General features: G+C 49.7%; 4 protein-coding genes across 7 annotated transcripts in view; all 4 read right to left on the bottom strand.

Annotated features, from left to right (window-relative positions):
- Nucleotides 1-13,580: 13,580 nt before the first annotated feature.
- TXN2 (thioredoxin 2) lies at nt 13,581-21,037 on the bottom strand. Its single transcript, XM_042889541.1, has 3 exons — nt 20,713-21,037; nt 18,819-18,942; nt 13,581-14,301 (listed from the first exon to the last, which is right to left on the bottom strand). The coding sequence occupies exons 1-3, from the start codon at nt 20,922-20,924 to the stop codon at nt 14,185-14,187; spliced, it is 453 nt and encodes a 150-aa protein (XP_042745475.1). The 5' UTR covers nt 20,925-21,037; the 3' UTR covers nt 13,581-14,184.
- Nucleotides 21,038-22,315: 1,278 nt separating this feature from the next.
- FOXRED2 (FAD dependent oxidoreductase domain containing 2) lies at nt 22,316-31,365 on the bottom strand. The gene is made up of 8 exons (XM_042889537.1): nt 30,857-31,365; nt 29,009-29,260; nt 28,071-28,340; nt 27,219-27,385; nt 26,399-26,564; nt 25,655-25,896; nt 24,620-24,790; nt 22,316-23,570 (listed from the first exon to the last, which is right to left on the bottom strand). Exons 1-8 carry the CDS (start codon nt 31,363-31,365, stop codon nt 23,305-23,307), a joined length of 2,043 nt encoding a protein of 680 aa, XP_042745471.1. The 3' UTR covers nt 22,316-23,304.
- Nucleotides 31,366-31,885: 520 nt separating this feature from the next.
- On the bottom strand, nt 31,886-39,202 carry EIF3D (eukaryotic translation initiation factor 3 subunit D). 2 transcript variants are annotated; one of them, XM_042889538.1, is made up of 15 exons: nt 39,095-39,202; nt 38,727-38,860; nt 38,254-38,299; nt 37,734-37,870; nt 37,548-37,633; nt 36,990-37,062; nt 36,736-36,851; nt 36,402-36,534; nt 35,670-35,817; nt 35,256-35,386; nt 34,699-34,784; nt 34,384-34,513; nt 33,809-33,951; nt 32,573-32,853; nt 31,886-31,998 (listed from the first exon to the last, which is right to left on the bottom strand). In XM_042889538.1, the coding sequence occupies exons 2-15, from the start codon at nt 38,847-38,849 to the stop codon at nt 31,985-31,987; spliced, it is 1,647 nt and encodes a 548-aa protein (XP_042745472.1). In that variant the 5' UTR covers nt 38,850-38,860; nt 39,095-39,202; the 3' UTR covers nt 31,886-31,984. The 2 variants fall into 2 exon arrangements, with proteins under 2 accessions (XP_042745472.1, XP_042745473.1); XM_042889539.1 differs by having other exon boundaries at nt 36,736-36,848.
- Nucleotides 39,203-49,004: 9,802 nt separating this feature from the next.
- The window catches only part of CACNG2 (calcium voltage-gated channel auxiliary subunit gamma 2), a 56,882-nt gene continuing 36,732 nt past the window's right edge, over nt 49,005-69,154 (bottom strand). For all 3 annotated transcript variants that reach the window (XM_042889995.1, XM_042889996.1, XM_042889994.1), the window contains 3 exons: nt 52,828-52,911; nt 49,891-50,031; nt 49,005-49,583 (listed from right to left, as the gene is read on the bottom strand). In XM_042889995.1, coding sequence (XP_042745929.1) covers nt 49,048-49,583; nt 49,891-50,031; nt 52,828-52,911 — 761 coding nt within the window. In that variant the 3' untranslated portion in view covers nt 49,005-49,047. The remainder of the gene's footprint in view (nt 49,584-49,890; nt 50,032-52,827; nt 52,912-69,154) is intronic.

Below are 69,154 nucleotides of genomic sequence, written 5' to 3'. Positions count from 1 at the left end.
AAATTTCACGACTATTTAAGCCCAAATTCTAGCTCTGTTCCTCCAAATTCTAACAGGAACAGCTGATGTAAAAGAGCCACACTGGACCACGCTAATGCAAATGTGGCCCTGCAACCTGTCTCAGAAGTGGCCAGAAGCAGACAGTAGGAAGAGAATATATTTGCCCTTTTCTTACAGGAAGCAGTTACCCTTCACATGCCTACCCAGCTTCTGTTATGGCTCTGGAAAAAGGGATAGCTTCATTGTCTCATTTTCGTGTGTCAGTGTGCAATTCTATAATGATGTCTTTGTCAGCCAAACTGGCTCAAGATGTTATCTGTTCTCCCCCCAGCCACTCATTCCTCATACTGTCTCACAGCCACTGCTGCCACGGCGGTGCTGACGTGGACGTTTCGCAAACCATATTGTAGAGTGGATCGCTGGGGTTTGAAAAGAAGGTTAAGAAAGAAAGATCGGCTCACTGATCTAGTTTACAGGCCCACCGAGAGACAGATGCAGCAGCACAGCCAGAGGGATTAAGCTGTGGGACTGCAACAAGAATCTTTCAAACTGACTTTGCTGACGGAAAAAATAGGAGGGAGGCATACCTGAACCCCAAGGGTGGGGAGGAGGGGAAGAGCTGTGCCTACCATTTGGAACAGTTATTCTACCTTCCACCTCTCCCCAGCTATCCCCCCACTCAGTCTTGTGTGAGCGGCCTGCTGAATTCCTGTCCCTTCCTTGTGGTTCTTGCTTCAGATTCAGTGAAGGAGAAATGTGTTCTTACTTTCTTAACATACTACCGACAACACCTGCAGCTGGAAGACTGAACGTTTACATGCAGCATCTCTGCTGGGGTATAGATCAGAGGCATAAATCTCTACCCATCAGTTAGGTAGCACAGTAAGTAAATTTACTTTGCACCAGAGACCCTCCTTTCAATACAACAGAGACGATGCTGTCTTGTTGAAGGGATCTAACTAGGAAAGCAGATTGTCACAACTGTGCTTAAAGTCACAGGAAGTGTCCTCTGAAACACACCTAAATGAAAACTTCTCTTTTAGGTAGAGAAAAGCTCTCCTTGGAGCTTGTGAGTTCCTCCAAACACTGGGATGGAATTGCAACTCCATTATGCAAGGTTGCAGACACCGCATTCCTGATCTGACATACCAAGAACAATGGCCCAGAGCTCTTTACCTCCAAGGAATTCAAATATAATTATCACTGCCATGTAAGTGCAAGTACTGTGCTAAGCAGAATACATTTTTAGTTCAGTATACCCCCTTCCTAACCTTCTTTCCTCTAGCCCTGTTCTCCTGCTGCTAGCTATTTTTCATCTAGCTTTAAAAGCCAGGAAAGAAATTATACAAAAGGAATTAAGTACCAGAAATGCAAGCCACGCAGCAAAAATGTCTGCCCCCCAACTAACATGTGAGATCAGTTGTCTGCCTTGAGCCTAATGCAGCTTGTCCAAAGTGCCAGCAGAACACATTCTGCTACCTTAAATAAACCTGCCATCTCCTTGCCGCAGAAAACAAAGATCATTTTCACACAAACTGTTGTGGTTTAGCTCCTTCAGTGATAATTCAACCAGTACCAGGCATGACATTTTGGACTTGCCTGCCCTGGCCTCACAGCTCTGTCTTCCAGCAATTACTACCGGTCCTTCATTAGCATCTCAAATTCCTCCTTGTCCTTCTCCCTTTCTTAGAGGAGGTAAGAAATGCTTCAGATTCCTGAGTTCAGAAGGGCTTGGGGGCATTCTTTACTCAGTAGAGAATAAGCTGAAAGGGGAATAAACATCCCTGTTGCCTTGCAGCTGTCATGCTTGTGACACACAGGTTGCAAACACACTGGCCAGGTTTGGATCAGATATTGATAAGAAGAAAATACTTGGAATGGGTTGCCAAAGCCATCTAAATGCTGCTTTCCTGGTTAGGTAGGGCCATGGAGAGCTATACATAGCCTCTGCCTCTCTTTTCCTTCATTGGTCTCAGGCTGGGCCCAGTTTTCACAGAACCAAGAACAGAGTAGCAGGAGAACAGGACCAAGTTCAGAGAATCTGCAAAGGTGAATGGTGGTTAGCTACTGCACAGTGCTTACACTGTTTGAACTGCATTTCCGCATCACTCACCTCTAACACACCTCTATACAAAGGGCATCTAACTGGATGTTCACTTCCCTTGCCCCCTCCCCAGGCATCTTCTTCCTCCAAAGGGAACTGAGTCTCCCTTTTTTCATCCCTGCAGGACATGGGAACGGCCCCACTTTCAGCCTGCTGCCTTTCCAGAGGTTGCAGTGTGTGTACTAATGGTGCCTTGAAGCTTACCTCATGTTTGCTGTTTGGTTTTGGGTTCAGCCTGCAAGAGTAATCGAGGCCAAATATTTGCTCAAGTGAAGTGACTCCGTGGTTCTCATTCCAGAGAGCTGGCTGAGGACAAAGTGAAACTAGCTTGAAATATTCAAGTACACCCAAGAGATGCTTGGAACAAGGGATTTTTCCAGAGCTGTAGAAAATCATCCAGATGCCCGTTACAGCTTTGTTGTGGGAACTGCAGGGGAACTAACTAGTTTATAGCCTACCACAACTAAAGACACAGCTCTTGTCTGCCAGAAACCAAAGTCGGTCCGGTCAAAGCCAAGCTTTGGGCCCGTTCTGTTGGGCTATGGCTCTGCAGCCAGAAAGACTTGATGTGCAGACACACCAGCATTCACCCTCTTCTGCGAGCCTGGAGCCACATTTTTCTGATAAGAGGAGGCTACATCCTTTGTGCATGCAAGTCAGCAGCAGGTCTTATAAACACACCCACAGATTCTCAGTGTAGCATATTGTGAGCTCTGTGTGGCTGAAGCCAGTGCGTGCTTTGCTCAACAACCCCCCTTTCTGTTCTGCCAAGATTCCCTCCCACATTTGGGACTTTTTTCTTCCCTGCTCCCTTGAGAGCCTCCTCCATTCTCCCAGATCCCTCCGGCCTCCCACTGCCAGCATGCACTGTTTGGTACAGCCTTTGGGAACATATGGGGCAGCACAGGAAGCACAGGAAGCTTGTTTCAGCCCCCTGGAACAGAAGACCTAAAGAACTGACAGTACCAGGAGGGAAGGCAGAAAATGAGCCCTGGGGACTTACTAAGGCATTATCTTTGCAGGATGTGAGAAAATACCAACAGAGAGATGAGGCAAAATGGGAAACCACATTTTAGCCAAGATGCAGCCAAAAGCCCCACTTACTGCAGTCACCTTTTTCCACATTTGTGAGAGCATTGTTTCCTGGGATTATTCTGCAACAAAGAAAGCACCTCACAGGGCAGCCTGTGTGTTTGTACAATGAATTCCTGTCAAAAATCAATAAGTCACTGAGGAGCAGCAGGCTGCTGGACTGCCCAACCTCCAGCTAGCACCCATCCTGCAGCATTTCTCAGTTATCAAGAGGCAGGAAAGCATTAGAAGAACCAAACCCACAGATCAGAGATGTTTTCAGGGGCTCTTTGTGAAATCCCTCTGTGTGAGCAGCTACTCACATTAGGCTGGGAAGGAAGCAGTCCTGCATGCCCCACTGCCTTCTGGGCAGGGATATAGAAGGAAGTTGGTGGGAGAGTACCCAGACTTTGAGATAGAGGTCCATGCATGGCACAGATCTAAGACACTAAATGAGAAGACAGCTCTACTCTCTTCCACCTATTGGGTGAAAGCATGTACTAAGCAAGCCTGCAGAGAAGTCCTGTCCCCTCCCTTCTTGCATTTTCCATTCACACATGGAGCAGAAGCACCCTGTCCATTACAGGGGAGTTGGACTAGATGGCCCATAAAGGTCCCTCCCATTCTATGATTCTCTGGTCCTAGCTGCTCTGCCATTGCCCCAACATCAGCTGCACTGAACTTCAAGCACTTACCTATATACACATTTGCAGCTAATTGTGAGACATAGGAGGCCTATCAATTCTTTGACTCTTTACAGAAGAATGAACATATTTAAAAGCTTTCTGGATTTCCATAAGCCACCCCTTAGATGTGGGATAGCAAAACACAAAAAGATGAAAACTAGATGCTCATTCGATGATTCAGATTTCCTGCAAAGTTTCTTCGAACAGCCATCAGAACCCTTAAAATAATCACCCCGACCCCTTTCCCCTGTGGTTTAGAAACACATCAGTGATGGGAATCAGAAAGATAAGGGTTTTGTTCTTGCTTGGAATCCATGAGAAGGAGTATTGCATTACATGGAGAGAAAAATGCACGCAGGAAGGGGAGGTATGTGTATTATTATTTTTTTAACTTAAGGAATGCTAAGTCAGGTTTGGCTTTGCTAGGGGACATACCAGCTGTCTCCCAGCTCTTTTTGTTATGATCTCTCTTGTACCTTAATTGGAAAAGCAGGGTGTGGAGCCTTCAACAAAGGCTCCCCTTTGTGGTGTGTTAATTAGGCACAGGAGTCAACTGAACCCCTCGGTTATAAACAATTACCTTTCCCCAGGCTCACTTTCATTTCCATGCTACTACCTTTTTACTAATTTTCTATTCGTTTTCCAGAGTGGACAAAACTAATTTCTAAAATTAGTCTTCTAATTAAGAAGGAGGGAAAAAAAAAATCCCAAGCAGGAAAATATGTAAAGCAGGAGGGGAAAAAGATATATAATTAGATGCACATAATGATGCCTTATTCGTGCTTCCTAGGATACAAGAGCCCAAGGTCTCTTCAGATCACTGTAATGTCTTCTTTAAAACTGAAAACCTGGATTGTGCTCTCCTGGAGGTGACTCTGGGTGGAAATTCCTGGGGCATGGAAGAACCAGATCTGGACTCCTGTGTCTTGAAGCGGGTGCTACCTCAGCACTAGTTCCATTTGCAAAGCCAGCTTTGCATAAAGCAGATGCTTGGCCCTCTGGACACCTCTCTGTGTGCCCTGGCTGGCTGATCCTGCACACACAGCACTGTGAAGGGAGAGGCCTCTGCCCCTTCATCTGTGAGCCAAACCTGGCATCACCCTGATAACCAGAACCTCACCTCTTAGCACTGCACTGCCCCACAGCCACCGTGGCACCAGCGCCCCTCCTCTTCCTCCTCCAAGGCAAAGAGGAAACTGAGGGGCTGGGGTCTGTCTGTCTCAAGAGAGCTGGAAGAGGCAATCCCAGGGATGGGAAACTGGGGTAAGGACAACTGACGTCTGAACACTAAACATTATATGCCCTACAATGGCACAAATCTTTGTGCTGCTGCTCTCTGATCTCTGTTTTCTGTTGGGTTCCTGGAGCAAGGTGGAGTGAGATACTTTAGCCCAGCTATGATTCAGCGTCCATTTGAACAGCATCATGCTTCCTTTGCCACCCGTCCTCCAGCCCTGTGCACCCACTAGCACAGATGAAGTGCTCCACTCATCCTCCCCAGGGGCTGTCTTTGTGCCCAAGGAGCTGCCTGGAGGGCAGTAGTGAAATGGAACTGGGGAAAGTGTAGCTCAGACCTATAGAACCCCAGCTGCACAGTGGGCAGTGCAACAAGAACCTTGTAGGTCTATGTCTCCTGACCTGGAGAGGGCTGTCTGGGGAAAACTCATCATTCCCAATGGCAGCCTACAAGACAAGACAAGTACAGTGGTTCTTTTAGGGAACATCCCTGCATCTTCTCTCTGAAGGAGACATCTCCTGAAAACATTCCCTCCTTTATCGCATCACATCACATTACAGTCCTCCTTTCTTACTGCACTGCAGTAGTGCAGATTGCTTCGCAAGCCAACATCAGCCCTTGTTCCTTTTCCTAGGGAGCTTTTATACCCATATGAGCTCCGTGAGGTGGCAATGAGAAGTAAAGAAAGGCAGAGATTGGCCCCAAGGCCCATAGCACGAACCAGGTAGGATGTGGGACAGGATCCTGCTCTGACTGACTGGGCAGGCTGGGGAAGCAAGGATCTCATGGCAGCATGCAGCCACTTCACATACGATGGAAAATGTTTCAACTACTGGAGCTGAGGCCCACAGGAAAATTTTTGGAAGTGTACGCTGGGTCTAAGACAGGAACCAAGAGAGTCAGTGTTTAAAATATGCGCTGACAATGAATTGCTTCATTACTTAGAGAAAAGTTGAGAAGGGGGAAAGGAGTAAAACTCAGCTACATTAGGAAACAGGCAAGCTATTGTCTGATGGGCACACCAGGTTGCTGACTGCTGGCATAGGGCTTTGCTGCTGTTCAAACCCATGGTGTCTTTCTCATCATGGCAAGCTTCTCCTTCCATGAGACAGCAGAGTCTCCTTTGTTTTTGGGTATTCCCTGCTGGAATGCACTACATCTCAGAAAGGGCACTATGTACGCCCTCAGAAAATCATTTTTCCACAGAGAAGTGATGGAGGTTGTTGTCAATGTGGAAGCTCATGTTATAAGCAGGAGACACAGGACACTGACAGCCATGTATCCCCATGCTGCAGAGGACCTCACATGGAAGGCAGTGCAGGATTAGGGCCCATAGCTCAGCACCCAGCCTGCCCACGTGAATTCTCTCTATGGGATAGAGACCCAAAAGCAGCCAGCAGCAATGTGAACAGTGCTGTGTACCACCTTTGCAAGCGTGTTGTCGTACCATTTCTTTTCTCCTCTTACCCCTTCCCCTGAAAATAAATGCTCAGTTGAAGGGGGAAACTGCCACCCTTCAAAGCACAGAAACTTCTGGCTCACGAGCAACTGAAAAAAGGGAGGAAAAAAACAGTGCAAGAAGCTGTGAGCCTCCTCCCACAGCACTTGTGAAGCGAAGGAAGAAATCTCAGAACACAGGCTTCGTCAGCGTGGAGCAATCCGAGGTGAGCTTCCAGGCTCCTGCAGAGCAGGGCAGGTAACACACAGCTTTTTATGGCGCTTTTTTTTTTCTTTTCAATATCTATTTCCTCAGCAACAAGCACAGCCTTATAAGGGCAGGAGCACAGCACTGGAGGCTGCGCGGAGGTGGGGCCTCCCAGGGTTGGAGGCCGTCCGGCCCTGACCTCCTTCCTGGGAAAAACCCTGGGAACCCTCCTGCAGCCCAGCTGCTGGAACGGTCAAAACTGCGCTTCCCTCCCTTCTGCCCCGCTCCTCCCTGCAGAGCTGTAGTGAATCGGCTGCTTTCTGCATTTGGGGACTCTGTGGGGATCTGGGAGCGATGGGTTCACAGTCCCCCGTATCCAACCTATTCCCATCTGGTTGTGATAGCGCTGAGAATCGGAAGAGAAAAAGGATGGGAAAGCAAACAGCCTCCACCCCACGTGGCCCATCAGGCGCTGGCGAGTGTGTGAAAAGCTGCAGCTGGCAAACGGTGCTCAAAGTGCTGCCTCCCTTGCCAGCTTTGGGATCCCCCAGTGATGCCATACGCGTTGGCGTTGGGTTCGTACAGCCCAGCCCGACCCATCCAGCTCTGCACGCTGGTTGCGAACAAGACTAAACACAAACATGCTGAGCATGTCACTGTCATCAGATAAGGTCGCTATGCACATAGCATTCCTAACATGAGTTCATTAGACCGAGGACACGGAAAGTCAAGGCAGCAGATCACGTACATGAGGTGGCTGGACTGGAGCAGGGGCACAGCGAGGTCTGCAGCTCTGGTGCTGAGCTTGGTGCCAACCTGCAGGACATCACGCCGGTTTCTCTCAGTGGGCAAAGAAAAGAGAGGTGTCATGGCACCTACCTCCTCAAAATGATACTGTGTTTTGGGAAAGGGCAGGAGATGAGCCACCTCACTCCTAAGCATGCCATCACAGTCACTCCTTGGCTGTTTGGGGGCTGCATCAGGCTCTAGAGAGGCTGAGCAGCCTTTCCTTTGGGATGAGTGACTCGGGTTAGGTCAAGCTCCAAGTGAACATCCTGTTCCTTCTCAGCCTCAGAAGGTCAGGGCTGTGGTTTAAAAACTGTGCAAAGCCAACCCAAGCCTGGGCAGCCCCCGGAGGAAGAAGTCCTCTTCCCTCCTCCTCCCCTCCCTCCTCTGACCTTCGCACTCCCACTGCCAGCCCCGGATCTCTCAGTTCCATTCAGCTGGAAAGCGGCCCGAATTGAGAGGAAGAGCTGTGTCTCCAGCTCAACCATTTCCTTGGTTCAGTCAAGTGCCCGGGTGCTAGAGAGGCGCTGGATATGCACGGTCATGGGAAGGACTTTTCAGTGACAAACCACACAAGGACTGAGGGAATCATAGACTTGGGAGACCAAGAAGCCTCCATTCCAGCGATACCACGAATTAATTTATTTAATTTTAGCCTGTGTACCCCATCATGTCTAGACAACATCTTTTTCTCCCAGCAGCTCTGCCTCAGCAGTTGCAGGTCCTCTCCCCCATTGTTACTGGAGATGTTTACCGGGTGGATCTGGTCAGGTAGCTTCTCCATTACTCACCTCTCAGCTATTGCTGTGCTCCAGTGGCTCGAGCAGAGGGAGGCGGGGTGTACTGGGCAGCAGCCCGGGCTGGAAGACAACAGAGATCATGTTCTGCTTTGGTGATGCTGCCTGAGGGCAATGCATCACTCCTCTGAGGTCATATCTGTGAGCCACAGCCTGTAGAGCAGAGTGAAAAGAATACCCACTTGTGGGCCAGAAGTGGTCTGAAAGGAGGTAAGTGGGAAGGGAGACCTCAAAGCTTTTACTCGCTGGCTTGGGGACAACGGTAGAGAAAATGACACAGAGCTGCAAATCAGCCGTGCCTTCTGTGGTATCAGGAGCACGTTTTGATGAGCAATCCCTCAGCAGTCTTCATGAGAGGTGGGACGTAGGACAGGCTGAGATGGGCTGTGGGCTGCGGACTCAGGAAAGGCACCACATGATGTGATTCGAGGCTGCCAAGCAAGAGGCAGGGACAGGGCACCCTGACTACTTCCAGGGTTGAAAACCCCAGGGGGTCTCTGCACCAGAGAGGGCCTGGGGCACTTTGGTACAAGCCATGTTTTTCAGATGCTGTGTAGATACGCATGGCAGGCTGCGACCCAAAGAGAAATCTGAGTGTGCTGGGCCTCAGCACAGGTGAAGCGCTCAGAGCAGGACAAAGTTTGTTCCCCAACTATAGAAGGTTATTGCACAAATGCAATAAAACAGGTTTTTACTGTAAGCAAAGGATGAGAATTACCAATTGTTGGTGTCAGCTGGCTTGCTTATTCTGAAACAACCCATGGTCTGCCTTAGATGCCACGAGCAAAAAGAGGTTGGGATTAGGCTTGAAAAGCAGAACTTGTTCTAGGAATCAGCATCTCCTGCTGCACCCTTTAGTCAACCCCAAAGAAAGTGGGGAGGTGAAATTCAGGCTCAGCTCAGCCTCCTCCAGCAGTTCCACCTCCGGACCAACAGAGCCCAGCAAGGTTTGGATGGGACTCACGTCTGGATATGGTTTAAGGTTGGAAGGGACCTTAAAGACCATGGAGCCCCACCCCATGCCGTGAGCAGGGCTGCCCCCCACCAGCTCAGGCTGCTCAAGGCCCCATCCAACCTGGTCTTGAGCACCTCCAGGTATGGGACACCACATCTCTCTGGGCAGCTGTGCCAGTGCGTCACCGCCCTCATTGTGAGGACTTTCCCTTATAGCTAATCTAAACCCTACCCTTTAGTTTAAAGCAATTACCCCTTGTCCTATCACTCCACTCCACGATACAGAGCTCCTCCCCAACTTCCCAGAGGTCCCATTAGATACTGGAAGGCTGCTGTAAGGTCTCCCCAGAGCCCTCTCTTCTGAGAGGATCCAGCACATACATAGAGCCACCATAAGCCATGGGACTTTGCTCTCTGCCCATCCCTTCCAGCTCTGCCACCTGGCACATCTTACCAAGCTTATCTGGTTGCATGCCCTCCTCCCTCCCCAGCTGTACCCCACGGGCCAGACTTTCCTGCTTCACCCCAAAGGCTTATTTTTGTTATTTTAAAACAAACAGAGTTGTGTCTGTTTTGATTTCCAGCAGGAGGTTGGAGGGAGGTCAGAGCAGACATCTGGTTTGGAGATAACATTCCCATCTAATTAGCAAGCCCTGAATAACGAGGGCCTTCCTGTCCCTCCCCTCCTCCCAGCCCTGACCAGGAGAGGGCAATGCAATGGGGCCAGGCAGAGCAGGAGGACCTGGCCTGGAGCAGCCCTGATGGATGATGTCTCATTTCCACAGGCATCCTCCATCTCCACGCAGACACCAATGGCAGGACCCCAAGTGTGTGCTTCCAAGTGTCATCACAAACTGGGAACTGAACTTGAGCTGCAGACTGGAGAGGGGGGAAGGGGAAGCCCAGAGAGGAAGAGAGGGCAGGGGGAAGTTGGGCGCCCTTGCTCATGAGTGCTGGAGGAGCCCAGCAGAAGGCTCAGCCCCTTGAGAACGAGGCCAGCGAGGGAGGAAGAAGAACGTGAAGGTTTTGTCTTGCAGCTTCCTGCCAAAAGCTGGCACGGCCCTGAGATCGTGGGCTCAGAACAATGAGGCCTCCTGTCACAGCAGCTGCTACAGCCATCACCTGGGGAGCTTCCTGCCACGGGCCGGGGGCAGGATGAGGGGTAGCTCCCAAACCCTTTCCTGCAAACTGCCACAGCCTGATTTACGCTTGGCTTCATCCCTGCCACCCCCTCTCCAGCACCAGGTGTCCCACGCTCAGAGAAGAGGATGTGGCTGCTGAATCTTCTCCAGGCAGAAGGCACTTTCTTCATCACTTCTGGTCACCCTGCAGGCAGCAATTCTCCTGCAGGCACCTCTGGTACATTCTCTGTACCCGCACTGCTCGAGCTTCAGCACCCCAAAGCACTTTGCAGGTGCTCCCTGGCTGACACACGCTGCAGATGCACCGCTTGCAGCCACCGCAGGCCTGGCACAGTGCTGCCGCCGGCTTCTTTTCATGCCATCGTGCCTTTCCAAAGCATTCATCTGCTGGTGTGAGGCCGCCTCACGGGTGAGTATTTTTAGAAAGTTGGAGCTAAGACCATGCAGTCACTCCTGAGCTATGCCAGGATGAAAAGAAAACAACTGCTGCTGCCTGAACAATGGAAGCATGGAACAAAAAGCCTCTGCAAATGGGATTTTTCAGCATCACTCAAAAGTGGCCTAGCTTTGAAAGATGAAACTTGTAGTAAAAAAATAAAAATATAGAGGCTCCCAGCGAACAGAGAGGGCTTTGACAATTTACTTAAGAAGCCAGATTAAAGCAAAATGGTGTTATATAAATACCGGCAGGCGTGCTGCAGCCTGCACGCAGCACAGCTCTGCGTTTGCCCTGCAGCTGCTGTGCTGGCCAGGCTGCAGTGCGGTGCTCAGATGCAGCGCCTCTGCCCCAAGGCACAGCCTTGTGCTGGGGCAGTGCAGGACTGGTTATAGACATGCACCTGGGTGGGCTGCAGAGGCAGGCTAAGGAGACAGGGCACTGTCCTGTGAGCCACTCTGGTCTGGAACTTGCATCTTTTGTACTGTACCTTATCTTTTTGCTTAGGATATTGCAGCTGTCCGAGCTGCAACTTGTTGAATTTACAGGAAGCCAAAACCTACAGCACAACCTGGCAGCACTTCCACAGAATCATAAAAGTTGGAAAAGATCTCTAGGATCACCTGGTCCAACTGCCAGCCCATCCCATCCCCAGCATGCCTAATAACCACGTCCCTCTGTGCCACATTCACATGGTTCTGTAGGGACAGTGACTCCACCATCTCCCCAGGCAGCCTGTGTCACTGAAGCACCACTTTTCAGAGAAGAAACCTTTCCTCATATCCAACCTGAACCTTCCATAGTGCAACTTGAGACTGTTACTTCTCACCCTACGCATTGGAATAGACAGTCCCAATGCCCCATCCCCTACCAACACATCAGGGGATCTCAGCACTGCACACCTCTCTCCATCATGAGAGCTTAGCAGCAGATGCAAACACCTTAGGAAAGAAGCAGCTGCCTTTGGGTTTGATGCAAGCCAGCAATGAGGAGAGGAAGAGCCCCTGCTTGCTGAAAATTGGGTTTCATTGACCAGACTGAGGGCAGAAACACTGCAGGTGAACCTGGGGGGGATTTTCATGCTGGGCTCAGAGAGCACCCAGGGAGGGAGTGGCAGGGCCAGCTCCGCTCCGACAGGCAGCGATGGCTGCACACTCCTAAAATAGCAGCCGGGAACATGAGAAGCGGAACGCTGCTGTAATACTTGGGTGGGAGGGAGTCAGTGTTTAACAGATCAGGGCAATTTTGGATGTGTTTAACTCCAAAAGGGAAGAATGACATCCTTGCCCTTGGCAGCCGTGCAGTTTCTGAAGGATTGCTCACAGGGCACTGTCTATGTGGCTCTTCAGTATTTATCTCAAAGAAACAGTTGTGGCTTTCACATAACGCACCCTAGGGCATAGCCGAATGGGACACTGGCTCCACTTTTCCTTAGAAGGAAGTGATAAAATAGCTGATTTATACTGTCTCTTAAACACACAATGTAAAGCCACTATGTTTTTTCCTGTTCTGTGGGATGGCGAAGCATAAAAAGTTGGCTATTGTTGGGTACGTGACGCTATTCCCCTACTCTTCCTGCACATGCAGAAAAATGAGGATGGTCTTTACTAGAAGCGTTCACGGGGCAGCAGGAACACGGAGGTCCACCAGAAAGGCAGGGCAGATTAGAACAGGACACGAGCAAGCTTTGCTTCTGCGGTCTGCAGTACAAAAGCAAATGCCACTGCCTACTGCTCACAACGTACCAAATTACAGCCCGCTGACATCAGCGCAGGCAGAGCGCTGTGCAGGCAGTGTGCCAGGGGTGAGCTCAGCCCTGCCGGGAAGGCACCCACCTGGGGGGCTGCGCCGCTCCCGATGGACGCAGGTGGGAACACCGCTGCGGTTGTGGCGGGACAGGCAGGACTTGGATGGCTGCTTCCCCGCTCCTTAAAAGGCCGTAAATCGTTGGCGCAAAGGTGCAGAACAAACTCGCCTCGTCGCTTGGAACAACCGACGGCAGGGAGGCAAAATGGAGCAGAGCCAAGGCAGAGTTTGGAGTGATTGAGGGAAACGGGAGTGGGAAGGAAAACAAGCAAGCAGCTCTTACGTGGCTGTTAAGCACATATCATGTCCTCATGCATCTTAGCCATGCAAACCGATGTAAAGTCTTACAGTGGGCTTCAGCCCCGGTGTTGTGCTCTGCCAGCAAGAGGGAACTGGGAGCAGGGCACTGCCAAGGGAAACCAAGAGGACCTTGAAGTCACCAAGCATTTGCAGGGAGGGAGAGCTGGGAAGGGCTGAAGGCTGTTGGTAATATGGGCACACAACTGCCTCCCTCGGTCTAAAGGTCAGGGCAATTAAGAGTCAGAAAACTGCCTTCGTCAGGGCTCACCCATGTGAGCAGACTTGATTATCTACACAGAGGGCAGCTCTCAGACAGGAAAAGAGGTGAGGAAAGCATGGGGGGCAATGAGCCACTGCACAAAAGAGGAGTGCCCTGCAGAGCCCGGGATCCAGCTGCACCCAATGTGGGACACAGGAGCCCTGTGACAGTGATCCACTTGTTTTGTTTTTCAGAGCATTACCTTTTAGTAGAGATCAAGTCATAACCTGCACTCTCCCAACCCATCATTAGGAACCAGCCACTGTTCTGCTGATAGCGCCTCTCGCTTCTCTGGACAGATAAGGGGTTCCCCCAGGGTTTCGAAGAATCAAGTTTCATTCTCCAGCTAGACAGATGTGATGATAAAGTTCTGTTTATTACAGACCTACAAAAGGAGATCCATAAAATACTTCCATTTTCTCTTATAAAATTATGACGGGAGCCTGTGGGTTTGCAGAGGATTTGTACCTGTCCTGGGGACATCCAAACAGAGGGATCAAGACAGTTTCCACAGACAAGGCAGAGGCATTCTCAGCTTTAAACCCACCCAGAGCAGATAAGCCTCCACATGTTGTGGAGGAGTTGCTCCATGCAGAGGAACAGCTGCCCTCTGCACTGGACTGTCAGATACTAGACAAAAGAAAAAATTCCTCCTCTTAGCTCAGCAGAAGTTCCACACGTCAGCAATTTGCTGATGAACACGGGCTCCTAATCCCAGCTGCATTCCTCATTTTGAGGATGAGCAGCCCTGCTCCTCAGCACCCTTTACAACTACTGCTGCTCAAGAGAAGGGGGGGAGCAGGAAGGAACGGTTACAAAACTGTCCATCTCCTAAAAACCCCAAACAGAAGAAAACCCCAGGCCGTACGAGGCAGGCAGCCCGCATGCTCCTCAACTCTCCTAGACAAGGAATGCATAACATGGACATATCCAGAGGCAGAGGTACAGCCACCCTTTAACTTCAGGCTCCAATGAGTTTCTTGAGGAATGCTTCCAGCTGATCCTCGTCCTTTATCCCCACAAACTTATCCACAACATCTCCATTCTTCATCGCCAGCACTGTTGGCACTGCCGACACCTGGGGGCAAGAGAGACAGAAACCCATGTGAGCAGAGGCTGCAAGAAGCCCAGCTGCACCCAGTCCCAAATGGAGCTCTACAGCTGTGCCCATCCAGAGTTCCCTGCCACGGACAGGGAGACAACTGCAGCTGGCAGAGGACTGAAAGCTTTTCTCTTTGCTAAACTTTGCTTTGAACTGCAGGGACTCGACTTTCTGAAGCTGAGGGCATTTGGTTATAAACAGGGATGGCTCTGCCTGCAGGTCAGGGAGCTGATGCCACAGTGCTCAAAGCTGGCACATACCCTACAAAACGACAACTAGACAGAGTTCCTTCTCTCTGTGGCTTCATCTCTGCATTGCCTTATACAGCAGTCTGTGTTAAGTCTCAACTGCTTTTCTAGCTTAAATAAGACCCACAATTTAAAAGACAAGACCACACCTAATATAAAAGCAAAAGGTAAAGCTACTTTCCCCTCCAGTACAAGCTCGCCTTCCTTTTTATCCTATCATAAACAGACAAACCCAGGCTTTTACCAGGCTGCCTCTCTGACATGATGACCTTTAGACATTTTATGGCCAGGGTGCTATTAGATAGAACCTGTATTCCTCTTCAGATAGCACAGGAGCTGAAGGAGGGCTCCCCACCCATGGGCAAGCAAGAGGAAGACTTTTGCCATCCTCCAACCCCCTGTGACCCATCTTTCTTCTTCTACCCCTACTGATCAGATAAGACAGAAATCCCTCCAGCCAGAGCCCAGGAGCCAGCTGCACTGCTCCAGGTGCTATTTTTCTCATCCAGAACAAAGTTTGCTGGGAATTATTGAAGAGAACAGCAGTGGAAATGATGACACTCCCTGGGGACCTACTGAGTGCGTGGAGACAGAAGAGACCTCATGCATGTGATCACAAGAAGGAGCTGCTGCAGCTCGGAGACGTGGTCACAGCACTGAGCAGACAGCCTGTTTGTCCCCACCAACTCCAGCACAAAGCCTCTCCCCCCCAACCACCTCCTGTCCTTATCTCGCCCCTCTGCCAGCCTGTAGGGCCTTCTCTAGTGCACTCCAGCTGTCCCAGCCCTGCTGCCAGCACGGATCTGCCACGCTCACAAATCCTTCCTGCAGGAAACCCTCCAGAGGTCTGGCTTCTCTCCCAGCAGGAGGCTGAGATGAAAGGGACATTTTGTTCTTCCCTTCCCGCCTGGACCAGCAGTCTGTCCTCTGGGGTTTGTGCAGTTCCATCTGAGTGCATAGGAGTGCCGGGGCTGCTACCACCCTGCCAGCCCTGCTGAGACACAGGTTCTTCAGCTCCTCCTAGTGACAGGCTGAGGCAGGGCCGTGCTACTCTGACGGCAAGCTCCTTGGGATTTTAGGGATGAGGATACTGAAGTTGACTGGTCTCTTCCTGGCAAAGCTCCACCGAGCCTCCTGGATTGCAAACTGGGTTTGTAACAAGTACCCTGAGGTTACAGGGCCAGGAGTCAGTGAGATGGGTGAGAGCCAGCAACCCTGTGGAACACTGCAGCTGCTCAGAAACAGAGTGCTTTGACAGCATCCTTCCTGCCATACTTGTATTTGCTGCAGGGGTTCATACTTGTTTTTGCTGCTTATGAAGCAAACAGCCTGAGAATTATAAAAAGCAAACTCTATTTTTACCTTCTTTTTTGGGGGCTTGGTTTGCACTGAAACTAAATAAACTCTCTTCTTCCTACAAAGCATTTCTGAAGAAAAAGTCAGGCTGCTTTTGATCAGCACTGGCCAAACAGATAAATGTAAGCAGACACACAGGCTATTCGTGGCAGAGCTCACACTGAGGGAATTCTTTCCCATCTGAAGCTGAGGACACCAACAGCTGGGCAGGGAAAGGCCTTCACCCAGCCTTATGAACAAAGCATAGCAGGAACGAGCTCTGCCAACAACCAATGTCCCCACGTCCATCAGTCCTAAGGGCAGCTCATGTGCCCACAGGCAGCAGCAGGAGCAAGGGTTGCTTCTTCCCAACAGACACCAGGCCAAGGCAAAAAAGGAATGTAAGGAATTTAAAGAGAAAGCAAATTAAACAAAAACACTCCTCCCTTCCTGCTCCCAAGAGGTCAAGAGCTGGCTGGAGGAGCAGCAAAAGGCCACAGCTGGCAAGGAGAGGAGCAAGACAAAAGGAGGAACTCTCAGAGGTTCTCTGCGTGCTGCACTACCTGGATGGAGGAGGGTGCCTGGGGCATCTCTGGTCTGAGGAAATGCTCCCATGTGTCATGATAGATGGGGCTGCTAGGAGCTAATGGCATGCTCTAGCTTCTCCTGGGAGCTCTCTCTTCCTCCCCCAACACCAAGGAAGCCAGTGGAAAGTACATTGTGCAACCAGGCAGCAACCTGGGGTGTATGTGTGTAAGCAGGGGAACGGGCACAGGTTGATGAGGCTTCCTAACACTAGCAGGGAGTTGTGAGGATGGCACAGACCCTGAAACAAAAACCTCAGCCTGTAGATATCCAATCTCAGATGGAAAGACTTAAAAACAAACAAATAAAAACTCTTTGACTCAGCCTCAGCGATTCCCCATCAGCTCTCATGCCCACATCTCTCCTGTAGGTGGCAACTTCCCAGTAGACAGAAAAAGAGCAAGCATGAGCATGGGGCACAACCTAAACTTTTGCTTGAAAAGTATGCCTCAAATCACGAGGATCAAACCTTTATCTATCTTTTACCCATCTGCAGCTATCCTACTCACCAACACTACCTGGGAAGGGATTCAGCTGCATGCAGAACGGTCAGGACCAGATACATGCATCACTGCAAGAGCAGAAGATGCAGAGACAATCCTGGGGTCCTCTTGCAAAACAAAACTTCACTGTGTCTGTATGTTAGGCTCCAGAAAGAAGTCAGTCCTTGCCTGCACCTACATCATCAGAGCTGGAAGACAGGCAGACCCTGCAAATAAATAGCTGTATGCCTGCAGCTTCTCAAGCACATTCAGTAGCTGTGCTTGCAGTAATCACACTTACAGAACAAAGGAACTTTCAGCCTCTTTTTCAAGACCTTTCTTCCCATATTTGTATTCTGCTTGCCATTTTCCAGTCATCTGAGATCATCCTCCTGTAATGCTAGCTCATTCAGCCTACTGGAAGGCTTGGAACAATATCACAGTTAAGCTAATAATCTCCATTCTCTTCTCCTTAGGATGGTTGCAGCAGAACCTCCCCTGCACCTATCAGGATTACCTACTTTCTGACTACAGCAGAAACAGCCTCTTTAACCTGTTCTTACCAGCATCCCTGAGCTGCAGAGCCATCAGGCTGCAATACAGTGAGCCAGCACTCATTCTCCTTGGCTCTGGTGTGTCTGAGATCACACCGCTGCCAAAAACAGCATGAGAGGCTCTTGTGCTCAGCCCACGGAAGCTACAAGTGACACTGGTGGGCAACAGCTGAGAGGGCACTCAACCACAGCACCAGCAGGAAGTTCTCTCTGGGAAGGAGTGGGAGGAAACAAACTGCTTTGACTTTGTCGTCCTTCTGGCACAGCAGAGTATGAGAACAGGACAGTACATCTCCTCCACACTTAAAAGTGATGGCTTGCTCAGGGAGCTGGCGTGCAGTTTGCTGGGCACCTCTGGAAGCTTCCTGTGTTAGCCTCAGCCACTCAGGGCACACACTGCCCTCAGGGGCAGGACTTAGCCTAGGAGAGGGAGCAGCTCCATCTGCGTGACATGCAAGTGAAAATGAAGTATTTTCTTACTTTCTTCTCTGTAAGACACAGCAGCCGGATACTCCAACTCAGTACACTGAACTGTTGCTTACAGGAAGCAGGCAGCACAGTCCTCAAAGGAATTTCTGCATTTCATAAACTGCCTAATCACTGAGAGGTTAGAAGGGGGAGAGAATAAAAAATCAAATACGCCAAAGCTGTGGCCTTGTCCAGTCCCCCTCCTTGCTCCTCCCTGGAGCGAGGTAGTGCAGGGACACGAGGAACAAGCACGTGAAATGCTAACACAATCACTGAGGTCCATGCTTGTCAAGAACAAAATGCATGCTCCTGCTGTGCTCAGGTGTTCTCTGACCTGTGTTCCATCTGTCCAAACAAAGCCTACGGCATCTCCTTGTGATGCAGCTTAAGGACAAGACTCTGTCACCCAGCAAGAATGAGGAAAAGAGAGAGAGGAAGGGCTGCCTGCATGGAGAATGGTGTCTAAGAGTGCAACAGCCTGGGGCCTGTTGCTTCATGCTCCCACCCTACACCCAAGCAACCTGTGCACAAAGTAAAAATGCTGCACACACTGCACTTGCAGTGATAAACTTCTGTGTGGCTGAGAGGACACACAGATATCTGTGTTTCTGCAGATGGGGATGCCAGATAAGAGCAGCAGAGCTGGAGGAAAGGCACACAGTGAAATCCACTCACTAGAGACCGACCAAGCGGACCAGGAGCCAGCAGGCAGAACTGGGCTTCCCCTCCCCACCCAGACTATGCTGTGCTTACATCCCCTTTGCAGAGGAACATGCCCTGCACAAACAGCATCAGCAAGCTTGTGCTTTTCTGGTTCCTACCTCGTACTCAATCGCAAGGTCTGTGTGATCATCAATGTCCACTTTGGCCATCACCACTTTCCCCTCCTGCTTGGCCACCATCTTCTCTAAGCGGGGGCCTAGGATCTTGCAGGGACCACACCACCTAAGGAGAAAGAGGAGAGTGGACATAAAAAGAGGCAAGTGCAGCAGCAGCTATAGAAGCCTGCCTGGGACCTTTAGCACTGTTTCACCTCTTCTGACCTCTGTGCCACAGGACAGTGGTGGCAGTTCAACACTGAATGCACACATTAACCAGGACCAGCAGCCTTCACTGACCTCCATACACTTCTCATCAGTTGTCCCTCCTCTCACGTGCCGAGCTGTTACTCAGCTGATCACATCACCACCACGGTGCAAGCATCACAGTCAGGTGCATTGGCTCTTGCTGGTTATCAAACCATAAACTTCAGCTCCATATGGCAACCTGATCTAGTGCCAGATCTGGAGGCTGTGGCAGGGGGGTTGGAACTTGATGATCCTTGGGGTCCCTTTCAACACAAGCCATACTATGATTCTGTGATATGCACTGCATGGCTTACAGAAATCCCCCATTAGCTGCAAAAATTAGAGGTGCAGCAGCTGCAAAAAGACCATGGCAAACGTGGCAGATTTTGCAATGTTCTGTACAGGGAAAACACTCACAGCTTCCTCTAGCTGCACTGGTAAGGAAGATGTGAACTTCCTCAATTGGGGGAAAATGTGAATGGAAGCTCTGAGCACCCTTTCCATCTAAAATTGATGCTGTGGTGAGATTTGTTAGCCTCCCTCCACGAAAGGTTCTAGGCTTTCAGTTATTCATCCTCTTCTCCCTGGATGATCCCTGTTAATGTAAATTTTGGCTTGTTCAGAGCAGTTTGAGGGCTGTTTTAACATCTGTTTGCCCAGAATCAGCCACAGCTGGCTCATATGATAGCACTACAGGGAAATGGAAATACTTGAATAAACTAAGGGAATCAGTATTGTTAATGAAGCAGATTACATCTAGGAATATTTTTACTGGCAAGAAAGTGACAGTGTTTTTGCTGACCACAAATGCTGCTACTGGTAAAACAAAGCTGTTGCCAGTTTTTGGCATTTGTTGTTGAGAGCCCTGGTTCAAGAGCACAGAATGACAGAATGGTAGGGGTTGGAAGGGACCTTTGGCAATTTCCCAATCCAACCCCCCACAATAGCAGGTTCCCTAGAGTGAGTTGCACAGGAAAGTATCTAAAGAGATCTTTAATATCTCCCAAATTACCCCTTGTCCTGTCACACCACTGAAAAGAGCCTGACTCCATTTATTGGACTGCTACACTCTAAATATTTATAAACAGTGATGAGATCCCCCTTCAGCTTTCTTTTCTCCAGAGTGAACAGTCCCAGGGCTCTTGTACAGGAGATGCTCCAGGCCCCACATTATCTTTGTGGTCCTTCGCTGGGCTCTCTCGAGATATTCCCCGTGTTTTTTTTGAACTGACGAGCTCAGAACTGGACACAGCAATCCAGCTGAGGCTCCACCAGGGCAGAGAAGAGGAGGATAACCTCACTTAAACTATTGGCTGCACTTTTTGTAAAGCACCCCAGGATAACGTTGGCTTTGTTGGCCACGAGGACACTTCTCACTGAGAAAACTTGAAAGCCATAATGTGATGCTACGGGAGCACACAAAGCACAATGTGCACCCAGGGGCAGCACTATCATTTAGCGTTTTTAAGGGGGATTTCACCCCAGCAGCTAACAAAAGGTGCTATTGGAACTGCCCAAGCCCGGAGGCACCTGTTACAGGCTGACACAACACGCGGACCGAGTGACTTCGGCACGGCCACCCTGCCCTGGGGAGCTCTGTTCTCCAGCGCCTCTGCAAAGCTCTGGCCTCGCTGTGCGTGGCACTTACTGCGCGTGGAAATCCACCACCACGGGCTTAGGGCTGTTCACCACCCGCTCCTGGAAGTCACCTCCATCCTGCACGTTGAATGCGCTGCCGCGGATGGCCGAGCCGCCGAAGGTCCGGCTGGATAAGCCCTGCGGGGCCAACTGCCTGGGCCCGAGGGGCAGCGGCCTGCGTCCCAGGGCCAGCAGCCGCCGCAGCGCCAGCCTCTGGGCCATCTGCGAAGAGAACGGAGGGGACGTGAGGATCACGGAGACCCCGCAGAACTCCGAGTTCCTCCCGCCAAGCCGAAGCCGAAGCACGGCAAACAACCCCCGGCCCGCACCTTCCCGGCACGGAGGTGACCCCTGCCCAACCCCGCTTCCGTCCAGCGGCCCCGCCCCCCAGCACGCTGATTGGCCTACCTAGCCGGAGCGGTGGGCTCTTACTGGCTGCTGCGGCTGTCAGCTAGGAAGGAGGATGTTGCACCTCAAAGGCGGATCCAGAGCGACGATTGGCGGAGAACAACGCCAATCAGCGCTCAGGTCCCACCCCCGCCGCGGGGCGCGCTTTTCGCACGTGGCTCGAGGAATGATGGCGCACCTCTGGGTTAACGTTACAATGGTTTTTTTTTTTAAGCTTCGTAGGAAGAACATCGCCATACAAAACGCGTTCGTTAGACAAGAGCGCACAGCAGGCAGTAACTCACTTTAACACAACTAACACCTAAGTACAGTTCTGCAGGACAAGGAATGGTGTCGGTGGGTGCTCCTCTCCTGCGGCTGCAAACACAGCGCCCCTTCCAAAGGGATCCTGCCTGCTACCTCCAAGGCAGCGGGGTAGAAACCAGAGCTGCCGTATTTGATCAGCAATGCATGAATAACACAGACCTGCATTTCCTTCTCAGGATCTACTGGCACCACAGAACCAGATGGCAGCAAAGCCTGTGACATCTGCCACTGGATACAACCCTGGGAGACACGCATGGAACACAATGGAAGAGTAAGAGGGCAACATCTCGTAGTCATTTTTCTAAGGAGAACCATAATTTAAGGCAACACATTCACTGTGGATTTACAGTCTGCAGGTCTCTTGTGGGAATTTGGGGAGGTGAGAGAACATCAGGAGCATAAGCATCAGCATACACGGCACACAGCTGACTCCCAGCGACAGCCAGCTGACCTGGCTCAGCTGCTCTTATCCTTCCCTGGATGAAGCCAAATAAAAAGCCCACAGTGCTAAGGCTGTAGCAAGGAGCTTCTGATGCTGATCAACACCAACATCATTTCTCCTGTCCTGCATGTCTGAGCAGGTATGAGCATCCTTAAGCAGCAGCACCTCTAGCAAGCACAGTACATGCAGATAGGAGCAAGAACTCATTTATCATCTCATCCACTTCTGTTGCCCAGCCTCTGCAAACACAAAGCAGAGGTGGTAAGAGCTGGAGTTTCACTGAAACAGCTGGACACAAAGGATTGTGAGAACTTTAGGTACAGCCCTGCCATGATCCAGGAAGCACAGATACAAAGGGGTATTCTTTCAGGTGCTATAGAACTGGAAGATGTGTATGGAGATAGAAGTCTATTCTCTCTCACTGTCTCTATTGCCTAGAAATCACACAGACACAAGGTTGAGCTCAAAACTTCTACTTTGCAACTCCAAGGCCTTGAAGAGAACCCCCAGGAACCCACAGACTGACAAATGCAAACAGTAAGCAAAGAGGGAGCAATAAAGTGCAGACAACCAACCAGTCAGCGCTTGTTAGACTTCAAGATGACTGGAGGGGATAAAAAGAAATAAGAGAATGAGCACTTTAACAACATCAAAGTTCACCCAAAACTTTCTTGATGGAACATAGTGCAAATAGAAAAAATATTGGTCATGCTTTGTAAAACACAGGGGTAACATTTCAGGTTTTTTGGTGTGGGAAGAAAAAAAAATGTTAGGACAGGAGGGTCGAGCTCAGTGTAACTGTCTCTGTCCTAGGTGTTCTAAGCAAGCTATTCACCCCTGCAGAGGGAATGTTCTTCTGAATTGCTCTGCAAGAAGTGACACATTATCCTATTCATACTGTAACTAAAAGCCACCACCTCTCTCCACTCAAGCTTGGTGACTGCCCTAACTCAAATGCAGGGAAACTGCCATGAAGTTTGTTTGGTTTGAAGCACCACGTCAGGATTCAGCACGCAAACAAATCTTCAAGTACACAGAGCATCCAGTGACCTGAAAGCTTCCACCAGGCTGAACCAGAACATAAGCCAGTTCCCTCGGAAGAGGCAGGTGACAGGAATTCCTAAACTCTCCCTTTTTCGACCCCTGGACGTCACTGTAAATTACTGGTTTACTATAGAAACACAAACACCATCTTCAAGCAACTCTGAACTCCGCCAGGACAAAGCAGGAGCCTCAGCATCACTGGATTCCAGGCTCTGACTTATCCTTCAGAGCACGTTGGTCCTTTTTGTAACAGCAAGATCTGGGCAGGTCTTTGGCAATTCATGATCAGTGGAAGGGGCTGGGATGTAAAAGGCATGTAGGAGAGGGAAGAATCCCACCGTGGATCTCTGTTACAGTATTGTCACAACAGCACCTGTGGATTTCCACGTGGTGTGAGAAATTCTAAAATTCATCCTTGGCATGAACAAAATGGTGCAGAGGACGGAGTGGTATCACATGATCTTTCAGCAACTGGTCTTGGGACCCTTGGCGGCTGTCAGGGAGTTTGTCACCTGAGAAGTCCATGACAGCATGATCCTCCAGCAGGCCAGCATCCACTGCGTGACGCCGGAGCCTCTCATTCCCGATAAGCCCCTGCATTCTCGCATACCCCTGCTGACAGAAGGGAGGCAGCTTCTGACGTGTGAGGGCAAAGAGGAAACAGGATTCTACCAGGAAAAACATAAAAAACAAAAATCAGATTCACCAGAGAAACCATTTAGAGAACAATTCACACAAGTTCCTGAAGACACTTAGAAAAGAAGGCAGAAAGGATCAGGGAAGAGTGGAGTTTCCCACCTGGAGCTTTGCACCAGGGTTGCAGCAGCGTAACTGACTCAATGCTGCATGTATGAGGAGATGTATACTGGAGGTGCCAATCCACACTGACAGAAAAAACATTTGAGTTTTCAGCCCTCTGTCATCATATTCATGCCAGAGAACTGGCTGTGTGCCATGTTCCCCCATTAGGTTGTCAGACCAAAAAAGGAGGCAGCAGAGGTTCTCCAGCTTCCATATCCCACCATCCCCATTTTCACTCATCTCCTGCTGGAAACAATCCCACCCGGGGTAAACGAGAACAGATCAGGCATCTGATGGCAAAAAGGAACATCTGGATAATGGAAGAACAAGGCAAACTACAGCTAGAAAGGGGACTGAACCAAATCTCATATACTCATGAATCCAGGTGCAGTTGGGTCAGTCTTTTTGTGGAGGTGAGCAAGAGCAAAGGCTATCTGGGAACGTACACACAGCACCAGCACTTTCTACTGTTTGTACAGCTGTTTATGAGGGTGGATAGTGATAGGACAAGGGGGAATGGTTTTAAACTGAGACAGGGGAGGTTTAGGTTAGATTTTAGAAGGAAGTTTTTCACACAGAGGGTGGTGAAGCACTGGAACAGGTTGTCCGAGGAGGCTCTGGATGCCCCATCCTTGGAGGCATTCAAGGCCAGGCTGGATGTGGCTCTGGGCAGCCTGGTCTGGTGGCTGGTGACCCTGCACGCAGCAGGAGGTTGAAACTGGATGATCTTTGTGGCCCAGGCCATTCTATGATTCTATAATTCTACTGTCTGGGGAGTGCATCAGAAAGGTGTCACTGTGAGTGTCAGCGCATCACAGGGAAATCTCAGTTATCTGCAGAAGAGATCACTCCTGTCACACGTCCCTTGCATCCCCCCTCCTCCTCCTGCATCCTCAACCCCGGGGGCTCAAATTACCTGCAAAGAAATTGCGCAGGTCAGTGCCGAGGCAGTTCTCCAAGAAGCGCCTCAGTGGCAGGATGTGAGCGTTTGGGGCTGTCCAGTCTGTCAGAAAATCCTCCACAATGTGATGGATGGCATCTGGGCGGGGGAGAGGCAAATCTGGGGGATGAAGTCTCATCTCACGCTCTGCCAATAGAATATTAAGGGAATCTCTCAGAATCAAAACTGCATTAAAAAGGGCTTGGAAAGCAGAAAGCAACTACAGCAGCTGTTCAGTTTTTGTTCTGACCTGCTAATCCCTACCTTACTTTTATTTACAATCCCGTGTTAGCTTTGTCCTGAAGAGCCCTGCCACCGCAGAGCTGCCCCTTATCGCTGACCACAGTGTTTCCTGTCATTTCACTTTTTGCTCCTGTTCTCTCCGGGTACAGATTGCCAGCCAGGCTGAATTGTGTTCAAGCTTTAATGCTGCTACCAATCATACTCCTTTCTGGGGAAGTCAGGGCAGACCCTGAACACGAGGCTTCTGGAGATGAAGATTCAGAACACGCATTTCCCAAGGAAATGTGTTCTGAGTGGGTTTGCTGGATAAAATATTCATCTTCAAATGTTTTGTTTCTGGCTGCTTCAATCACTACGTGACCTCTCGGACCTGATGGGGCCACAGAAAGCAACCTCCTTCTGGCAGGAACACAAAACAGCCCAACTCTGACTGTCAGGACTCTGCAGAATGCAAGCACTGCAGGCTGCAAAGGCAGGCAACATTCATCACTGCCTCATGACTCTGGAGACAGCATATCTGTTTATTCATCTTCTCCAGTGTGAGGTCTCCAGTATAACCTGCCCCATTTTGGCAGAACTAATGGAAGCTTCTTTTCTTCAGCTCACACAGTGGCAGCAAGCGCCTCACAAGATGGATGCGAAGGTAGTAGAGGAGGAGATCTGCAGCATGTTCCAGTCTTGCCCCATACCCACTCTGGCTCTCAACTACCTTTATCTCTCTCTATTTTGCTCTTATCAGGTAATTAACAGAGAGGCTAGAAAGCTTACCTGTAGGGAGGCGCTTGTAGTAGTAAATAACAGGGTGCAAGAAGTTGGATTGCCAGGCATGTTGTGCCTCTCCCACAGCTCGGTTGTAGTAGAAGACATCCTTGTCATCTCCTGAGAAGTTCCTCCCGTACTCCATGACGACAACAAACAGCCCAGCAGGGGCTTTTCTCCCTGTCTGTGTTTCCAGCTCAGCCAAGATTCCAACTGGGTATTCTTCCAGGTATTCAAACACTGTGGCATTCCTACGAATTGCAACCACAACCGTAAGACCTTTGCTGGAGAAAAACCACCTGGGATCCAACACTCCCTCAGCACATTGAGGCTAAGGCCAAAGAGCCATCAGATAGTTATCATTTTTAGTCACTACAGATTTGGGCTGGGCTTGATGCAGAGCTTAAAGGCTGCATATACTGTTACAAGACTTCATTCTACTCCCAGACTCTGAGATTCCTCTAACAGTGCCCAAGGAAAGTTTTTCCCTAGGGAGAGTGAAAGAGAACAAAAACTCCGAGCCTAGCAGAAATGCCTGGACCATCTCAGACTTTTAAGAGGAAATAATTTGCAGAACTGGGGACAGCAGCACCACTCACAGCAGCCGTACAGGTTTTGAGGTATCTGCCTGTGTGACATCAATGGCAGCAATGCAGCAACTTTTGTGGCGGCACCAAAGGCAGCGACAGTGAAGAAAAAGAAACGAAACAGTGGAACATGGTGCTGGGAATAATTGCTCACTCACTCACTCACTCTCTCAGCAGTATGATGTCAGCCAGGACACTGAACATCTGGTAGAGGCCTGAGGCCTCGTTCACCCGCTTGATGATGGAATTGGTCAGCTGTGTAATAGGGTAGACTGCGGATGGCCAGGGGACACCATGGTGACGGTTTTCCAATAGGCGGTGGACTGCACGAGCTGAGACATTGAGAGAAACAAAGACAGCTTATTTAAAAATCCAGCCTTGCACATTTGGAAAAAAAAGAAAAATCCCACTGCTCTGCTGCACACAGATCCTGGCAGGATACGATAAAGCAGCTTAACTGCTCATCCCACCCAGATTGCTACCAGCTGCAGTGGAGATGCCCTCAGAAAGCTGATGTGATGCTGAGTGGCTGGTAAGGGGGCAAGGGGTCCCTGGGGTATTTCATTTCTTCTGAGCAGCTCTATAATGATAAGGATGAACGCACACACAAACAGAAATTCTCCCTGCTGCTGAAAGCTGCTGGGTTTTAACACGGCAGCACAGACCTCTCACCCACAGCCTGCCACGAGGCACAGCATCTGGCAGGCAGAAATTTATTGTTACATAAATAAGAGACGGCGGGCCAGAGAGACACAAGACAAAACAAAGACAGACAATCAAAGACTTCAGATATGACCCCAAGGCACTTCCATGGCCTCTCCTCCCCGTCAGACTATGCAGCTGCATCTTGGCTATGTTTTGTTATTCTTACTGCCAGCACAAGATGAAGAGTCACCCTTTTCTATCTAGCACTAAGCTATGAATTGTTCTTTGGAAAGCAGCACTGAACCCCAGCCCCTGCCCTTTCTATAAGCCCCAGTACTCACTTGTGTACCGGAAGCCATGGATGAAACCCCCAGCAGATTTCCTGAAGTCAACAGAGTGGCTAGCAGTGCCAAGAACAAAGAGCCCTCGAGTGCCTCTGGACTCATAATTGGGTTTGATCTGAGGATATTTGCTTTTATTCCCTCTTCCTGGCATCATTCTAAGGGATCTGATGTGCAAAACAGAACAGCAAGCTGTCAAGAAGGGCAGGGGTGGAAAAAGAAAGAGGGCTTCTGATAAGGCACATATCACACGGCAGCCACAGCAAGACACTGCTCCATGTTTCTGTTGCCTTCAGTGGAACTCACTACTTTCCCAAGAGCATAAGGTCAGCAACGATCCTCCAGAAGAAAAGGGCACACCTCTCAAGGTAGCTGTGGCCACCATCAAATACCAGCCTGAACCAATGACAATGAACTTCAGGAGACAGCAAAGTTAGCAATACCATTTCAAGCTGAAGAATATATTAGGATACAAAGGTGAAACAAAAATTGCATCTTCAGAAGAAAAAAAAAAAAAAAAGCAGATGAAGCTTTTCTGTAGCAATCTGCATTTGTGCCATCCTCACTCCATTGAGCTATGAAGACACAAACTTTTCCTGAAACATCCAAGGCCCAGCACTGCCACCTGCTCACCCCTACAGCCTGTCAGTCAGAGGGCAGCAGCACACATTCCTGCTGGGACACAAACACAGGACTGTGCAGCACCAGGTAACCTGGAGCACACGGAGGCCTGGGCAGTGCTACCAGCAGAAGAGCTGTGATCACGCTACCTGGCCTTCCCCTCCTCCTTGCCCTGGCCTGTCAGTCTCTTGCTGTAAATACATTCTTCCCTAGACACTGGTTCTGCCTCACCTGTTGTAGATAGAGAAGTCAAACTTCCAGCCCAGACAGCGGATGACACGGTCATACGGCGCGCGAGTAGCAAAGTTATCCAGTTCATCTTGAGGGAGGGTGATGCCATCGATGCCTGCGCTGGTGTTCCTGCTCTCCAGGTAGAACCGAAGTGTGATGTGCAGCTTCCCTTTTTTGTCCTTGACAATAGCTAGATCTTCCAGGTCACCTTCCAGAAGTCCATCCAGAGATTTCAGCTGGTAGGTATCCAGTAAACCATTGTTAATTGCTCTGCAAAGAAAAGGGAATGAAGAAAGGGTAACGGGCACAGCTTGGTCTCAGCCCCTGAAAATGGGATGAGTTTACCGGGTGAGCCTCAGAGCTTTGGTGACACTGCTGATGGCTGTGTCACTGATCACTGCCACTCCTGTGAGCCCTCAGCACACTCCCCAGCATGCCTTGTACAAATGAGAGGGGAGCTCTGCCTCCTCTGGCCCTGCTCCTGAACACTCATTAATGCCTTAATTTTCACTGCATTCCTGCTGTGTACAGCAGTGCTATTAGCCCTGCTGAAAGACAGACAGGCACAGAGGGTGTACACAGCATGCTGACAATCAGCTAGGAAGCCTGCAGCAGAACAATTAACCACATGGGGGTCTCTGACCCCCAGGCTCTCTCTGATCAGAGAGTGCTGCCCTTGCATGATGCAGTCAACCTCTGCTTGCAATCAAGGAAGAGTTCAAAGGACCAACTCAGGAGGCAGCACTTTTTAATGACACAAAATCCATGGGAACATCTTCCTGTTTCATACTACTCAGCAGCTGCAACCTGGGCTGCTACAAACCTAAGACCTACAGGTAAAAGTACTCATGTTTCCTCCTCCTCCTGGTCTCCTGAGCAAGCAGCAGCTCTCATTTGTTTTTGCTCTAGCTGCATTAGGAAGAACAATAGTTTCCTACCTCAGATCCCCGACGTAGTGAGTAGCCCAGGAGAGGCGCACGCGGGACCGGCTCACCATGTGGATGAAATTTGTGACACCCAGAATGTTCTCTGCTGTCTCAAAGGCTGAGTTCCCTCGGCCCAAGATCAGCACGGTTTGACCGGCAAAATCCTCCGGGTTGGTAGACACCGTCTCATAACCCTCAACATACTCTGAGCCAGGGAAGTTTACCACGTTGGGGACCCACGTACCAGTGGCAACCAACAGACAGCTGCAAAAAGAGGAATTACATTAAGGAATACACAGGAGTCACACTGTTTTTCCATCTCACTGCTCCTAACACAGTGGAAGTGACTCCTACAGAATCGCAGAATGGCCTGGGTTGAAAAGGACCATAATGATCATCCAGTTTCAACCCCCCTGCTATGTGCAGCGTCGCCAATCACCAGACCAGGCTGCTCAGCGCCACATCCAGCCTGGCCTTGAATGCCAAGGATGGGGCATTCACAGACTGGCCAGGTTGACTGGTGCTGCATACATTCCAATTTCAGTAAAACTTCCCCCCAGCTTCACCTAATGACTTGCTCCTACCCTTCCTGTCATTATGGTGATGAGGAGGGCTCCTAATGGCACTGTAGCAGAAGTCAGTGTGGACACAGTACTTACAAGCTCCACTTATTTCCTAACCTTCAGTTCTTTGTAGATGTGCAGCACTACTACACATGCCGTAGTATTAACATGTTTCACAGGTGGATGATAAGCTGCTTAAAAATTACTTTGTTTTAAAATGTGTGCTGCCTTTTCATGCAACGGAACAAAAAAATTTTTTAAGAGGGATTTTAAAACACTATCAAATTTATATGAATAGAACTTGCAACAATGCTAATTGTTAAAACCAAATGTAAACACAGCAGTGTTTTCATAGCTCTCCGTAAGAACGCTTGCCCAAGTATTACAGGAATTACTGCAATTGATAAGGAAGCAGAAAGCAGCAGAACTGAGAGGCAGTGTCTGCTCGCACAGCTCTTGAGAGCAATTTGTTGATGGTGTGTGGGTGTCCCATGCTGAGCTCTGCCCCCTCCAAGCCTGCCAGCCAGCGCACCTTCAAGTGACAGTCAGTGTGACCGGCTGTCATAGATCTGAGGCTCTCAAGAGAGCTGAGAAATACACTCCATATGCTCACATGAGTAACTCCAAGAGGATTTTTAAGAACATGGTTGAGTAGCAGTGTGGGATGTGCGTTTGAGCATGACAAGAGGCATTTGGGGAAGCTTATAAGCTTCACCAGGACTTAAAATCACAGAATTCTTAAGGTCGGAAAAGACCTCTAAGATCAACTAGTCCAACCATCAACTCATCACCACCGTACCTGCTTTCTGCCAAAGACAGAATTGAACATCAGAGACTGCGTGTCTTGGGTTGAAAGGAACCTGAAATGACCTAATTCCAGCACAGCCCCCTCAGCCCCATTGCTCCCCAGCTCCCTCCTGCTGCTTCTGAATTGAGCAAGGGCCTCAACAAGGTGGGCCACACTTTTCAACTCAGCTTTTTCCAAATGTGTGGATTAACCGAGGTGAAAACAATCCACTCCACCTTATGCATCGACCAGCCTGCGCCTGATCCGCCAGCCCCTCAGGTGCCTGATGTGAAGCATCACCGAGAGAAGCACCACGCTGCCAGGAGCTGCTACTTCTCCCCAGTGCCCCGCTCACCGTGGCGATGCTCCAGCCTCGGGCTAGGCTGCAAAATCTCCACTTCAGCAGGCGCTCAAGTAGGCTGCGATCAACCTGAAGCAGTGGGCTCGGACAAAACAACCTTTGATTACTCCACAAGCGAAAAGCCACGTGGAGAGCCGCGTGCCCTTTACCTGCACTTGTAGCTCTGCCTATTCTGGTCGCTCAACACAAAGTAGTGGCCGTTCCACGCCCGCGGATCCTTCTCCAACGTGACGTGAACGATGGCGGTGTCGTATCGGACGCGCAGCCCTAAGATGGCGGCAAAGTCCTCCAGGTAGCGCACCATGGCGTCGGCGTGGGGGAAGAACTGCTTCGAGTAGCGGCGGAACAGCAGGCGGGGCTCGTGGCTGAGGAGCGAGTTCCAGTCATGCCGCAAGTTGAACTCGCTGTTGGACTTGCCCGTGTGCCGCTTGTTGATGCTGATCAGCTTGCGGTGCCGGGGGTAGATGGCGAAGAAGCTGCCGGGCGCGTGGCTGCGCTCGAACACCACATAGTCGCGGCCGGCCCTCTGCAAGAAGTAGGCGGCCTGCAGGCCGGCAGGGCCGGCTCCTAGCACGCAGTAGTCGTGGTAAAGGAAGGCGGCGGCGCCGGCCGCACACAGGGCGCAGAGGACGAGGCGCGGGAAGAGGCCGCGGGCCATGGCGGGGTGGCGGCTGCCGGGAGAGGAGTGGGAGCGTCGCGGCGCGCAGCACGGCCAACATGGCGGCACCGCCGCCCCTCAGCGCCCGGCGCGGGCCAGCCCCGCCCCTGCCGGCCGCCGGCCAATCGGGACCCGCCGTTCCTCACCTACCTGCCGCTCCTCACCCTCCCGCCCCACCCTCACCCAATGGAGTGCGGGGCGTGGCTGCCCGAACGCCATGCGCGCCGCATCCGGCCGCGTCCCGCCCGCAGCCGCACCTGCACCATGGACCCGGCCCGCGCAGTTCCTCCCGCGCCGCCGCGCGCGCACGTCTGCGAAGGGGAAGGGAAGCTGCGGGCGCGCGCCAGGCCCGCCACAACCCCGCGTCGCGTCACGTGACTCCGCCTCCGCGCTGGACCACGTGGCCGAGGGCGGGGACGGACCTTAAAGGAGCAGGCACCCCGCCCGCTGCTCCTACTAACACGTGGTCGGCCACCCTCCCCCTCTCCCGCTGCTCCACACAGCACACGCAGAACAGCCGTGCAGAGAAAAGCCACTTTTTATTCCGGCTTCTTTGCCCAGCCGGCCATTTCCAGCGGATCCTGGTGCAGGAAGGTGCCCAGTCGCAGTCCCTTGGTACTCAGCTCTCTTCTTCTGCAAGAAAAAGCACAGTGGGGCCGCTGCGGCAGGAGGAAAAAGCCACATCCCCACCCTAATTGAAACAGGATCACTGCTCCTCCCTGTACTGTAGGAATGCCCCAGGCAGCAGGAGTGGGCAGCCTGCACTCCCCTGCTGCCAGAGTTGTTATATGTCACATAGTGTAGTCACCGTTTCTGAAACTGGAGTAAAAAAAAAATCCAAATCCAGAAGAACTCAAGGCCTGCCGTTGTCAGCATGAATTCCAGTCCTGGGCAGGCTGAACACAGCTAGCTTGCAAGCTTCTTTTCCTGTGCTCTGGGCCCATACCTCTGTCATACATTCAAGCCCTCCCTCCCTGTCCATGCGTAAGCAAAACCTGACTTCTTGCTCCCCGCTTTTTTCTTCCCATTCAACATTCCAACTCTTCCCAACACCCTTTTTCCACCACATACTACAGCATCCTTGGGGCTCCACCTTCCCCAGCCCCATTCCTTTTGTCATTCCTCCACACTAGCTCTCATCCTCACCCCACATTCCCCCTTTCATCCAGATCACTTAAAAGCACAAACACCTGAGTATACTACAAACCTTCCTCTTCCTCCTCCTCTTCTTCATCCTCCTCATCCTCGTCTGAGCTGAAGGTACCATCAGGCAAGCTGTAGATTCGGATCACCTGTTTGTTGGGGTCTTTGAGGATGAGGTACTTCCCCTCATCCAGCTTCATGCAGATGTCGATGACGCAGCGCAAGATGCCCCAGGCATTCTCTATGCTCAGGTTGATCTGGCTGGCAAACTCATTGGGCTTAAACTGCTGGGTGCCCAAAATCACATGGCGGGCAGAGTCCTTCACATGGTAACGGGACACGTACCTGGTGGGCAAGAAGGAAGAGAGGAGTAGCAGGGGATTAATTTTGGCCACCAAAGTGACATAAAAAAAACCCAGCATGATTGGCTTGCTTTTGTCTTCTGAGAAGGAAGAACCATCCTGACTCTCCAACACTGAAAGCTAAAAGCATCTCTTGGCCACTAGCTGTTGCCATCAGTACCACAGCTGGAATCCTCCCACTATCCCAGATCTGACAGAGCAGGAGAGAAGAATTAGTGCCACAGATAAAAACTAAGCAATCGCATGGTAACTTGTGAGTCTAGACTTCAGATACCTCATACCCAAAAACAGAATACAGAATTGCAGAACTACCAGGATTGAACCCTTTTCATTACCCTCAGCTATTATTTTAATTTACAGATAAGACGATATATGCTCAGTGTTGGTGCTGTGCAAAGAAACCCCAGGAAAAGCACTCTGGTCTGGATTTCTGCAAAACTGGATGGCTGGCAGAAGGCAGCACACACAGCAGCTCCTTCAGGCCATCAATAACAGGGCACAGACTCAATTGGTTTTAAACTGACAGTTCCGAACAGGCTGCGGTGAAACCTCCTCCTCCACTCGAATTCTCAGTAATGGTGCACTGAGGACCTCAATCAAACTCCTGACAGGTAGCATGGTCATTGCATTTATTTCCCTTGTCATCAATTTCAGCAAATAGGCTGGGAATGGCAGAGGCTGTCTGCTTGTCACACGCATGAGGTCTTACAAGGTCAGCCACAACGGAGGGCACATCAATCAGACGTTGAGGGGAAGCAGCTAAAGTTAAGGCCTGGGTCACCACTGGCACGTTCACTGCAAGTTTTACCCACAGCTGTTCAAACCATGAGGCAATTTTATCATCATCCAGACTCTACCAACAGTTCACTATGATACAGATTGTGTTCAATCACAGAGAATGCACTTGAAAGACACTTGGTGTGAAAACCCTGCCTTACCCGAGTTTGAGATATTCTGATCCAGCCAGCAGTGCACAACATGTCCAGCGAGCCAATTTGTAGCTGTTGTTTTTCAGCTCTGTGGCAATCACAGCTCCTCTCTGTGAGTCAAGCTTCTGGCGCCAGTCTACTCCATTGCAGTACTAAGAGGAAAATCAAAAGCAGGGTGAACCTAACAAGCCAGCAGCAATTATCTCTTCAGCCATTGCACGGGGAAGCTTCTCCTATCTAAACTATGATACCGTAACTAGGGAATGCAGATCTCTACTTGCAGAGAGAGCCCCTGCGCTGCAAAGGGAGAAACGCAGTAGCAATGGCTAGGAGAGGAAGTCTGCAGCACTGATGAAGATAAGCTACTGCACAAAGCAGCTGGGAACAAGAATAGGGTTCAAACCAACTACCTCATGCCTGGGTGAGGCTTAATAACAGTGCTAGTCCATCAAAGCTACGCATCTTTGATGGAAGACAACTCAGGGGACACCACTAGATGTTTGTCTCATCTTGCCTGCTATACCTGGCATGTCAGGCAGCAGTGAAGCAGTTAGAGCTAGCTTTGGGATCTTGTTCTTCCTCACCCTGGAATCCCATTCGTTCAGAGTTTTGATGTTGATGAATGACACTTCGCCGTTAGCTCCCGTCATCACTCCGTCATGCTCACAGCGGACAATGAGATCTATGTCATCTCCCAGCTTCCACCTTCGGTACCTGCAAACACAGTCCAGATCGTTATTTCTGACCCTGGTTCTTCTCCAGACCTTTCCAAGTACTCGGCAAAATCCTTTCATCCTTTATCTGTTCATTGGTTTTGATTGTTTTTTTTTTTCCCCTGCAAACCACACTGACCTCCTGCACCCTTGTCAAAGCTGGGAATAAGAGATACATCAGCATACCTGTAAGCAACAGAAGCTACTTCGTTCTTATCCATGTCATCCTCCACAAAGGGGTTTGGGTTGGGAAATTTGTATTTCTCCTTTCCCTGTATACGGAAACAGAAACAAGCACAAGAACAAAACAAAACTTAGAACTCTCCTCTTGGATGAATATTCTGTTATAGCAACCACAGCTGACTTCCCTTACACAGAAAAGACACTAAAATAATTAAGACAACTGATGCAAATCCTCATTTCCATGGTAACCACTTTCTTGTAATCATTGGTCCTCTTAGCACTTCAGCTTTAATAAACATACTCAGAAGCTTGCCCACTTTATCAACAGGAGTGGGATTTCCTCTTTGTAAAATAAAGGTGAAAATCATTTTATACAAAGAGTCACTTTGCTCACCATAAGGAATCCCACCTGTTTCAAGCTGACGTAACACCAGTACAAACTACCTTCACCAATTTAAACACTTCCGTGCTGAGCAGCTACATTAAGCAAGTCTGAATAAAGTCTTATTTCCAGACTCTTCACAACTCAGACCCTACTGCCCAGGACTGCTTGGCCTTACCATCCTCAGACACTGCTGGGAGAAGTTATGGTTGATGTAAGTTGCTTCCATGGCAAGGTTGCGTGGAGAATTAAAGGAGTTGCCCTCTTCCTGCGGTGGTTCATTAGCTGTTTCACTCACTGTCAGTAGATCTGAGAAAAAAAACCAAAAACAAACAGTCACAAGCTGTTATACCTGGAGAGAACTTCTATCAGCTTCAATGAATCTCTACCACCCATGCTGAAGCAGATCAATGCTGAAAGTACTCTCACAGTCAGCAACATATTGCAGCAATCAGTTTGCTCCAGGTATCTCAGTCTTGGCACTGAGACATAGAATAAATTAAAAAACAAAAAAAAAAACCCCACCATCACAAAAGCATACAGGAAACAGAGTAGCAACAAATAATACATTTCTTTCAAGAATTTTCCTCACCAAAATCTGAATTGTCCCTCTTGTCAAAGAAAAGCTTGGATCCAACTCTCTGGACAATGATGTCCCAGGAATACACAGAGCGAGTGCAACTCATCAGTGTGGCCAGGATGGCATCTGTGGCAAACACATTCCCTTGAGTCTTGGCCAGCTATGGATACAGAAAACATTATGTTTCAGCAGCACTTACAGGCATACCTTTCCTTTCCCAGCCAAGATCAGAAGTGTTAGCAAACCAGATCGTGAATTTTTCCTTCTGTACTGAGAAAGACAGATTGCTGGGTACACCACTGACAGCTATGCCAAGTGTGGAGTACTACCTAGCAATCCAAGCACACTCCTGCTCAGACAAGCAAAAAGAAACCTACTACAAAATGCAAATCTGCTGCTGAAGGACTTGGTTCTTACTGCTGACAAAATCATAAAGAGCAGTCCCTGAGCCTCCCTCATCTCCAAAAAGCAGAAAACTCTAGAAGCAGGTTTTCAACACTGAAGTTCCTTTTCCTGCACCGTTCAAGTACTGGTTTGCCTTTCCTTGGCCAGTATTCCCAGTTTTGCCTTGACCTAGCTTTACCTTAGGTCTAAGGAAAGTACCACGGTTTCCACTTTGTTTCCACTTTGCAAGCTGAGAGATGTGGATTTTTCTTGTTTGTCTTTGGTCTGACTGTGACAGGTCTTAAACAACATCACGCAATGAGAAGCACACCCTTGGATTTGGCAAACCAGTGAACATACCTTTCGGATAACTGGGTCATCAGTAGTAGTGACCGTATGGAAGATACGCTTAATGCTCCTCAGCAGCTTCTCATTCCTCGTTGTAATGCGGTCGAAGGCTTTGTCATAGTATTCCAGGGCTCCACAGCACTCTCTATGGAGAGAAAGGGAGGATGAGCTTGATCACACAAATACCTCTACTGACAAACCACAAAGGACTGAGGGAATGGTAGGGCATTCTACCACTCCCAGCTTTGGATACTTCGCTAGGAACAGTGGGACCAACCCAGGAGACCCCTTGCTCTCCTGCTGACCAAAAATTTGGTCTATTCAGGAAATTGTTTTAGGAACTTACATGTCCTGTGGCTCTGACACCTCCAGGTAGCGCATCTTCATCAGTCGTGGGAAATCCATCTCTTCCTTCACCTCCCAGTCACTGCGAACTTCCACAGAGGAGTCACGAGGCTTCTGCTGCGCAGTGAGAGGTGAAATGGGTAAAGAGAGAGAAACACACGTAACACGTAGCACATCAGGATTCAGAAAAGTTGTATCATGAGCACAGCCAGAAAAACTAAGCCATCACCAGAGTGAGAAACCCAGCTAGTTTACCTGTGACTTCTGGTCCCATTTCTGCCTTACTCCAAACTGCTTCTGAAACTTCTTCTGGAGCCGCAAACGATCCCTATGACGACAAACACATGAAAAGCCTTACAAGAAGTTCCTGACACAAGAAGCTCTCTGCCACAATGACTCCCACACTTCCAAATAATCACCACAGGAACAACACTTTCAGGCACCAAGCCACTGAAATGTTTACTGAGAATTCTGTTATCAAAATGCCTGGAGCATTAAGGGCTTTGTTCTTCACTCTGAACACCCTTCAAATGTTTTTATCCTTAATGACTACAACACAATTTTCAGAAAGAGTACATCCTGCTTTAAATTATCACACATATCTCCTAAATTTGACTCAAAATTTCTCCTTAATTCTTAAATAGCTGGTTCAAATCCATGCCTGATACTACACACATCAGCAAAATGTAAAATATCCTGAACTGCTTTGCTAGGAGCTTTGTGGATTTTGTTACAGTAACTTAAATTATTTATCAACAGTACATTCACACACTCCAGAAACAAGTGCAGAATGCTTGTATGTGATGCTCGCACCTCTCTTTCTGCTTGGCACTCTTTGGCAGTGTCTGCATGCTGAACTGCAGCATGTTCCTGCGGTCTTTGTCTCTCCGAAGGTTCCTCTGTGGAAACGCAGCAAAGAAAAAAAGGACAATTTAGTGGCAAAGTAATTCTGCATTGCTCTATGCCTCTTTTGAGCCTGCTTCTGAAAATAAGCGTTACCTGTGCAAATCGCATGCGATTCCTCTGGTAGGCAGTTTTCTGTGTCCGTGCTGTATCCACCAACTGGAAGCTAGTCTCATCCTCCTCATGGAAATACGCATACTGACTTCCACCACCAAACTGTGATGAGTACTTGTCTGGAAATAAAATAAATCATCTTGCTCTGAACCTTGGAAACAAAAATATGACACTCCACCCTCCCCAAATTCTCCTCAGTAGCCTTCACTCAAGTCTAATGCACCAACTAGTAGTCTTGCATTAGATTCCACATTTCCTCCCTGCTCTGAGCCTCCCAGAGAAGCATCAGTCAGCACACAGTACAAACCCACAAGGAAACCCTAAGGATAGGGAGAGCCCCACGCAGCTCTCCAAGTGGTGAGACACACTTCTGAAATTAAGAAGCCTCCCCTGCTGAGGTGCGCAGGTAGCCGGTAGAGCCAGTATGAAACATGAAAGCAGGTATGACATTTGAAGAAAACTCTGCACAAAATAAACAGAACAGCCATCAGACAACACGTACTTGTGTATCTCTTATCCTGATATGTGGCTCCTGTCCAATCCGCCACCTAAGGACAAACAACCAAAATAAGCCAATGTTAATGTTGTGTCCCCCCACAGTAAGGCCTCAAATGGCAAAACAAGGGACTGCTGTATGCTCCTCAACTCCCATCTCCGCAAGCAAGCCTCACAAAATGTTCACAACTGACAAGGTGCTCGAGAACCATATAACGTCATATCCCAGAATGGCTCAGGTTAGAAGGAATTTTAAAGATTATCTAAATCCTGCCATGGGCAGGGCTGCCTTGGGCCTCATCCAACCTGGCCTTTAAAGCCGCCAGGTGATGGGGCAGCCACAATTCTCTGGGCAGCCTGTGCCAGTACCTCACTGCTCTCCAAACGAAGAGCCACCTCCTAACATCTAACCCAGCTCTCCACTCTTGTAGCTCGGTGGAGAGGCACAGGGGTTCACTCAGCAGCAGCACACTGCAGTACCTTGCCCAGGCGGTCTCCCTTGCTGAAGGGCTGGTAGGGCATATCCTTGAACTGCTCGGGCACGGCGCACGGGCCCCAGCCGGATGGGTTGTCCTGGATCACGGGGGTCACAAACTTCGCCATGGCTCACAGCTCTGCGGGGAACAAGTAGAACGTCCCTTCAGTGCCCGCCCGCCCGCTCGGTGCCACCGCGAGGAGAAGGAAAGGGGCACGGAGAAAGCCCGGTGCGGGTAGGGGGGGGCGGGGGCCCCGGCTCGGCCCCACCGGAACCAGCGGTGACGCCGGGGCGGGGCCGGGGGTCGCGCTGCTCGCAGACCGGTCCCGGTAGGGCGGCGGAGCGGGACGAGGCGGCCACGGCGTCCCCTCACCTGCACGGCCGCGTTACGGCCCCGATGACGGCGGATACGGGAGCGACGGCAGCGGAGGCCGGCGAGGAAAGGCCGCGCGCAGCCCCGTCCCGCCCTTATCGCGTCAATACTGTGCGACGGCTGCGCCGCCGAGCGCCACTGTCGTAAAACAGAAAACGCGGGGAACGGAGCACGACTGCCGTAAAGCGCGGATCTCCCAGCAGGCGCAGTGCGCCCCGCTGACGTAACCGTCGCTATTGAACTGCAGGGGGCGTGTTTAGCAGAGGGGTTCTGTGTTGTGCCCGTGGCCTTTCATTGCCCTGCTGGCAGGGGGATGTGGACTGTGGGTTCGGCCCTACAGCCCTATGAGAAGGCCACCAGCCCATCCCACCATGCCCACTGACCACGTCCCTCAGTGCCATATCCACACGGTTCTTGAGCACTTCCAGGGACAGTGACTCCACCACCTCCCTGGGCAGCCTGTGCCACTGCAGCACCGCTCTTTCTGAGAAGAAGATTTTCCACATATCCAATCTGAACCTCCTGTAGTGCAGCTTGATGCCAATCCCTAGTCCTATGGCTGTCACCTGGGAGCAGAGGCCAACCCCACCTCAGCACAACCTTCTTTCAGGTCATTGTAGAGAGTGATGAGGTCTCCCCTGAGCCTCCTCAGACTGAACAACCACAACACCCTGCAAGAGCATTTCTCCCCACTGCAGGCGAGTGCAGGCAAAAACCCAGCAGCAAATCTCAGATGTTCACGCATCAGAGAGCTCAGAATTGTCCCTTCCCTTCAGAAGAGCAGCATTCAGTTTGGAGATGTCTGCAGCTCACAGGCTGAAGCCCAGCTGTTTGCAGAATAACTTCCCTGGGCGTCTTGCACCTCAGAGTCTAGATCAATATTTCTCAGGCAGAGCACTGTGCATTTCCTCCCTTATTTACCGCGTTTAAATCCTCGACAAATAACTGAAGCAGTCTGCTTTGCCAGGAGGCCATGCCATTAATCAGAAGTCAGGTTATTAAAGCAGTTTTCCCCGCAAGCAAAAAGAAAAATCCACTTACAGAAACACGGTTTATAAAATACCATTTGTAACTCTCTCAGGTAAACAGCCTTCTTGGTGACAAACATCAGTGCTGGAACAGCCCTTGATACCACAGACTCAACTTGAGCATAGCTACATTCAACTCCCGCTTAGGAGACATAAAAGGAGCAGAAAGCCCTAAAGAGAAAATAGGACTAGAGAACGAACGGATGAAAACAAGTAGACTGATAAAGCTAAGCTCTGCTTTCCCTTGCTTCCCTTAGAGTCCTGTGTGAGGTGCTGAAAGGCAAGCATAGCACTGCTGCTGCCTGCTGAAGAGTGCTTGCGCTTCAGGCCCAGCCCCTCAGGCTGCCTTGTCTGGGAATGGAGCTCTGTGTAAGTGTGGTTCAGAGAGGAAAACAAGCACAGGGAATGGCCAGCACAGAACAAATACTCCTTTGGGCGCAGCATAACCTACTGGTTTCTTATCAGGATGAAAAACTTCAGCTGTAAGAAAAATCCAGCCTTAAGGAAGGTGAGGTTTGTTCCCCCATTTAAGTGGGATTTACTGGAAGAGGAGACGGGGTGGCTTTGACTCACTCTTATTTAGCACTGGACCCTGCCCCTCTCACCTCCTGTCCTGGGCTGCGGTTGAGGCTGTGCTGCTGTCAGCTCCAGCACCATTTCTGCAGATGATTTACCATCCAGCCTTTGGCTGTCATTAATAGCACGTGAGGCACGCACAGTGTCCCAGAAAAGTGCTGACTTTGCTCAAAATACACTCGCTTGCAATCACTTGATCTGTGATCCATAATTTCAGTTAATCAGTTAATTAATCAGTTAATAAGGCTAATCACTTTTCCCTAGAAGATGCTTATGAAACAGTCAGGATAAATTGCTTCCATCTGGTTCTGCATTCTTGTCTTCTGCTTCTCCATTTCTGGGATTTACGCTGGTGTTTGCAGATCCATAAAAGAGGAGTTTTGTTCCAGCACTGTGGTTGCTGCAGTCCAAAGCCTTTGCAGCCATCAAAAATAGCCAGTTGTTTCTTTTTCTGAGCAACAAACACGCAGTATGCCTGTACCATATATTTAGCTCCCACTGTCCTGAGCTCCTCGGCAAGCCCAAAGAGTCATCAGCCCTGATACCTTCCTCAAACTGAGAAGCCCAACATTTCCACACCTCTCAGCTCAGACTCTTTTTCTGAAGCCTTTGCATTTGAAGCAGCAAATCTTACTGCTGGCTCCTGGCTTTTCACTGCAGCCCACCATCGGTGTGTGCAGCAGCTGCCTGCTTGCCCAGCTGTGCTGGAGACTCACGGTTTCCATCACTCTCTCTGTATCAGTGTATCTCTGTATCTGTGGCAGCCTGGGAAGCCCTCCTTCTTCCTTGACATTCCTTTTCACATCACATCCCTTGCGTTGTGCTTCTATCTGCCTCTTCCTGCTGCTTTCTGAGGCCAGGTGCTTTGCTGCTACATTTTTTTCCTGGAAAAAAAAAAACCAAAAACAACAGCTACTGAGCAACTCCCCATGCCATGAATCTGGTTTTCAGTTTGCTGCCTGTGCAGCCCGGTGGGGCTGGGAGCAGGTGACACCTGGCAGGGTTGCTGTGTGTGCTGGGAAGGTCCAAGCAGGGAATGGGCTGAGTTCCTCCTGATCAGGGATTGTGTCAGGGAAGTTTCAGTGCGAAACTTCCTCCATCTACTTGTTCCAGCCATGCAGAGTGCTTCCCCCATCTGCTGGATCAGACTGCATTACCTGTGAAGGTGCACTGAAACCTGACAAAAGCAGGCTTCCCTGCCTTTAGAAACTATCGCTTGTGCTCTGGGCTCAGAGCCGTGTCCTGCATCACTCATTCCTTTCATGCTGTTATGAAAAGGCTAAGGCAGAGCTTGCTGGAATTTGGGCTGCACCCCAAAATTATCTGTTCTAGCGCTGCCTCTTGCCTGGCTTTGGCCATACCTGTCACCAGTGTTGGATCTGTCCCAAAGCACCCCCAGCTCTGAGCATCAGGGCTTGGAGCACATGCATCATCAAAGACGCAATGTGCATCACGCTCCATCCTCAGCTGCTGAACGCTGCCCTTTCCAAAGCAAAGCTGTTGGGAAGATTGTCTCCTTTGATCTGCATTCAGCACTGGATTTTATCCCGGCAGCCAACAGGCTAATTCCACGAGTTTATTCTGCAAAGCTCAATGAGAGCAGCTGGTGCCGGCAGCGTCCCTGTTGGCTCCGTGCCTGCTGGAGGCGGGGAGGGCTGGTGCAGGGGCTGGGGTAGGAGCCTGGCGCTGCACAGAGCAAGCTGCAAAGCTCTGCTGCGCTGTGGTCCTGCTGGTGACCCCAGGAAGAGTTCTCTTTGAGAACTGGATGCTTGGATGCTGTGCAGGATTGGAGTTGGGGAGCAGAGTACAGCACCATTGGTTTTCATACAAGGGCCCTGCACGTGCCCACAGCTGATTCCTTCAGCATCAGCAACGTTGCAGTAATCTCTGTGCAAAAAATCAGCATCTTCTGAGGCAAAATGTGCTCTGCAAATGCCCCTGCCCAGCTGATCCCTCCTCTGAAAGCATGCTACTTATGACAGCCAGGCAAAGAGGTCTAAGCAGGACATTACCAGGAGCCGAGGCAGAGCTGGGTCTACCTTAGCCCTTTTCTCCTTTCCTCCCTAAAGCAGCGCTACTGAATGACCATGAAGCCACAGTACAGAGACCACCTGTACATCCCTTCTGCCCCAAGGCTTCAGTCTCTGGGAGGAAAAGTCCCCATGAAGGGGAACAAGGGCAAGGGACGCAGAGCAGACCCATATTGCCACCCCCCCCCCATCTCTCAGTCAGTTGGAGATGCTCAGATATGGACAAATGTCCGTTTGGAGGTACACGGGGAGCTGAGCCCTGGGGCTGTTCCTTTCTCTCCTCTTGAGCAGATTTCGGTGCCATCTGCTCTCTGCTGGCTTTGGAGGAGTCAGCCTCATGCTTTTGTCTCCTCGGGCAAAACCATGCTGCATACAACCCCCACTGGGCTGCGGGTGCTGCGGGGCAGCCGGCAGGAGTGTGCATCCCTCACTCTGCTCCGGAGAGCTCCTGCTGCAGTAATCCAAAGTGTTCCTTTCTCTCCTCTTCCCTGCATGCCCCTCCAGAGTTGGCACTTCCCAAGGTCACTGCTGACACCCAAAGCAGACCCTTGAACTGAAGCAGCTTCCAACACTGCGGATAAGTGGGTAGGAAGGGGCTAAGCTGGCACCTTTTGATCCGCAGATGGCCCAGCAAGTGATGCTGAGGGGCTCAGTGCCCTGCATTTGCTCTGACCTCATAACACTGCACCTCCCTACCTGCTGGCTGGACCCTGTCCCATTGGAGCAAGTTAGATTCTCACATCGAAGTGGGTTATGTCCTTGGGTCTACTACCAGATTTCCTGCAGGAAGGAAAGCAAACAGGAGTGGGGAATCCTGAAAAAAATAATGAAAAATGTCCCCAGTGCCCCACGTGCAACAGCAGGATGCCGGTCCAGGTCCTGACACCAAAGGCTGGACAAACCTGCAGGTCCTCCGGCTCTGCTCAGCGCTGTTTTGGGGCCGGGCTGCTGTGCTGGGCTCATCCCACGGGATGGCAGTGCCTGCTCAGCCATGGGCTCAGCCCCGCTGTTGGCAACAAGGCCTTCGGCAAATTGCACAGCGGTGGCGGCTTCTGATTGACGGGTCCCCAGAGAGCAAAGTCCCTCGTTTCCTCCAGCCCGGAGGGAATTGGGAGCAGCAGGAGAAGCAGCAGCAGTGCAAACCTGTTCTCCATAAGCCAGTGCTTTTGCCCTTGCAGATCTGTTTCTGGGTCTCAGCCCACGACCGTACATCTTGACCCCTTTGCAGAAGCTGCTGGCTTCCTCATCGCTGATTTTGCGCAATGTCAAGAGCCCATGGCTGCAGAGGGCACCTTGTCCTCATGCCCAACCCTACACCCCCATCTCCTGTGTTTGTGTCCACCTGGAGGTTTCAACAGAGGGAAAGTGAAAGGAGGACAGCTGGGTTTGGCATCATTCACACATTATTCCTCTTGGTGGAAAATCAGCACAGGTGACAATGTGCTGCCAGAAGGGTTCACGTCTGCACCAGGCTGGGATTTGCAGCCCAGGATCCTGCCTCACTGCTGTGCCCATAGGAAGCAGCATGGCCCTTGCTCTTCCCATAAATAATGGTGAGGCATTGAAACAGGCTGCCCAAGAAGGTGGTGGAGTCACTGTCCCTGGAGGTGTTCCAGAAAAGTGTGTGGATGAGGGACATGGTTAGTGAGCATGGTGGGGATGGGATGGTGGTTGGATTGGATGCTCTCAGAGGACTTTAGCAGTCTTGATGATTCTGTGATTCCTCTAGCATTCCTCTGCTGCTGGAAGCTTTTGCTCTGCAGGGAAGCAGGGCCTTCAAGCTATGTTGTTTGTATGGGAACCTCCTGGAAGCGGCTGGAGGTCTCCAGGCCATGCTTGAAAGTTACCCTCCCTTTGCCACTCTAAACCGTGACCTCCTCCTCCTGCCTCTGCCACTGGAGCCTCCCTGCAGCAAGAAGGCCCTGTGGGGTGTCTGCTTCCCTGGGGCCAGCCTTGTGATCAGACAATACCCAGCACTCCCAAGCAAGCCCTGTCCTTAGCCAGCCTCTCTCAGCCAATCTCAATAAAATCACAGTATTATTAGGGTTGGAAAATATCTCTAAGATCACCTGGTCCAACCACCAGCCCATCCCCACCATGCCCACTGACCACATCCTCAGTGCCACATCCACATGGTTCTGGAACACCTCCAGGGACGGTGACTGCACCACCTCCCTGGGCAGCCTGTGCCACTGCAGCACCGCTCTTTTGGAGAAGACATTTTTCCCAGTATCCAACCTGAAGCTCCCCTGGTGCAACTTGAGGCCATTCCTTCTCATCCTATCATTGTTACCTGGGAGCAGAGGCTAACTCCCACCTCCTTTCACGTCACTGTAGAGAGCACTGTGTTCTCCACTGAGCTCCTGTCCTTCAGATTGAACAACCCCAGTTCCCTCAGCTGCTCCCCATCCAAACCCCTCACCGCTCCGTTGCCCTTCTCTGGATGCACTCCAAGGCCTCCATGTCTTTCTGGTAGTGAGGGGCCCAGAACTGACCACAGGACTCGAGGTGCAGCCTCACCTTCCCCACTCCTCCTGTTGCTTGGCCTCCTGGTTTCAGGAATGTCCCGCCATGGCAGTAAGGCAAGCAGCCTGCGTGCCTGGCACTCAGCCTTTCCCTTACAGTCGTTTGGCACTGAAAATTATCTGCAGACAAGAGCGCCGTACCTGGGTCTTAATTTCCTCCCTCGCCAAACCATTACTACTAATTACCTCTCCTAGGTGTTGAAACCATTTAAGCGACACTGCTAAATGCCCTGTGTTAATTTAATTGCCATGGAGCCGGGTTTCCCTGCATGCAGAGCTCTCACAGGGTCTCAGCAGAAGCAAAGCTGTCTCTCATACACTCTTCAGCCCTGTCTTTGTGGGACCAGACATGTTGGCTTGTCTCAGTCACAGGGCAGGAGGTCTCTGAGACCCCCTGGCCCTTTTCAGGACCGGTGGTGTGGAGGAGAAGGCTGTGGTGAAGGAAATGGCCGGGAGCCAGCGAAGCCAGTGCTGGTAGAGTTTAGCTGGGACAGGAGGGGCACTGTGACCCTGGGTGAGGACGGGGCTGGCACCCACCCGAAGTGTCTGCATAGCCCAGGGGATGGGGCAGAGGAGGACTGCTGTCCACGCGCAAGTCCTTTGCATTGCTCAATGCGACAGATTCACTAGAGAACGTTAGGGAAGTGCTTTGAACATGAGAAGTGCTGAGTGCTGCTGTTCCTTGTTACTGCATGGAGACCGGCCCTGTCTGGGGCACAGAGCAGAACTGGGCACATCTGATTCTCAGATATTGCCTTCCCCCTCCTGCCCTGACCCACAAAAGCAAGGAGAAAGAAGAAAGTGGAGAGGAAGAAGGGTGCACACCTTTAGCCCTGATGAGGAAGGAACATCTCTGAGAGCCAGGGGCTGAGCTGTGCCCCCCATCATGGCCGGGCACCGTGCAGGACATGGGGCTGGAGCCGTGTCTGGCAGCGTCCCACTTGCAGGGTTGGCCACATCCTGTCCTGCTTTACTGCCTCCCCCTCCCCCCCCGTGCCCTGGTTTTGTAAGGAAGGGGTCCCCAGGGAGGAGCCGAAATGGGGCAGCGGGTGGGGGGAGCATGGGGAGCGATGGCTCAACGATCCCATCCTGCCCTGGGGAGCACAGCCAGGAATTTGGGGAGCGGTCAAGTAAAACCCTCCACACACCCAGCCTCATGGCCACTTCTCAAGGTTGGAGGACAGCGTGGCTTAAGTTTACCTGTGCTCACTGTAAAGCAAAGCCTCATCATCCCTCCTTTTCCTCCTTTGCTGTGAAGGCTGTGGGGCTCCATGCCACCCCCTGGGTGAAGGCATCGGCAGGGCTTGGCCCCATTGCTATTTTCCAGGTGCTCCTCCAGCCCATCAGGGCCTTTTTCACTTTAATTCCACTCCCCCTTGCACCCTCCAAAAAATAAATCCACTTGAACGAGGACCGAGTTATAAAAAAAAAAATCTTTATTTCATGTACCAGGAATTTTTTTTTTTTTTTGTCATTTTCTCTTTTTAAAATTTTTTTTTCTTTTTAACAGTCTGAAAAAAAACCCACGAAAGAAAAGTAAATGGAGGTCGGTTTTTCTTGTACTGCTTTGAGCTGGACATGTGCAATACCCTCGGAAGAACGCATCCCTGCCAGCCCTCATCCCTCCCCATCCCTGGCAGGGGGGTCCGGCACTTGTCCCCTGCCTCTCCCTGTGAATGCTCTCCAGCTCCATGGAGCTTTTGGGTTTAACCCCAAACACTGCTCTTCCTTATGCTGCAGTCCGGGGCACCGAGCATCGCTTGTCCCTATGGGCCGGTGGGGGTTTGTTTGGAATTTTTGTCCCCTTTTTTTTTTAATAATATTATTTTTTAGAGTTTGAGTGGAGGGAGGTTTGTGAGCAAGGGTCTGGATATCCAACCTGCTCCCCTCGCCCTGCCATGGGGGCTGAGGCTGAGATATTTGGGGGCGATGGGGTTGGAGGCATCGGGATGCTTTTAAGCAGAAACCCCACTGGGAGCCGAAGTGGGAGCCTGGCAGGCTCCTGAAACTGGAGCAGCAGGGACGGGAATGGAAAAAAAAGAAAAAAAAATCATATTAAAGCCAGAAATTTGAAAAAAAAATAGGTCTGAGCTGCCCCAGGGCTCGGCGCACCCATCCTGCGCACACCACAGCTTATGGGGGCAGCCCCTGAGGATCCTATCCCCAGGGACCCTGACCCTCCTCCCCTCTTCACGTCCCCATCCCCCCCCTGTGCAGGTGCACCAAATCTGTATGAATTCAGCTGAATCCAGGCAGCGTGGGGGGGCTGCTACAAAGGGACCCCCCCAAAGCGGGAGGTGGGTGCCCTGGGTGGGGGGAATGGGGGCTTGTTGTGGGGGCAGGGGGGATGACCAGGAGTATTTGGGGAGCCTGTGAGCATTCACAGGGGAGTGAGTGTGTGCCCCCCACCCTGCACCAGCCCCCCTGCAGCAGCACGCTGAGCAATGAGAGCCCTTCTCCCCTCTGGGTCCCCCCACCCTCCAACCCCCTCCCCCCCCCTCTGCTGCCCACCTTGATTTTTCACAGTTTAAAGCTGGAGAAAATAAAAATGAAAACAAAAATAATGCTATCTGTTTTCTCTTGCAAGTAAATCCACTTATTATATTTACATTTATTTATAGTTGCTTTTTTATTAAAAAAATTGCCACTTTTTTTGTCTTTTTTTTTTAAGAAACCTTTTTTGACCTTTTTTTTTTTTCCCTTTTTTTTCTTTTCTTTTTTTATTTTTTTATTTTTCTTTTTTTTTCTTTTTGACTTTGCATGTCTCTGCTTTTTCGCGCTGTCATTGCTGACCCTGGTCGATGGGAGGGGAGAGGGGGGGGGGTCCCCAGAACCTGGGGAGCCCCCAGGAGCCCGGGGAACACTGCAGGCAGCTCCTGTGCTCCCAGGGCATAGCGGCCACCTTTGCTCATAGGGACCCGCAGGGGACAAGTGGCTCCTGGGCTCCCAGGAGGGGCTGAGCGGGTCCTGGAGGGGCTGAGTGCCCCCCTGCACCCTGAGAGCCCCTGCAGCCCTCAGCTGACCTTGGGGACATGGAGGGGTTGCTGCAGGTCCGGCCCCCCCAGGAGCCTGCGCTGAGCTGAAGGAAGTGGGAAATGAACCATAAAATTAAAGAATCCCCCCCCCCCAAACCCAAAGAGCTGCCACCTCCTCTTCATACTCCTTCTCCTCTTCCTCCCACTTGGTTTATTGTCGTTATTTCTTGGTTCCCTTTTATATTTTTTTTTTAAATCTCTTTTTATTAAATGTTAAAATAATGGTACATGGGAAATCATGCATTTTCTTTTAAATTTATTTCTATTTTTTTTTTTTTTAAATCTCTTTCTCTCGGTTTTAAATTTTTTTTTTTTTTTTTTTTTTTTTTTTTTTTTTTTTTTTTCAAGTTTTTTTTTTTTTTTTCTCTGTTGTTTCTTCCCTCACGTTTCCTTTTGTATTTTGTTTGCTCGCTGTACGTTTGCTTTGTGTTCACGTGCTCGTTTGTCTGCTTATCTCTTTGCTCGCCGGTCGCTCCGTATTTTATTTCCTATTTTTCGCGCGTGGTTTTTTTTTTTAATGCTTTTTTTTTTTTCTTTTTACACTTTTTTCTCTATGTTTGTTTGTTTGCTTGCTTGTTTGTTCGTTTGTTTTTTGTTTGTTTTTTTTTGCGATTGCGAGGGCCCCACCCTGGGGGCGCTCACACCTCCTCCCACCCCGCCACCCCTCTGCCCCCACCCCCCAGCCCACCCCCCCCTCCCCCGTCACCCACCCCATCCTCCTGCCTCCTCCTTTCCCACTCGCAGCTCCTGGCGGCGGCTTCATACCGGGGTGGTCCGGCGGTTGGCTGTGTTGGTGTGGATCGAGTCCTTGTTCTCCTTCTGGATACAGTTGTGAACCTGGAGGAAGCTGTTATCCCTGTCGGAGTTGTAGGTAGCGGTAGGGGTGGTGGTGGCCTTCAGCGGGTCCCTGCTCAGGGTGTACATCGAGATCTCTGTTGATGGAAGGGTGTTGAACCCTTTGATCCCGACGGGAGAGGCATCCCTGGAGTGTGAAGGCTCGGTGGAGCGGGAGCTGGAGCGGCTGCGTCTCTGGTAGCGGTACCGGTAGCTGGGGATGCGGGTGATGGCGGAGGACTGGAGGTAGTCCGTGGCGCGAGCGTTGGCGCGCAGCTGTTTGTGCCGGTCAATGAACATGTGGACGGCCAGCACTCCCACCATCTCGGCTATAATGAAGGACAGGGCCCCAAAGTAGAAGGACCAGCCGTAGGAGTAGCTGTTCTTCTTGGAGTCGCTCTTCGAGGGGTCTCCAGCGTTGGCTGATATGTATACGATGATCCCGATTATATTACTCAGACCTGGAGGAGAGGCAGCCGTCAGGAGGACAACGCGTGGTGGTGGCCGTGGGATGAGACTCCTGCCCTCCTGCTGCCAGGAGGGGTAATGGAGTCCCATACCTACCTGCTGGTCTCCAACACAGCTTTTCCTGGGCAAGCCCTTGCTCCTGCGTCCCCCACACCCTGATGGCCCCCTAAAGCCACCAGCCATGAGGATCCTCCCTCCCTATGTGGCAGACGGAGAGCTTCTTCAGGTTGTTGCCTTCATCCCAGGTTGGAAAAGCAGCCCTCCCTTACCCCGGAGCCCGGCCCACACATGTCCCATTACCTGCAGACACGAAGAAGATGCCGGCACTAAGGATGATGTTGTGTCGAGTTTTGTAGAACTCGCTGGCTGCAATGCAGAGTCCACCCATGAAAAGCAGAATCACACTCAGGATCGGAAAAATACTAGAGGCTCTAACAGCCCCTGCGGAGGAGAGAGGGAGAGGGGCAGAGACAACAATGCACGTGTCAGAGAGAAGAATCAGGGCTGTGGCAGCAACATGGGGTGAGGGGACCAGGGGGCATGACTTGGGGGAGTCAGAGTAATTCACGGAGGAGTAAAAAGGGGGTGAGAAGAGAGAGACAAAGTGTGTCAGAAGATGCTGGTGATGAAAGAGCTAGGCTTGTTCCAGAGGACAGGGGTTGGTGTGCGTGTGCCAGCTCCATACACATGCCATTGGTCAATAGTGGATAACTCAGCTGGCAGAGGGCAATGACACCAATGCACGCAGATGCACAATGAACCCTAGAGCTCTGGGGGAAAACTCGCGTGTATTCAGGCAGTTTGCATTGGTTTGTGTTGGCACTGTTTGTGTTTTTTTACTGAGAAGGGCTTCCCTCCTCTCTTCCCAAGAGGAAGTAATCTGTAAAGCGTGAAATGAAGCCTTGCTTGCTAAAGAAAGGTATCAGATGGGTTGGTGCAATTCTGCTTGTGGAGCAAAGATAGGGAAAGAAGGATGAAAGCCAAACACTCCTTGCCTACAGGAACGGACCCTCCTGAAGCAAATCACGGAATCATAGAATATCCCAAGTTGGAAGGAATCCATAAGGATCATCAAATCCAGCCCCTCAGTCCCAAAAGTGGGACATTTTCTGGTGCAAGAATAGACTTTTTTCAAAGACCCTGCTGGTGTTTGAGTCCTACCAGGCAGAAGAAATGGGCTCTTTGAGTGGGGGGCCAAGCCCCCTGCTGGTGTGTTGAGAATGCAATAAGCAGGGATAAACCTCTCGCTTGCTTTCCATCTCTCCTTGGCTGAGTTTCAGGGAACAGGAGAGTGATAATAACCATCTTAATAGCTTCTGGAAGGCAAGGCAGAATTCAACAAGGTGAAGCTAAATGGAGGTGAGCAAATATCAAGCCAGCATCCTCTGTTTGGAAGGTTTCTAGAGGGACGCTCACAACCCTGCTCTGACCTTATCAGTTTTAACTGGGTCTTATTTCAGAAATTCCCACATGCTAGGAGAACCAGAATGTGCCCGCTGATGTGGGGAGCTGCAGGCAGCGTGAAAAGTGTGAGGGTAGGCCCTGCTTCCTGCTCCTTGGAAGGACCAAGGAAGCAAGAGAGGGGCAGGGTTTCATCTGGTTTTCTGGATCCTTGGGTCTAAAGACAAAAGGATTTGTGATGGTATTTGGATGCTCATAGCATCTGCCTATTTTCTAACTTCATGTTAGCAAGTGAACACAGGGATGCTGCTGCTTCCTCTCTAATGGATGTTTAATTCTCAGAAACATGAGATACCTTCTGAAGAGGTCTGACAGGCATCAAGTCTAAGCCCTTCTAGATAGGCCACGGGCACTGTCCCATGATTATTGTAGTCCTTGAACCGAAGGGATCACTTAAGTTGATAACAATGAATACCCTCCCAGCTGCCCTTGCCAGCACCACCACCCATGGACTCAATTTGGCAGAAGGCTTGGGGAAGAGGCTCCTTGGTGGGGTCCTTATGCAGCCAGGCAGCAGAAGCCCAACTTCCTCAAGGACAGACCTCAGGAGTCCTTAACTAAGTGGCCAAACCCCACTTCGAATCTAATTTTTCAAAAATGTTCTGTCTTAGGACACTCTCAGGTCCTGGCATTATCCAGATTTTGCATATGCATCTTGTTCCCTCTGAGAGAATGAATTCACAGCTCTTGGGATGCTCACTCCCTACCCCAGCTCTCCTTCCTGAAGTTCAAAGGATGCTTGCAGTTTCCTCACTCCCAAACAGTAAGAGTGCAAGCAGTAAGAGCCATCTCTTTTCATATACGAATGAGCTTTTCAGAGTCTAAATTCTCTCTCATCTCTGCCACAGGGCTGGGTCTCCACATCTGGCTTCCAGCACAGCTGGCTGACAAGGAGCAGCTTTGATATGCTGCTGGTCTTTGGAGACCTCTGGTGCTTCACCTTGGGAGGTCAAAATCTCTTGTCTCAGATTCCTGAACAGAGAAGATCTCTTCTCATGGTGCCAAAAGATGCTGTGAGTGTGCAGAGGGTGGAAAAGAAAGCAAGGGGGCAGACCTGGGAGGGGGAGTGACTCCTGTTCAGCTGAGCTCTCAGGGTAGGAGGAAGTGGTGGCTCATTGCCAGCTGGGGTGATGTGTGCTGTGGGTCTGCTCTGTAGAAATGCAGTGTTTGGAGAGAGGTGGAACAAGAGAGAAATGTGTGTCTCCATTCACTGCAGTCCAGAAGAATTTCTTAGATCTGATGCAATCAGAGTATGAGATAAGGAAGCACAACCTTGTTCTATGTGAAGTGGGCATGTTTGGGCAGAGAGGATGCTTGAATTAGGTCAGTGATACAGAGGGGAGCTCTGGTATTCCTGTACCCAGGATTTGGCTGCAGAATCAGCTGCAACTATGAAGGATGGCCCCTGCAGCCCTCCTCTGTCCCCACGCCTCTCACCCACTGAGGGGCTCAGAAACTGCTATTGTCACGTGCCAAACTGATGCATTTGGGTTAGAAGACTCCGGGTTTATATCACAATGAATTGCTGCTAATAAGAAATTGGTTGTCATGACACTTGACTTGTCTCAATGGCAGGTGCCAGGGAGGTGAGACTGCAGCCAGATGCAAAGACTCAGTGGATCTGGAGGGGCCCTGCCCACCTCTCACAGCCGTCCCTCCCTCCGCCCCCTGAGCTCCACAGGATCCAGGATCTGCACTGCACTGTTTTCAGAGAGCAAAAGGCACCCGATGACAGCACCTATGAGCAGTTTCTGGGAAAAGGGCCTGTGGACTTACGGAGGAAATATTCTGCTGTATCGGCTTCATAATCTGCATCCTCAGGGAAGTGATCGATTTGCTTACACAGACCTTTAAAATTCCCTAGGGAACAAGAGAAAAAAAAGAACAAATGAGAACACCAGCAACCTCCTTGAAGGAGCAACTGCCCTCTGTGTTGCTCCTTACTCCCTCCCTTCCTTTCTCCCAGGCAGCATGCACACTCACATGGGGACCATTAGCTGCTGTCCTCACATGCTCACACACCCATCTCTCTCTTCTTCGTACAGGAACACGGGCTGGACACAGACTGATGTCTACTTGGCCCAGTGTCCCTTGCTCTGGGATTTGGAAGCACTGGAGGTTTTGGCCATGCATGGACAAGCGGTCTGTCCCGCCTCTGTAGGAGGTGGAACTGGAGTCACAGATGGCAAAACTCATGGGTTAGCATCCCTTTTCTTGGCATCGACTTGAAACAACTTCAGGTGTTTGCATAGTTACAGAGAGGCCAATTCTCCACTTGAATTTCACCTGGCATAGCCTCGGTGAATTCCAGTGGTGTTGCATACAGAGGGCTGATTGTATTTGTGCAGAGAAGTGTTTGTTTTCCTCTGCTGTGAATTTGCTATACCTATTCATTTCACTGGCGGGATATGTTCCATTGTTCCGCTGTTGTACGAGAAGAACAAAAGCTCCTAATCTACTTGCTCCGTATGACTGCCTGCTTTGTGTGCCTTTAGCAGGCCTCCTCTTATGTCTGCTCACAGATTAAGCCTGCAAGAAGTTCGGCGTGAGTGTTGGGGTGCAGCCCTGCAGCCAAGGAGCCCATGTGCTGGGGGAACCAAATCTTCTGCTGTGGTTGAGAATCTGGGTCACCCGCAGATTCACCAAGCTGGTGAAAATCCTCCATACAGGTTACTTCTACCAGCCTCTCATCTAAAGCCACGGGGCACCCTCTTTAACGCACTCTACGGCCAGCAAAGCCATCTCACCAGAAGGCCTGAGAGATCTTCACAGTCCATCATCATCTGAGATTTCTACCAGTCTCTTCTTTTCAACACTTGTGTCACTCTCCTCTTGAAATTAGCAATACCACAGCAGATTGGTAATCTTTGAGCATAGTCATCATCATGGCCATTGGTTGACTGGACATTGATTAGTATATTGAGGTACCTAGTTGTTCATGTTGGTACAAGGATCTTTGGGAAGGAGGACCACAGTACCCAAGTGGGTGCAGGGCTAGGCATGGCAGTCCCAGGGGCCCCCTAGCTGGAGATCAGCCATCAGTGTTTCAAACTGACTGAGCCCTCAGCAAGGGACTTTACAGCCTGAATGCTGAGAATGACAAGTGTTGTGGCAACCTGAGAAACCTGCTCTGCCATCCTTGCCCAACCATGGTACCAGCTGGGTGTGCAGGGCAGGGGATTTTGAAGCTACCACAACTGTAGATGTTGCCTCCAGGAACGGTTGTTTGTGAGGAACCTAGAGCTCTTCCAGGCTAACTCTTGCCAGACTGAGACCTCAGGCACCATGTCAGGTTCCTGAGTCATGTCTCAGAAGATTTGTTCCAGATGATTTCCAATGGTCTCTCAGGTATTTGGGAATACGTAGAAACATAGATGATTCTCCCTGGGCTTTTCTCCAGGCAAAGCCTTGCTTGAACAAGGTTTGGGAGACTGCACAGACTGAAGTTTCTCTGAGTCAGCCCCAATGCTTGGCTCTTCTGAGTCCTGTCAGTTTTTGCCTGGTACTTGTGAGATTCATATCACCATTCGCTGTTAGTACAAGGAGCACCCAAGAAGAGGAGAGGAGTGTGTGTAAAAGGTAAGCACTAGGAGGAGAAAGTAGGAACAAAGCCTCTCCATGTATCTCTGAAGTGTTATTTCTACATCTAACCCATGGGTTATAAGTTATTAATCACCCTTCCACAATGCAGTTACCTCAAGTGTCTGCTTCTCAGCCATGGCTCTCCTGGAGGGAAAGATCCACAGCCAAGCAAATTTCCCCACTACACTCTCACCTGCTACTTGCCCACACAGTACAAGGCAAGTGGACAGGCAGGCTCTTTGAAAAAACCTGCTCCCAGTGCTGGATGTCCAAAGTGTTCTGCTGCTGATGCTCAGCAGGGTGTTTGGCCATTGGGCTGTCCAAACCTGCTTGCTTAAAATGCCGTGGCACTGAGGAGCTGCTTTTCACCCTGGGATGATGTGCTGCTCTGGTCTGGTCCTGGTTCAGCCCCACTGGTGTTCATGAGGGCAGCGTGGACAACGCTGGTCCCAGTGAGTTGCTGCTGTCTGTGATACAAGCATGGAGCTGTGGCTCCAGAAGACAGATGCTTGCCTGTGCTGCCACGGCTTCTCCTCCAATGCCTCCTAGCTCATTTGGGCAATGGATGGAGAAAGAATGCAGAATTTAGGTCATTAACGTGGTGACTGGGAATAGAGAACAAGATTCAGTTTCTGTCCTGCCACAGGCATGCTGCTGAAACCATTTCTTATCTCTGCCTTGGAGACCCACCTCATGAGATGGGTCATGAGATTGGGACAGCACTGCTCTGCCTTGCACTCCTCCAGAGGGCGCAGGGTGGCTGCACGGCTGTCACAGGCTGTATGTGTGCTCAGGGCAGATGCGATGGCTCAGAAATCAGCTCAGTGTGGAGCAGTCGCCTCTCATGCCAAGACGGCTTGGCAATCCTCTCCTGGACATCTGTGGCCTGCTGGGATGGTGGGACAGCCTCCCCAGCTCCTGTGCCAGTGGAAGCCCCTCAGCCACCTTGTGGGGAGGGGTTTAGAAAAGCTCAGCAGTGTTTCAGAAGTCTGACACAAGGCCCTTCTCCCATTCCGCACATGCTGTTTGCAAAGCCAGGGAGGGAAGAACCATGTTCCACACCACGGTTAGTACCCCTGAATGCCTGTGCATGAGCACATCTCTATTTTGGAGGATGTGCAGGACTCTGGGACCCCTTTAAGGAGAGAGGAAAGATGTATCCTCATACATACTCATGTCCTTTTGCCCTTCCCATTCTTCCTGATGAACTATTTCATGCTGTGAACCCCAGGCAGGTGTTGAGCACTGTGACTTTGCAAGCCCACAAGAAACTCAAGCTACGCATTTCCACCCTCTCATTGCAGCTCTCCCAGCTTCCAGTTCTCCCCTCAACCTCCAGATCCTCCTCCCATTTCTCAGACTCATTCTCTACAGCCAACTCCTTCCATCCAATGTTGCTGTGGGGCTCCTGGGGCAGCCTGATTTTGGATGTGCAGAGCAGCTGGGGAAGAGCTCTGACTTGTCTCAGGGCCAAAAAAGTGTGGTTGCCCAGGTCCATGGAAAACACCCCTAGCCTCTGACATGGTGTCAGCCTTCTGACACCATGGCAATATTCCAGAGCATCTCCCAAGATGTTGCTGGGTGTCCTTCAGTCAGACCCCCAGCATTTACCTGCCCGAACTTTGGAAAGCTTGGGAGCAGAGGCAGCGCTTTGCGCTCTAACCTGCCACAGTGCCAAGAGGGACTCTACGTCTAAAACGCATAGACATCAGCACTGACTGAGTACTTGGTCTCAGAGAGGCCTCCTGCAAGGCGGCCAGCCACCGTTTGGGTACATGCTGTCTATGCAGGGCAGCTGGCAGCTGCCGGCTCTGCTGCAGCGCGAGCCGGACCAAGTTACCCCTGATGGGAACCTGGCTCAGTGCTGTTCATGGCACAGTTTATTTTTGTGCTGCTTTGTACAGCCCTGGCTTTTTCAGAAGTCTCGACTGCCTGCGGAGTGCAATCCGTTGGCAAATAGTAAGTTCCGAAGAATACAAAGCTGCTCCCTTCCCACAGGGAGAAGGGAATGCTTTTAGATGGTCAGGACTGTACATCTGAAAACTGGGAGCCAGAGGGAGAGACATCCAAAAGGAGAGAAACAGACAAAGAGGGAAGAGAACAGAAAGACCTGTTTTTCCCAGAATGATTTGTGGTATTTCCATTTACGGAAAAAAGCAATCCGCTGAAAGCTTTCCTTTAGCCTCCCTCTCTAATTTAGCAGAGGTTTTGGCATGGTGGCTTCTGGAGAAATAAATAAAGGTGGCTGGATATAGCTGTTGTCTCTAAAAGCTCAGAATGATGGCTCAGTGTTAGCCAAGGATTCAGCACCTCCACACATTTCCTGTATCATTTTAGCAAGTCACTTAACCCCACTCTTCTGTCACAGACAGAGCGAATAATGGTATTTCCCTGCCTTGGGGAAACAGCCTGAGGATATCTGTATTAGAAACATGAAGGAGATCAGACACTGGAGCTGTTTGGGACAGATATTTCTCCGCACTTTCCAGTTCAAACATAACGTGCTCCTCCTTGACGTGACCTTCTCTCAGATGAACACGTGAAAGACCTCCCAAATCCACACTTGTGATTCCTGCCTTTAGAAGTAATTGTCATTGCAGATTAAATTGGTATTTACTATTTGCCCATGCAAGAAATGAGGAAAATGGCACAGGAAGGGCAGGAGGGAGGACACAGAGCTCAAACATTTCTTTCTGCTCCAAGATTCTGTTTCTGAGATTATTCCCTTTGGGACCAGGTGGCAAAGCTTGGAACTTGGAGGACAAATTCCAGTGCTGTATGGCAAACTGCTGGTATGTGAGCTTTACAAGTATTGCCAAAGGACTTGCAAGCCAGGAGAGGAAGTTTGCCATCACTGTCCCAAAATGGTGCTGTGATACCAGTGGGGTGGGAAATGGAGTCTGCAGGGCTTAGCCTGGGGAAATACTGGAGATCCTCTGGGAACTAAAGGCCATCAGAAGCCTCATCACCTTCTCACGTAAATGCAGCATGCCTGCTTTGATGTGGCCTTCTCCAACATAAACGTGCAGCAGTGCATATGTTAAACAAAAAACCAACAAAACCCTAGCAACATAACCAGTATGCTGCATACATAATTCTCTCCCTGGGGAGAGGATAAAAGAACAAACCACATGTGACTGATATCAAGCCCCATCACTTAATGTGCCACTGGAAATCATTCAGATATTGTGGCAAAGAAGACTGTAAAAGGACTGATGCAAAATAGAAATTGATCTTACAGTTATTAAAGAATATCCCCCTGCCTACGAGGGAGAACCATTATATCAGCTCTCCTCACCTTATCATTAATAATCGTGTTTATTACAGCTGCTGCTAAGGATCAGATAATAAAGAGGTTTTTCTGCAGTATAATGGTACAAACACTGCCTTACAGTGCCTTGAGGAGCCTGAAGGAAGAGCTATATCGCACTGCATTATCCATGACCAACACTGCAGCAGTAAGCAGCCTGACAGGAGCAATTCTGGGGGGATGACGCGGGTTGGGAGGCAGTTCATAGATGGAAAGTGAAGCACTGACACAGGTGGGCAGGGGATGAAAAAGTGAGCCACCAGCACCAGAGAGGAAAAGGTGAGCAGAGCCAGGTTCCCATCGTGGCCTCGTGGTGCTGGGTCTCCTCCCGGGCACCAGGCCTCCCTGCCTCCTCCTCCCACTCCACAGCCTCTGGAGGGAGGTGCAACAGAAGCAAAACCTATACTTAAGAATACCCAAAGATTTCCATTTATAAGCACCTTTTTTGTTATAGGCTTGTAATTTTCAAGAACGTTCGTGCCATTGCTTGGAATTTCCCCTGCTTTGTCACAGGCAGAGAAGGGGATTGGCTGAGGAACTGGGCAAAAGCTCTGGAAGGCGTTTTGGTGCAGAGACAAATCCAGCACGTTTGAGCTTTATAAGCTAAAGCATTGCGGGTGGCTGGTTTTCAGGCACTGCTAGACATCTGTCCAAGTTACAAATTAAAAAACCTAACACAGCGATAATAAAAGTCATTCAAAAAATCCTTCTCTTCTTTTTTTTTTTTGCATACGTTCAGTACAAACATTTCCCCTGGTAATCAATTGCCTCTATTTTCTAGACGTTGCCAGAATCAAACCTGAGCTGAATTTCTTCTAAAAACAGTAATAAGCAGAAAACATTGTAGGCTTAGCTAAAGCTATGGGTAAGTTCACTCCTCCTAATGTTGTATTTCTTGCATTTCCCAGCTGGAATTGAAAATAGTTTTACATCTACATATACAGCAATTGCATGTTGTGGTTTCATGTAGACACATCAATGAAGGCATTTGAGTTTCTCTTGCTGTAGTTTTCCTTTGTGGTTTGATGGATGTGTGAAGCACTGACAGCGTCTGTGATTCCTCAACAAATTGTTTAGGAACTAATTCTGCAGAGACTGGCGCACAAAACCTTGTGAACTTCCACATGTACAAGACCTGCCACAGGGTTTTCAAGGTATGTCAGCTGAGCTGATAGAAGTTATTGCCTTTTCCTTTAAGAAGAAGCAAAACGGGTCTGCAGATGAGCTGAGAACCAGAAAAGGGATTGAGAAAAGGGTTTTAAAGTATCTGAGCTTGGATGTTGCAGTGCCATGTTGGGGTTTAACCTCCCAGAGCACAAGTGGAGCACCAGAGCTGCCAGGTGAAAGGTGGAGGAATGAGAGGACAGGATGGTCAGGGCATAGAGAGAAGTGCTGACGAAACAGAATGGGCAGATGAAAGAAACTGAGATATTTGGGAAGAAAAAAAAAGAAACACAGCTAAACCCAAACTGGCAATTTGTAGCAAGAACATTTGTGTGTGTGTGGAAAATGAGTCAAATGTGACACTACAACTGTGAGCCGAGTGACAGGAAGGGTGATGCAATTATCTGCAGTGAGAGAGAAATGATGTGCATAAGGTGTGGGAGGAGAGGAGCTGCTCCATCGCTACCACAGGCAATCCCAAGCTGCGGCAGCACATCCAGATGTCAGGGGAAGGGAGATACTAATGGAAGCCTGGGGGGAAAGGGGTGGATGGGATGAAGGGAGTGTTTAAGAGCTGTTGCTTCTTTTTTTTTCTTTTTTTTTTTCCCTTGTCACGGCAGCAATATTGCAACTAGGACAGTTTTTATATACAGGGATACAACATCAAACTCTCAGAAAGCAGAACGTGTAAACATCATCCCAGCTGATGGGGACGTAGGCACTGAACAGCCTCCAACCTGAACTGAAAGCACTCAGCTCAGCTGAGCCTGGTCCTCCCCAGAAGTACACAGAGGAAATCCTTGTGGCAGAAGATTTATGGTTCAGCTCATCTGCTGGGGTTGCATTTTCTCCCCAGACAAAGCTACGGTGCTGATCTGTGTGTATACATTGGAGTACAGGGCCAGGTTTGCCCTGGAAGGTCATGTTTTGGGTGGGTGGCGAGCTCATAACTCTAGGGGTGATTGGAAGTCATGGCACACAGATACCAACACTCACAATTGCAGTGCCATGGTCAGAAGGCTTTGTGACCACCATTTCATTAGTCATTTTTAAATTATGAAGGAGGAGAAAAGGCAACTCAAATTTTTCACCTCCAACCCTACGCTGCATTTATCTCTGACATTTCCTGCTGGATCTATAGGGAGAGGCTGTCCTCAGCTGAACTGGTGCAAACCCAGTGTGACCCTGAGCTGCTCCTTCAGCAGATATGGTCACAACTGAGTGAGGAATTAGGCTCAGCTGGCAATTAGCTTATGAAGTATGTGGTGCGCTTTAGGGTCCTTCAGGATGCAAAGTGCTAGATAAAAATTAGTTATTAATAATAAAAACATCTGAGTACCCCAGGGAAATAATCCAGAGAGTGGAGAAAACCAAGGACAACGGCAGCTTTTGCTCCATCCTCCATATCCTCTGCCCTTTCGGCACTGCTGCCCCTCTGCAAGCCCCTCCAGGGCTTGGTAAGATCCCATCCCGTGTGCTTAGTAATTGATATCTATAATGAAAACTGGGAGATTAGCCACAGTTGCAAGACTTGGGGTGATTGGCTTTGCTGGGCATGCAAACCCTCTTTTGGTTAGGAGGCAAGTATGGAGATGGTTTTAGGCAAGAAAGCAGAGCAAGGGCAAGGCTGGCTTTCCTCCAGCATGGCTGACAGTGGGGGAACCCAGAGCCCTTCACGCAAGGCTGAGGAATGTCCCCCACTGTGGGGCTGTCACACACGAGCGCAGATGCCATTATGTGCTTACTGAGCTTGCCCAGGGTTTGCCCAGACAGGGAGCATCTCTAATCCCTTTAAGATAAAGTGCCCTGGGTATTTTGCTGTCCCTTCAGGCAACAAATGCCCCCAAAGCAATAAAGAAAACAGGGGGAGAATGGGGCAGATGTGATGCACAGCAAGCCCATTCTTGCCAGCAGCTGGGAACAAAGCTATTGGTGTCTCCAATGGTTGGAGAGGGAGCCTCCCACCCCGGCAATGTCCCATTGCTGGGAATAGCCCTCACTGCAGCCCTTTCCCCAGTCCAAAACATGCTAGCAAGCATAGCTTACACCATGTGGAGCTGAATGAGGTATTACATCTAAGCATGGCATTCAGCTGTGCCACAGCTCCCGACATCACCAGGTGAGCGAGTGCTGCTCTGACTAGGTGCTCCTAATCTACAGCAAACACCAGATGTCGGAGGAGGTATTGCACAGATTTAATTTCAGGTCCCTTCATTGTGCAGCTAGAGAAAACAAATGCCAACCCTCTCAAGCAGTGTTAGCTTTCGGAGGCTGCTATTAGAACGTTAATAATTTTATTATTATTATTTGTCCTGAGTTGCAGATACCCCGGTGCTTTATAAGGAGACAAAGTGCCTTGGCCCTCTCCTGAAGTGCCTGTAAAAAAAGTTAGACTTAAGCACAGCACTGGGGTTATTTAACAAGCAAACAGTGCCAGCAGGGTGTTTGGAAGAGGGAGGTTTATAGCAGCACATGATCATGAGACATTTATGGTTGTGCATGCGCCTGTATCCTGTTAAGTTTATGCTTGCTTTTAAAATGAAATCCACGGAGGGCAGAAGTGTGCCAGATTTAGGGATGATGCCTGCAAGAAAGGTGAGTGGAGGCCAGAGAGGGGAGGATGATTTGGAAAGGAGCAAGCAGATGGGAGGCTGTGAAGGATGAGCATTGAAGCCCCTGTGGCACGACGAGAGCAGGTAGGGCTGCTCAGCCATCAGAACCCCTTTGAAGCTTGACTGCAAGCTGTGCTGCTGCACCAATATTTTTTCATTCATTGAACACACTAATTCATTACGAAAGAGTCTGGATCTACTGCTAGGGCTAATCTCTGAAGCGTTTTCAGCTTTGCTACACGTAACATTGCTCTTGCGTCCTGGGGAGGAGGCTATTCATAACAGGATAAAATTTACTCACATTACCAGACTGGGGAATATCATTTCTAACATGACCTGGTCCCGTTACACTCAGTTAGAAACCTGAAGGGCCGTTTCAGGGTTTTGAATCATGTCCGAGCCACCTATCATAGAACACCTCATGTGGCTGGGACCAGATTCCCTGGAGACATGCCCATCAGAGCTTCTTGCCCCAAACTGCACCTCTCTGTCTGCCCCATATGTTGGGTAAGGTAGGTCTTGGATCTGAAGCTTGCTATGAAACCTGCAAAACCAGAATTTGTCTCCTGGAGGCTGGTCAAAACCTCCTCCAGGCTTGCCCATTTTCCCCTGAAAAAATTCTCAGTTCTTTCTAGAAACACTGAGCTGAAATTCCAACCCCTTCCCCACTTTCTAATTGACTGCTGCACTGACAGCAGTCTGAGAAGCAACAGAGCCTTAAAATGCTGTGCTGCACCTCAGATCTTACCCTCGTGATCTTATCTTTGTGCTGGAGCTGCCTGTCAGGACGTGTGCCAAGATCAAAGAACTGCAGTGTTTCAGCCTCACTTTGTGTTTGCCTTTCCATGAGTAAACCCTTTTTTATTTTTTTCCTTGTGCTACAGCTGCAGCAGAAAGCCTTTCTCTCTAGCAGGTGGTCAGGGTTTTTCAGAGGAAATTTCTTTGAGGGTTACAGAGACTGTGACTTGATCACCTGAATTCCAGATGAATGAGGTGAATGCCTGAACTGTCGGCTCACTGACATTTTCAGTACATCAAACTCATGGTTTTGGTCTAGAAAAATCTTTTTTTTTTTTTTTCTTTGTTGTCCCACCCAGTCTGCCTCTTTCCTCTATGAACCTCTCTCTGGTCCAAACTGTCTTTCCTTGAATGCTTTTAGTGAGCATCAGAACGAGATGTGGCCAAACTAAGACCAAACCGTGCGAATACTTCTCCATGGCCAGCCTCCGCCCCTACAAAGGGCTTCTGCTGCAGTGTGCTTGGTGATGTGTAGCAAAGCAGAGGGGGTTAATACATCACAGCAAGAATGCTTGACTTTGCCCAGCCACCGGGATCCTGTAACAACCTTGGTGCTTGGAGATTCCCCAGCAGGGAGGGGAGAAGATAGAGCATTTCTTGACTAGCTGGAAGCCCTGTGTACAGAATACCTGTGGAGACTGGCAGAGCAGCGTGCAAGCTGGGACTGGATGCCTTCCAAGCATCAGAACAAAACCGAGTCTCTCGGTGAAGGATGCTACATTTTGACAACGGGAAAGGAGCAGATAGACAAAGGGTGAGTGGGAGGGGAAAGCCTTTCCCTGCTAATGCTGTCTACTTGTACCATGAAGCGTTATGTATTTCCACATGCCTTCATGTGTACATGGCACTTTACTGGCAGCTACAAAGGCAGACTCATACCATAGAGTTTCATTATACACTGAACCATTATACACAAGACCCTGACCTTTGGGGCACCAGCTCAGCTCTTCCAAAGGGGGCTCCCAGCACTCAGGCATTTGGGCTGTGTCCATGAAGCCTGGATCCTGCTACTTGTAAAACCAATGGGAAATCACTGGGAATGTGATTAGGTCTGAGATGTGCAGGCTGGAATGAGGAAGCATCTGAGAAAGGTCACGAGCTAAACCATTGCATGTTTATGTCTTGTTTGCTCTTGGCTTTAGCTGGATATCTCTGAATCATTCCTCATTCTGAAGACGTAGTAAACAAAGTTAATAGTCAGAAGGGGAAACGCTTGCCAAGGACACAGGAGAAGTGGAAGTCATTAGCACAGGAAGACCAGCTGCACTGAATGAACCCTGAGGGTGGACGGCAGGCAGGTGGCCAAGGCTGGGCTTGAGAGGGGGAAAGAGGAGCAGAGCTATGGCTTTAGGGACATGGAGCACCTAAGGAGTGGGAGATGTGCTGGGTCAGCACAAGGTAGAGTAGGGGACAAAGGGAACCGAGCCCCAGCAGAGCCACGTGAGGCCCTGGAAATGAAGTGAGGAGTTGAACTTTGATGTCGAAGGGGACTGGGAGTCAACACAGGGATTCGAGCAGAGAGAGTGACACAAGTGGAACAGTGGGTAAGGAAAAGATAACGCTGCTGTGCACTAGACTTTCAGTGTGAGTATTAAGCCTACCCTACAGTCCTGCTGGGCCTCTACCTCTCCCAGAATTGAGTGGGTTTGTGTTTTCGTGATCTAGTCTGAATAACTGCAGCACTGCCTCTGGGTTGCTCCTGCCTAATCAATCACCCACACGTCGGGAGCGATAATTCCCAGGAGGAGGCGGTCACAGGGAAAGCGCTGTCTGCATGCAATGGGACGAGGCCGTGGGTGCACTGTGGGGCTGAGCATCTCCTATCCTGGCCCACAGGCGTTGGGCACTACAGAGAGGAAGGCAGTGGTGTTCTGGGGAGATCAGTGCTGCTCTCTCTGCTGTTTATTGCAGTTTCTCTGGATCATGTCCAACTAAGAGTGCTCCCCGCAGAGCAGAACTGACAGCATAAGCAAGAAACCTCCCTATCCCTGTGGATCCCGCACAGGAGAATCTCCATCTCCCACCTTCTGTTCAGGGTAACATCTGGGACAGAAGGAGCAGAAATCTCACAGCAGTCCCTGAACGACAGTTTCTTTTCCTGAAACGTGTGGAAAACAAGAGCTAAAGGACATGCACCGTGGAAGATGGAAGGAGGATAGGATTCACCTCTGCATGGCAGCCGGGGACAGGATGTGCCAGCCTGGGCACCAGGTTTCAGGTTTAAGCTCAGTTAGATCACTGTGAGAGCAAGGACAGCATCCGGATCACTAAGCTGTGAAATGTGATGGATTCAGTTTCTGAAACTCTAAGTGGATCCTCCTCTATTTATTTTTTTTTTAAAACAGCTTAGCACTCCTTCACTCCTGAGACAGCATCCTGCTTATGAATTTCTTCTTTCTTACCTTCTACAATGCTTCAGATTTCTTACAGTCTTTGTTTTATTATTCTGTGGTACTCTATTTACTTCTCCTTCCTCCCCAAATATTGCCATGCAGTTCCTCTCCTTCAGCTTCCTGACCTCTGAGACTCTGCTTAATGAACCCAACTTTTCCATCCCTTCCCACTGCTGCCTTCCTGGGTTTGCACCACTCCTCTGTTGTCTCTTCATCTCAGGATCACACTGAACTTTTGATTGCCTTCAAACATTCTGCCTGCATGCCTACTAGTGTTCCTCTGCTCCCTGCTCCTCTGTGTAACTGGCTCCCTCCCTTCCTCTCAGTCTATTATGGCAATACCTGCAGAAATGCATAATCTCCATTTCTGTCCAACACTGGCTGCATTAAAGAGCAGAAAAAAAGTATCCATCACTTCAAGATCTTCTTCAAGATACTTTGTCCAGTCTCTGATTTTCAACCATTTGGCTTATACCTTTGGAAACGACAGCATGAACCCCTTCTCCGTGTCCAGCAGGAGACTTAGGGCAGTTCATTATGGGTAGTACTGCTCCTGTTCTTCCTTCATTTCTCTAGCTGCCATTAGCCCTTTCTCCCCATTTCTAAGACTCTGCTGCTCTTCCCAGAACACCCATGTTGTTCTCACTTAGTCTTTTTCCAGATATATACTTTTTTTTTTGTCTTTTAGTCACAGATTGCCCTGATTTAGCTCACCTAGACTTAACATCGCTCTTTCCAGAACCTTTCTCATGGCTCTCCTCCTACTCTCTTTCTGGCCTTGGAAGCATCTGACATAATTCATTCACTCAAGAAAACAACCACTTCTCTTGACCCTGGTACCTCTCATCATTTAGGCCTATCTCCTTACTCTGTCTTTTTACTTTACTCCTGATTCCAGTAATTCTTTAGCTTCTGGTGCACTGCTCAACTCTTTGAAAATAAGCCATTATCTGCTGTGCTCCCAGGCTCCTGCACTGACATCGTCTTTCCATTTAACAAGCACCCAGATCCTCCTTATTCTTCATAGACTGCTCAAGAGAGTCACTCCCTCTTATCTCTCCGACATGACTGTCCTCAGCCACTTTCACTGTGGGTTCATGCAGACCGTAGTGCAGAAATCTAATGATCTCCTTGCTGCTAATGATGCTTGGTCCCATCTCTTTTTCACCTTGTGGCAGCTTTGTGAAATGGTTGCCCGCTCCATCCCTCTCAGGGTATTTATAGGGATCAGGGTATTCTGGTTTCTTAGCAGCTGCTCAACTTTCAAGCACTTCTTCAGACAGAGATGCCTCTTCTGTTCTGGGATTCCTTCTCCAGGAATAAATGATCTTTTATGTATTTTTCTAATAAAAATGATTATCGTACTTAACATCCATTCTGGTTTACATCTGTAGAGCTCAGAAGTATTTGGAAAAATCAGTAAGCATCATTTTCTCCATTGTAGAGATGGAAAAGCTGAGTCACAGAGATATTAGGGCCAATATTTTCATGTGTTCATTCATTTTATGCATCTCAATTTCTGGGAATCCTGTCTGAAATAACCTAATTGCTTTGCTGTTGGACTTGAAAGGGAGCAGTAGGTCTTCAGCACCTTTGAACAATACCAAATAGAGCAGGAAGAGCAAAATATCCGAGAAGAGCACTCAGAAATGAGCAGCTATGAAAATGCAGTTGTATACTACCTGATCCCAATCACACAGAACTCATTTACTTCTGGCATCAGAGCCAGAGGCTCCATGCAGGAGCATATTGCTGCTTCGTGGTCTTCTTCTGCCTTAAGTGGTGGAGAGGTGGTGATGCTGCAAAGCATCCAGGTATTCTAGAAGTTTCAGAACCAATCTGCCGTTTGTGTTGTGACATATCCAGACCTCCTCAGTTGTTTTTATACGTGCTCTGAGGAAGGGAGAAAACCCTGCCCTGTAGCACTGTAGCAGCTGGGCTTGCTGTCAAAATTATGAAAACATTGGTTCAGAATTCTTCTTCTCACACAGCAAAGTTTTCACCCTGGATTTTCTCTATTTTAGCTGAGTGAACTAATTACTCGGCTCTTTTGATTGCCTCTTCCCTTTCTCTCCTAACTAGTGATCCCATCTTAGATCTAAGCAACCTTTTCCGCTGAGACTAGAAAGTATGTTCCAACAGAGAGCCAGCTTCAACAAACTGACTTCACAGATGAAAAATGTGTTTCAGAAGAAAATTCCTGTGAGCTCTACCAGTCACTTTTATGTCAATAATGCTCAAATGCACGTATCTTTTATATCTTCACTGGCTCTTCCCTGCTTACCTGCAGTACTTCTTGCGGAAGAAAGCGTCTGGATTTGTACCAGCTTTCCTCAGTTAACTCCCTCACAGCTGGAATAGGTCCTCTTAATCTAAAATGCCTCAGAAAATCCATCTTTCTGTTCTGTCCCTATTTGAGATCTAATCTGCGAACGCTAGGCATAACTTGGGCCTTATTTTTGTCCAGAGAAGCTGTGGGTGCCCCATCTATGGAAGCAGTCAAGGACAAGTTGGATGAGGCAGCCTGAGCTGGTGGGACTTTGAGGTCCCTTCCAATCCAAACCATTCAATGATTCTACGTTTATTCTGAATTTTCAACTCATTTTCCCAACCTACTTATGTCCCAACTGCAGATCTACTGGTCCCCGTGTCTACAGTACAGTCTGACCTCTGCAGCCTTCTTGCTCCACGCTTTTCCAAACTGTGTGCACAAGAAGACAACAGTATTGCGTCTTTGCCTGCTCATCTCAGACTCTTTGTTTCTCATGCATTTTGAGGCAAATTTTCAAATTCCTCTCCTTTGTTTCCAAAAGTGATTTGCTCCCGTCTGTGCCATTATTCACATTTCTCTGCCAGTGCCAATTTCCTCAGGGTCCCACACAGCTTCAGCTGTTGACCTATCTTTTTCAATTCTGCTTCTTTGGCCTGGACTCTCTCTCTACTCTCTCTGTCTTGATTTCAATTGATCTCAGATTTGCTTCCAATTGTTTTTTAAAACTTCATTCTTGTATTTTTCCACTGTGAAACAGGACAACCTACATTCTTCCAGCGCACAGAACAAATGTTACAAAAGATGGGATTTAAAAGCAGTGTAAGAGTACGATTCTGTGCCGGATCAGTAGAAAACCTTTCTCTTTTTTGAAGAGCCTGGGAGATGTTCAGTTCCACAAAACAATTAATCCTTACTCCCATCTGTTTTTAAATCTTTTTTGGAGGAAAGTCATAATTTCCCCTAATTTGTTTGTTGATGGACATTTTTTGACAACACAAGGTCACTTCAACCTCTGATTTGTTTGCTAAACTGTTTTTGCCAGCACTGCTGTAAGTATATGAGATGTGAAATTTAGAGTTTTTTTTTCTGACTGGGCACCTATTCTGAATGACTTTTAATCCATGCAATCGACTGGAAATGGAAAATGTTTTACTTTCCATTGCTCCTTCCCCCCAAAAAAAGAAATGACTCCCCAAAGGAGCTATCTGGAAACAACTGCCATTGTGTGTAAATTCTCAGTTTCCAACAAACAAACATTTCCAGTAACAATTTGATAGTGGCTCTAACTCATTAATAGCAAATACTGTTTCACTGTAGTTTCAACATCTGCTTTTTACAAACGTGTTCACTTAAACGTTGCTGTTTGGGTGAAAATCCACGCCAGTAAATATGTTGCTGGAACACTCACAGAAGGCAGATTCAAATGGAGTGGGAACACAATCGAAGCAAATTTGTTTAACGTAAATTGAACGACCACACAGAAAGGTTTAACGTGCTATTTACCAAAATCCATCTTCTCACGTGTCCCATGGTCACCACATAATTTTTGCAAAGTAAGACACCAGGTCCTGACAGTCCCATTGGATGGTGGGAGTTAACCAGCAGCGGGAGACGCAGCACACCGAGATTTCATTAGGAGAATAGCCTTAGAGGCTACTCCAAAATTCAGGTCACATACACTGTGCAGTCCAAATGTATGCATGCGCTCAGTGCCACTTTGACTGCAGCTGCAGAATCCCTCCTTGATGAAATAAGCCATTTAACAAAGAAAATGTGACTGGGGAATCAATACTTAAGGATAATGATAGGTAGAGGGTATGAATTGCTACCTTCTCCTGGCGGAAATATATCAGCTTTCTCAATTACTGGTCTACCCAGCTACATTTCTTTCCTTGGCTGCTCTAGGAATGCTTTTGCTGTGGCTCAAGGCAGCCTTGCAGGTGCTATTATCAGCACCACATCGCTATTTGGC

The sequence above is a fragment of the Lagopus leucura genome, unplaced genomic scaffold (genome assembly GCF_019238085.1).
Source record: "Lagopus leucura isolate 7727_CA_CO unplaced genomic scaffold, USGS_WTPT01 Super-Scaffold_100159, whole genome shotgun sequence".
NCBI classification, from domain to species: Eukaryota; Metazoa; Chordata; class Aves; order Galliformes; family Phasianidae; genus Lagopus; species Lagopus leucura.
Note: the sequence above shows the minus strand (reverse complement) of the source record. Positions and strands in the feature narration are given on the sequence as shown.

What these genes read in the sequence shown, in the direction of transcription:
- FOXRED2 (XM_042889537.1), bottom strand. Translation starts at nt 31,365, where the DNA reads ATGGCCCGCGGCCTCTTCCCGCGCCTCGTCCTCTGCGCCCTGTGTGCG. An exon ending in GACATCATACTGCTGAGAGA is followed by an intron (nt 25,897 to 26,398) that starts GTGAGTGAGTGA and finishes TGCAATTCGTAG; the next exon opens with GAATGCCACAGTGTTTGAAT. An exon ending in CTACAAGCGCCTCCCTACAG is followed by an intron (nt 24,791 to 25,654) that starts GTAAGCTTTCTA and finishes TTCTATTGGCAG; the next exon opens with AGCGTGAGATGAGACTTCAT.
- TXN2 (XM_042889541.1), bottom strand. Translation starts at nt 20,924, where the DNA reads ATGGCCCAGAGGCTGGCGCTGCGGCGGCTGCTGGCCCTGGGACGCAGG. An exon ending in GTGGTGGATTTCCACGCGCA is followed by an intron (nt 18,943 to 20,712) that starts GTAAGTGCCACG and finishes CTTTCTCCTTAG; the next exon opens with GTGGTGTGGTCCCTGCAAGA. An exon ending in ACCTTGCGATTGAGTACGAG is followed by an intron (nt 14,302 to 18,818) that starts GTAGGAACCAGA and finishes TCTTGCCCCCAG; the next exon opens with GTGTCGGCAGTGCCAACAGT.
- EIF3D (XM_042889538.1), bottom strand. Translation starts at nt 38,849, where the DNA reads ATGGCGAAGTTTGTGACCCCCGTGATCCAGGACAACCCATCCGGCTGG. An exon ending in AGGGAGACCGCCTGGGCAAG is followed by an intron (nt 38,300 to 38,726) that starts GTACTGCAGTGT and finishes GTTTGTCCTTAG; the next exon opens with GTGGCGGATTGGACAGGAGC. An exon ending in TGAACGAATGGGATTCCAGG is followed by an intron (nt 33,952 to 34,383) that starts GTGAGGAAGAAC and finishes TTTTCCTCTTAG; the next exon opens with TACTGCAATGGAGTAGACTG.